Genomic DNA, 60,948 nt, shown 5'->3' on the forward strand with positions numbered 1-60,948 from the left:
ACTTACCATCACAGAGTAGAATTGCATCATGTATGTAGCAAGGGGCGAGAGTTTCCTCTGTCGGTCGAATGCTCACTTAAGGTGCTTGTATCACAGGATCCATTCAATTGATTGAGGGTTTTTTTTCGTTTCAACCAGTGCACCATAACTGGTGAAAGGCCATGGTATGTGCTTTCCTGTCTGTGGGAAAGTGCATATAAAAGATCCTTTGCTGCATTAGGTAGCTGGTTTCCTCTGATGACTACGAGTCATAACTATGAATAGCTGATGATTAATAAATCAATGTGCTCTAGTGGTGTTGTTAAACAAAAAACCCAACCCAAAACCCCAAAACAAAACAAAACATGTATGTAGCAGGTATTGTACACTAAAAGACATCAATGTTTCCCTTTCATCATCCATCTGATCATAAAATAACATTAATTTTGTACCATTATTTTAAAGATTTGATAGCACTTGTTTAACACAATGATATTTTATTATAAATTATCTTTCTTTTGAGCAGTATAATATGTTTGATGTTATTTTGTTTCAGGAATTAATTACGACTCTGTATATAGGCTTTTTGGGTCTCATCTTCTCTTCCTACTTTGTTTACCTGGCGGAGAAGGATGTGGACGAGGACGGGGCCACAGATTTCACAAGCTATGCAGATGCCCTCTGGTGGGGTGTAGTAAGTAACATGGTTTATGGGAATATTTATAGGAAAATAATAATTTTAAAAGAAAGTTAATATTTTTTCTTAAATAGAGGATATTTTTAGTTAGTCAATTTTAATGGGGTAGGATTTACACCATGTGTGTTTGTTTGTATGTACCGGGTATATGTGTGTATGATGTGTATGTATGACGTGTGGGTATGACATGTGTGTGGGTATGTGTGTGTGGGTATGACGTGTGGGTATGACGTATGTGAGGGTATTATATGTGGGTATTATATGTGGGTTTGACGTGTATGTACTAGATATGTGTGTATGATGTGTGTGTGTGTGTGTGTGTGAGAGTATATTACATGTGTGTGTATGATGTGTGTGGGTGTGATATGTTTGTGGATATGATATGTGTGGGTATGTGTGTGTGTGTGGGGGGTATGACGTGTGAGTATGATGTGTGTGTATGACGTGTATGTGTATGACCTGTGTGGGTGTGATATCTTTGTTGGTATGACATGTGTGTGTATGACGTGTGTGGGTGTGATATCTTTGTTGGTATGACATGTGTATGTGTATGACGTGTGTGTGTGATGTGTAGGTATGACGTATGTATGTATGATGTGTGTGTGGATGTGTAGGTATGACGTGTGTATGAAGTGTGTGTGGGTATTATGTGTGGATGTGTGTGTGGTATGGTGTGTGTGGTATGATGTGTGTGTATGATGTGTGTGTATGATGTGTGTGTATGATGTGTGTGTGTGATGTGTAGGTATGACGTATGTATGTATGATGTGTGTGTGGATGTGTAGGTATGACGTGTGTATGAAGTGTGTGTGGGTATTATGTGTGGATGTGTGTGTGGTATGGTGTGTGTGGTATGATGTGTGTGTTGTATGTGTCTGTGTGGGTATAATGTGTGTGTGAGTATGATATATGTGTGGGTTTGATGTATGTGGGTATGTGTGTGTATGGTGTGTATGTATATGACTTGTGTGTGAGTATGACATGTGTGGGTATGATGTGTGTTTGTATGATGTGTGTGAGTATGATGTGTGTGTATGATATATGTGTGGGTATGATGTGTGTGTGTATGACGTGTCTGTGGGTATGATGTGTGTGTATGATGTGTGTGGGTATGACATGTGTTTACACAAGTATGATGTGTGTGTGAGTATGATATATGTGTGGGTATGACGTGTGTGGCTGTATGATATGTGTGCATTTGACATGTGTGTGTATGATGTGTGCATATCACGTGTGTATGTATGAAGTGTGTGTGGGTATGTGTATGTTCATTTATGGTAAGGGATAGTTGTATCTTGTACAGTATTTAGTGGACTAAATAACACTTCTAGGTTAATTCAGTTGAATGAAGAAAAACATAATCTCTATTGGACTGTTGTATCTGTATTGGACTGTTGTATTTTTTCTCCTACAGATAACTGTAACAACTATTGGTTATGGTGATACAGTACCAAGAACATGGATGGGACGAATTGTTGCTTCCTGTTTTTCTGTGTTCGCAATATCATTTTTTGCCTTACCTGCAGTAAGTTAGTGCTTTGTTCTTTTTAAAATTTAAAACCTAAATAAATGTACATGTAGTAATAATTTTTGGCTGAATATTCTAGTTTAATGAATGGGAACAACAAATGTGTTCAGTACTTAATACAAATGAATGATTCAAAATACAAATAAATTAAGTAGTAAATTAAATATGAAATTTGCATTAACAGGTATTAAATTTAATTTAAATGATTTCTGAAGTATGTGATGAATTTGAATATGTTGTACAATGTTAAAAATTTAATCAATTTTAAAAATTATTTCAGAAATAAAATTTATTAGTTCTAGAGAAAGTTATCAAATTCATATCATTTGCAGTACTGTATGTGCCACAGTTAATTGTTTATGAATATATGGTTAGAGAATATTCTGTCAAACAAGATTTATATATTAAAAAGTGAAGCCTCCAGCTTCATAAGGTGAAATATCAAGTATATTTCATTTATTATATAACCGTTGTTAATTTAACTTACTCACAAACAAGCAAATGCAAGTCCGTTGACATCATTGTTGGGTGTTCATGAATGTCACTGAGTGTGCAGCATATGAATTACTCATTAGGCTGTTACTTGCTATGTTAAGAATTATATAACCAATAACAAGTGTTTACTTATTCCATGAGATAACAAAAGGCACATACATTTTAAGCTATAACGTTTCTTCTAAATACACATATAACTATTAACTGACAGGAAATTTCAGTACCAATTACAGCATGTAATAATTCAGAGTTATTTTTCTCTTCTCATTTTCCAGTCAAAAACCACAGTATTTTAGTGTGTAAAATCTGATGTGTTTCATGGTAGAGTTAACCAAAATTGAGAAATACTTCAAACAAGACTGGTACAGAGTATTGCATGCATTTATTTACAGGGTATCCTTGGTTCTGGATTTGCCTTAAAGGTTCAGCAAAAGCAAAGACAAAAACATTTCAACAGACAAATACCTACAGCAGCTTCCTTGATACAAGTATGTGAATATTGACTGTATATTACATTGTCATAATAATTACTGATGATGTAGTCAATATAGTCAATAAGCCAACACCTTTAAGGCTGGAAGGTTTTGAGATGTTTTCTAAATTAAGCTGCAACTACTAACAACTAGGTTGTCAGAAGCAGGAGAGAGTGGTAAGGCTGAACATTCGAGTGTGAAGTATGAGTATACCCATGATCAGGGCCCATGCTAAACTTTCGAGACTAGATTGAAATCTTTAATGACATCACACACATGCAGTTTGTAGACATTGCCATATGATACAAGTCTCAAGATACTATTATTTGTTTTGTTTAATAACACCACTAGAGCACATTGATTTGTTAATCATCGGCTATTGGATGTCAAACATTTTGTAATTTTGACATATAGTCTTAGAGAGGAAACCCACTACATTTTTCCATTAGTAGCAAGAGATCTTTTATAGACAGGATAACACACACAATGGCCTTTGATGTACCAGTCGTGGAGCACTGGTTGAAACGAGAAATAGCCCAATGGGCCCACCGACGGGGATCGATCCCAAACCAACCGCACATGAAGCGAGCACTTTACCACTGGGCTACGTCCTGCCCTCAAATCACTATTAAAGAATTGAGTGTAAAGTTTAAATAGTTGATGTTTCCGAGTGACACCTCAACTGGTTTTAACACTATAGTGACAGACCTCGTCATTAAAGGGGACCTATCACTCTGGCTCCCAATCGCACCCAAGACTAGAGCAATGAGAGTCACTTTTAGCTCTCCTTAGCATGTGACTTCCAAAGAATTAAATATCAAAAGAAAGAAATGTTTTATTTAATGACGCACTCAACACATTTTATTTACGGTTATATGGCGTCAGACATATGGTTACGGACAACACAGATTTTGAGAGGAAACCCGCTGTCGCCACATAGGCTACTCTTTTACAACAGGCAGCAAGGGATCTTTTATTTGCACTTCCCACAGGCAGGATAGCACAAACCATGGCCTTTGTTGAACCAGTTATATGGATCTCTGGTCGGTGCAAGTGGTTTACACCTACCCATTGAGCCTTGCGGAGCACTCACTCAGGGTTTGGAGTTGGTATCTGGATTAAAAAACCCACGCCTCGACTGGGATCCGAACCCACTACCTACCAGCCTGTAGACCGATGGCTAACCACGACGCCACCGAGGCCGCTAAATTAAATATCAATGCTGAATATAGTAATATCTTAAATAGCTCCCTATATTCTAAGTTATTAATTATATTATGGCCATCGGTAAAAAAAATTCCTTGGTGTTTCATAAAAGGTACAAGTACCCGAATATTCCACTTTTTGGGAAAACTTGAAGTAGCCAAATCCCCATTTCCAGCAGTACTGATGACTAAATAATTTTTTCAAAATCAAAATCCTTGGATATTAATGATAGACTGAGACTCAGTAGCTAGTTTATTTTTCTCAAGCTGATTTCATATGCATTCAAATATATTGTATAAGTTATGGTGATTAATTCATGCAGTATTTTCAACCAGTGCATCACAACTGAACAAAGGCCGTGGTATGTGCTTTTCTGTTAGTGGAAAAGTGCATATAAAAGATCCCTTGCTGCATTGGGAAAAGGTGTAGTGGGTTTTCTCTCTAAGTCTACATGTCAAAATTACCAAATGTTTGACATCCAATATCTGATAATTAATAAATTGGTGTGCTTTAATGGTGTTGTTAAACAAAACCAACCAACCAAATAGCTGTATTTTAAAATGTGCTGAGGTGTTGTTAATTAAATATTCATTTCAATATTCAAAGTAACCTGCAGGTGTTAATCATTCATTTTGCGCTATGCAAGACTGTACATCAGTTTAAGTCTTCTATATTATTACCATGTAGATAGTTCAGACATATGTTAAGTAAAACCTGTTGAGAGGTCACCTTATGTGACTCTTAGATTACTCTCTACTTAACAAGGGATGGGACGTAGCCCAGCGGTCAAACGCTCGTTTGATGTCCAGTTGGTCTAGGATCGATCCCCGTTGGTGGGCCCATTGGGCTATTTCTTGTTCTAGCCAGTGCACCATGACTGGTATATCAAAGGCTGTGGTATGTGTTATCCTGTCTGTGTGATGGTGCATATAAAAGATCCCTTGCTACTAATGGAAAAATGTAGTGGGTTTCCTCTCTAAGACTATATGTAAAAAAACCTACCAAATGTTTGACATCCAATAGCCGATGATTAATAATTCAATGTACTCTACTGCTGTCGTTAAACAAAACAAACTTCATAATCATTACCATGATGCAAGACTCTACATCAGATTAAGTCCTGTATATTACAAATAGTTGAGACATGTTACGTAAAACCTGTTTTGAGGTCACCATATGTGACTGGGATTACTCTCTACTCAACAGGCTGGATTCAAGCTCTCTTCCAATGTCTCTTTCTTTTGTTGATGAGCTACTCTGTTAATTACTTTCAGTGTATGTGGAGGTGCCATGCAGCAGACTCATCTTTCAATTCTGTAGCCACATGGAAGATCCACATGTCTGACAAGGGATACCACGACCGTGCAAAGATCCCCAACAGCAATTCTAATTCATCAGCTTCAGCCTTTACCCGGATGGCACGCAGAGCCAGTCTTCTCAAGAAAAGAAGGATTATTAGATCTCGCAACAGCATGCTGGAGAGACAGGAAAGTTTATCATCATTGTCTGGATACATTGATGCTGTCAAACCAGGTATGAACTTTGATTTAACTGGAGAAGAAAACTCCAGTGTTTTGTGTGTTACAAATATATACTCAGAAGGATGACATTATGAAGAAAATATTAACAAAATTGAAATAAATATTGACTTTTTTATAATACCACCAGAACATTGTGAATCAAAGTCATATGTTGTCATCCCAAGAATATTGTTAATAAAATAAGACTTGGCTTTTATATGACACTCAAAATCCTTTATCAAAAGTTTGTTTTTAACAAATTTGGCCAACAAGGATTTTATGCATCAGATTTATGAAGTTTCAAAAAATATTATTTTAAAATATTTTTAATTGCACAAAACAAATGCATAGTTGCCATATAGCATTAGATGAAGTGTCAGTGAGTATGTGTGTGTCAAAGAAATTAGCAAAATAATAATAATAAAAATTGTTTAAAAATCACAGAAATGTTAAACAACTCCTGGGTTTTGTTGACCAATTGTTCCTGTTCCCTCTGAACAGGAATAGGCTAAATGTAACATGGAATATGTTAATAAAATGTTTCTACATGTATATTTTACAGTATCCCCAAAACATTATTAGCCAATAGCTAATTAGGATAGGTAAATACTGTCATGTTATACTGTTCAAACTGATGTTTTAGAAGCAACATATGATGTAATTCTTTGTATCACTTTGATGTTAAATGCATATAAAAAGGTTGCTCCCTTCATAGGTATAATGTGAACACTGAATTTTCATACAAACTGACATAGATTCTCCTAAACTGAGCCTTATGCAAGCCATTACAGTCATTTATCCTGCAACTACCATTTCTGTTGACAGAATATGATGACGAATAAAGCAGTCATATCCTGTTACTAGCAAGCTATGACTTTTCATGTCACTCATGCTACATTACAAAATCACTCATTTGACCTATAGTTCATCGTACAATGTGGCTGAAATAACAGATATAATAGCTTTTTCCATTAATTTGTATGGTTTGCAGGATAAAGATAATAAATAGTTAATGACGTCGGATATTTGCTTTATCCTGTTCAGGCTGAATGAGAAATGCCACTAAGCAGAGCCTTGCAGAATTTCCCATTCTTACCTTCACAGGATAAAGCAGATATCCATCACTAACTAGTTATTCTCTATTTATTTCCATGTCACTTTAGAATTATGCTAAGTAATATCTACTGTGGTCATGCATTACCATGTGTTTAATTCTTGGCCTCCTCCAGGTACACCAACAATGTCTGTAGGTTCCATTGGCAAGGAATCCTACGATTTACCAGAGATGTCACAAGACGATGGTGATTTTTTTGATCCAGATTATATTTATAAACCAGAGCAGTGAGTCCATGATTTTTAGAAATAATAGGCCAAATTTACGAAGCCTGTTTTTCCTAAAACACAGATGTTTAAAGCATAGTAAATGTATGTAGTTACATGTGTGTGTCATAAACAGGCTTTGTAAATTTGGCTCAATGCGTGTTTATTGCAAACTAAGAATTTATTGTAGTATATTTGTTTAAGTCGGTAATCTACTTTCTTGAATTATATCTTCTTCATTTGTGTTCAATCATTTTATGCTTGTTACCTCCTCAATCACTTTATTGTGTTTACAGACCTTACCGTGAAAACAATTAAAGGAAATGATTACTCGTTTTCCTAACTTTGATTATGGTGAGCCATTTAAGATGTATTACCATATTGATATTATATAAATTCACATGCTAAATGGAACTAGGAATTATACTCCTTGAACTAGTCTCAGAGGAGTGATAGTTCGTCTTCAGTGGCATAGGAATGTGCCAAAAAGTGTGTGTGGGAGGGGGGGGGGGGCACACACACACATATATATAAATATATGTTAAAAAAAGTAGGGGAACCTGAAATATTAATGTTAATATCATTTATTAGACTGAATATACATTTTGACTGCAGACATCCTAGTAAAGAATGTTCAGGTTTGTTTATCAACACACCGAAACACATTCCATAGTTTGCACATGCATCACTCAGTTGCCCCATGCACATGCATGGGGTGTCATTCTCGGTTTTGACAATTTCCAGGAAGGTCCATTAATCACTGTGGAACATTATTTCTGTCAATCTTTTTCATTCTGTTGATCATACTGTTATTATTGTTTTGTTTTTAGTCATTTTTATTGTTTGAATTTGTGATTTACTGATTAAAAAATGTCAACTTTCAAATTTCACTTCTAACCCCAATCGTCCTTCAAGATCTTTGGTGGTCATAAAACCTACTGTAATACTGAACTACCAGTTGTAATGTTTGCCCAATTAATTCACTATTATCATTTAACCATTCCCCACAGCTAATATATCATACAATTTTGGTAATTGTAAATTCTTATTAGAGTTCCCCTACTTTTTTGAAGAGTATATATAAACCTGCACTGCTACTACTGGATCAAAAAAGTGATGGGGGGGGGGGGGGGCACGTGTCCCCCTTGCTCCCCCTGCTTCCTATGCCAGTGTGCTTAAATGGTGAGGTCTGTTATTATATCAGTAATCTGGATATCATGATTCAGTTTACAGAGTAAGTTTACTGTCTTCTAGAAGTCAATGCCAGGTCACCATAATTTGGTGTTGTTTAAAGGGTGGGGTGAGGATTTCAATCCAAACTTTCTGTTACATCCCTTCTACATCTAGGTGCAGGCAAATTTGTACAATGTTATTACATCAATAAACCAGATTCATAGTCATTATTTTTCTTTGTGATTTGTGATCAACACATATTAGTGGGTTTATTGTACACGCATGTATTCAGTTTCAATCCATGGGTAACAACTCATACACATGCCTTTTAGTATTCCTTTTTAGAAAGCTGTGTTACCCGTGTATATCATATTCACCTTTCTGCAATTAAATTAGGATTAGTGTCACCTAAAAAAAAAGGTACACAATAAGTATGAAGATTGTGAATTGTTTATTAATGCCAAATAGCTCACATAGCATCTTGCTAAGCTTTGTGTCATTTCGCATGAAACTGAATATCAACACAAAGTCATGTTGCTAATTCCTGAACAGATTTATTTGATGAATTCTTGAAAATACTGATTGTCACTTCATTTTAATACAACAATGACAAATATTACAAGATCGGTCATGTATACAGGTTGAAAAACCAATCACGTTTTGCTCTCACCAATTTAATCTAGATCCTAGTCAAATGCATGTATCATGATATGCATGAACAACCATGACAGATAGTTTGGAAAATAAATGTAGCAGTGTACAAATATTTGTAGTAAATAATTACCAAAAAAAGAAAGAAAAAAAAAGTAACAAAACCCGCACAACAACCCCCCCCTCCCCACCCAAAACAAAAAATGTTCCTTTAGTTTTTTAATACCCATATTTATAGCACATGTGTTATATAATACTGACCTCTCTCTCTCCCCCCCCCCCCCCCCCCCAGTTGAACATGTTTATTAAATATCTCCCATACTGACTTACTTTCTGTCTTGAAACAGTTTTGTGATGGGCAGGATGTAGCCCAGTGGTATAGTGCTTGCTCGATGTGCAGTCGGTCTGGGATCGATCCCTGTCGGTGGGCCCATTGGGCTATTTCTCATGCCAGACAGTGCACCACGACAGGTATATCAAAGGCCATGGTATGTACTACCCTGTCTGTGGGATGGTGCATATAAAAGATCCCTTGCTGCTAATCAAAAAGAGTACCCCATGAAGTGGTGACAGCGGGTTTCCTCTCAATCTGTGTGGTCCTTAACCATATGTCTGACACCATATAACTGTAAATAAAATGTGTTGAGTGTGTCGTTAAATAAAACTTCTTTTTTTTTGTGACAGCATGATCATGACTGGTTATGATTTAATGAACAAGGAAACTGGCCAATAATGGTTATTATTTTTGATTAAAGAATTTGGAGTATTGTCATTTGAATATCCATAAAAGTTTATTTTGTTTAACAAAACTACTAGAGCACATTGATTAATTAATCATCAGCTATTGGATATCAAACATTTGGTAATTCTGACATGTAGTTATCAAAGAAAATCTGCTACAGTTTTTTAATGCAGCAAGGGATCTTCTATATGTACTTTTCAACAGACAGGAAATCACATACCATTGCCTTTGACCAGTTGTGGCCTGCACGGGTTTGAATATCCATAAAGTGACACAAACACAGTGGAAGCAAGTAGACATTGGGGGCTGACTGAGATTGAGGGTGCAAAGCAAAATTTCTAGGGGATTCGGGGGCATGCTTCCCTATACATTTAGAACACTAGATGTCCTCAAATGCAATTTCCTGTATTCTACAAGTAAAATTCTTCTCTGCCTTCAGATTTACTATCAATATGTTTTTATTCCGAATTATTGCCTCCTTGCTCCACAGTGCCTGTGACATTTATGTATTCTGGATTACTTGACTCCAAATTAACGAAGTTTAATTGTATACAACATGTATTCCTGATTGTATGAACACATCAACTGTTAACAGATTTTTCTCTCAAACATGATGGGGTTTTTTTATAAGTAAATCACTGCTTGCATTTGACTATATTCAGCCAATATGTTAAATTTCACAAAGCTGTTCTTCAATTATTAATAGATACTGGTACAATTCTTGCTCAAAACAAAAGGTGATAATATTTATTAGCTCAAATGGACATATTTTTGATGAGTAGAGAGAAGATGTAATAAGTATAGGTATTTTTCTTCCAATGAATAAAATGGCTCCACAGGCACCCACTTGGTTATACAGGCCAACATATTATAATATATATTCATGATTATCATTGGTAGAATATGTAATAGTATAGTCATCATCTGTTGCAATGTTTGTTAATTAGACAATTCAGATTTGTTATAACTTTTCATACCTAGTAATAATGTTATGTGATTTCTCTTAAAATTGAATTTTAGACTCACAGAAGCTCACAAAGTGATGATTAGGGTTATCAGAAAAATTAAATTTTTTGCTGCAAGAAGAAAATTTCAGGTATGTTTTTTTCCGTCACTTCAGTTTTAAAATGGTCTGGATAAGCCAAATTTTGAGCTTCGCTTTGTTTGTCAGTGGAGATTTTTGATATGTCATTATCATCATCAACCTGTTGTTTATCAACCTGTCATTGTTTCCGAGTTTTAATTGGATAATTTTCAAACTCTGTAACAGTGAAATTTGATAATTTTAGAATATGATTAAAACATTTTTTATCTCTTTTCCACTTCTTGTTTAAAACTTTTAACTCATCCAACATCTCCAAACTGCATCACATTTCAAAGGCAATCACATAAAGAAGATCCAAGTGGATCTTGTAAATTTCTTTGAGGCAGTTGCTTGACGAGGTCCGACTAACTGATAAAAAGTTAACCACTAATCTGTGAATATGTTTAGTTGCTGGCTATTGATAGATAACATGATTAATATGCTTCGTATAGGATAAAAATAAATCTGTTATGTCTGCAGTTTTTATTACACAATTACATCTTTAACCAACAATCTGTGAATATGTTTAGTTGCTGACTATTGATAGATAACATGATTAATATGCTTGGTATAGGATAAAAATAAATCTGTTATGTCTGCAGTTTTTATTACACAATTACATCTTTAACCAACAATCTGTGAATATGTTTAGTTGCTGGCTATTGATAGATAACATGATTAATATGCTTGGTATAGGATAAAAATAAATCTCTTATATCTGCAGTTTTTATTACATAATTACATCTGTCTTGTTAATTTCATTTTTTGTGTGAATTTCAGCAAGCTCGTAAACCTTATGATGTGCGAGATGTTATAGAACAATACTCTCAGGGACACTTAAACATGATGGTTAGAATAAAGGAACTTCAAAGAAGGTAACTTTACATTCATAACAAAAAGGATGAATTAAATTCGTGTACCTAGCTGTTCAGATACAATTTTTTATTTATAACAATAAATTATTTTATTTTGTTTAATGTATATATATTTATTTGTTCATTATTCTTATCATTAGCTTTATTATTGCTGGGTCACCAGACTGTGTTTATGTGTATATAATAATTATATGTATACATCGTATGTAAGCACGGTAATAAAGCATTTTTTATTGTATTGTATTATAATTTTGATCAATATATAACAATTCTTGTTTTTCACACTGTATCATTGCTAGGAGCACTTTGAGAGATAAGAGATTGTTATTTGTGATCATTACGTTTTTCAGAATCATTGTACTTTTGCCATTACCATATATATATAACAACTATATCTTAATAACAAAATGGATCAGGCATTGCACTCAAATGTTAATACAATGGTATGAATTCTTGACATCATTTTACTTTAGAAAAATTACTTAAATGGTTCGCATACATGTACCTAGGATATGAAAATAAACAGGTTTTTTTTTTATTCTATTAAATTATTTAAGTACCTTAAGCTATTCTTCAAGAAATTTAGATATTAATGATGTACATTTGTACACACACTAGAGATTCTCAATACATAAGTTATGTGCTTCATCTGGCTGTTTGTGATTCAGGCTAAAGAAAATATTATGAAGCTTAATGTATCTGAAAATTGTAAAATCTTTCAGGTTAGATCAAACAATAGGTAAACCGCTGTATTATGGGACAGCAAAAGACAAGGAGAAAATGACCCTTTACTCACGAATAATGCGGGTAGAATCTCAGGTACGTATTGTTGTAAATACTCTCTGCTCATCAGTATAGACCCTTCTCGTAATAGGGTGCTTTACATGTGGCAATAACTGGAACTACATGTACAGACTTGTGATGTCAGAGAGGGATGAGTGAACTGAAATGCTATGCAAACACAAATAACTGGGGGTTTTCTGCTTCACAAGAATGGCTTATTTGATGCACATAAGCATGATGTCACACACTGTGGTGGCCATCTTTATGCGAAGTGTCTATATTTTTAAAGCATTAGTATGTGTTCACCCTATGATGTCACATACACACTGTGGCGGCCATCTTTATGCAAAGGGTCTATAGTTTGAAACATTAGTATGTGTTCACCCTATGATGTCAAATGCTGTGGTGGCCATCTTTTTGTGAAGGGTCTATAGTTTTAAAACATTAGTATGTGTTCACCCTATGATAACACTTTTATTTTTCTTCTTACGTCAAACCAAACTGAAATTATTTACAAAATAAATTTTTATAGAATGATGGGATGGACTATAGGTCTGTCACACTGGGGCAAATAGACAAGGATAATTTCAGAAATAATGTTGAAATCCCCACCAGACACAAAACAATTATTCCGGTGTTTTCTCCTCCACATGATCCTTTATGAAACAGCCTTAAGATCATTAGTGATCAGTTAAAATTTTGTTTTGTTTAACGACACCACTAGAGCACATTGATTTTTTAGTAATCATCGGCTATTGAATGTCAAACATATGGTAATTTTTACATATAGTCATACAGTGGAAATCCATTACAGTTTTCAACTAGTAGCAAGGGATCTTTTATATGCAACATCCCACAGACAGGATAGCACATACCATGGCCTGTGATACCAGTCGTGTTAGTAAACAGAGAAAGTTGCATAACTATCAAAGTAATAGGTCAGCATCAGTGTTGATGTTTAGTTTGAAAACATTTTTGCTATACTCATTATATGATTATATATTGTTGTTTTGTTTTTAAACTGAAACAGTTAGTTCATCTGTTTCAGTTGAATCAACTGGATTCAAAAATGGACAGTATGTTGGACCTTATGAAAATGCTTGTCAGATCACAACTAAAAGAAGAGAATAAGGACAGTGCAAGAGAGGATAACTCTTAGCAAATTCTACTCACATATCATGTTGTAATGTTGAAGATTTGCTGACTGAGAAATCTTTTACATGATATACCCGTGTCAATCTGTGATATAGATACACTGAGACAATTGTATTGCATACAAAACTTAAGAAAGTCGACATATGCAAACAAAACGTTCCAAGATATGATCTCAATGTACCTTGGATGAAGAAAGAAGAGATATATAATACACCATGGTCTAATATATATATATATATATATATATACATATGTGTGTTTAATATTTTAGTCTAAGTATGGTTGTATGGATACAAACAGATCTCACTACATGTATGTGACTGTCATTCTGGCCAGTAAGTGGAATGTGCATTGTCAACAGATACCAGGAATACACTGTTCATGTTTTCACTGTCCAAGGATTCTTAATCAGCTTCAAGTTTACTGTGATTACATGTTTACAACAAGAATCAACATGCAGGACTTCAGTGGCACTGTACAGTTTTGAACATTAGCATTGTAGAAATGAGAAAACTTCAGTAAAGTTATAGGGATCAGACGACTTCAGTGACATTATAGAGATCATAAACTTTGGTGTCACTGCAGAAAAAGAAAGAGCATATAGAAAACAATATATGTTTGAAATCTTATTTCGTAGATTTTTTAAAATGTACTTTGCAAATGACAATGAGTATTACAGTGGTGAACTAATGTTCCAAGTCAGAATGCAAGAGATATCCCAACTTAGATATTTATTTTTTTAAATCAATGACATTTTATTAAATATATGTATTTTAAAACTATGTGTTTATTGCAATTTTAAAAAAGCATTTATACATTTCTTTTACCACAGTGTATGCCGGTATATAGATGTCAGTTTTGATAATGTATAATACTATTAAATTTGTTTAAAAAAAAGCATATTTTAAACATTTTTTTATTGTATTAACAGGACATTTTAGTTAATTTTTAACTGATAATGACCTATATCATAACTTATGTGTTTAATTTCATAATAGCACAAATATAATGACACATTTTATGGGATCAATTGAGTGCATGGTTACTAGCATTTCTGATTTGTGATGTCTTAAAATATTAGTTAGAAATATTATTCAAAATAATACTTTACTTGCATTCAACATTTATGACAAAAAAGGGTAATAATTAACAAATAGAATCCAAGATACAAACATTTATTGCATATCAATTAGAGACCTGTCTTTTCCACCACATTTAATGAAACACATGCTTTATTGTTTATCACATTTATGGGACATACATATTATGGTAAATGCCATGAATGCATACAATAAAAGTATTTTTATCTACTCTTAAGTGGCCTAATTCACAGAACTCGGTGGCGCAGTGGTTAAGCCATCAGACTACAGGCTGGTAGGTACAGGGTTCACAGCCCGGTACCGGCTCCAACCCAGAGCGAGTTCTTAAGGGCTCAAAGGGTAGGTGTAAGGCCACTACACCCTCTTCTCTCTCACTAACCACTAACCAACTAACAACTAACCCACTTTCCTGGACTGACAGCCCAGACAGCTGATGTGTGTGCCCAAGACAGCGTGCTTGAACCTTAATTGGATATAAGCACGAAAATAAGTTGAAATGAAATGAAAGTAGGAATTGCCCAACCCAAGTTACAGAAGCGGATTTTCCCTCGCTGAGGTGTCGTTGAAGAAATATTCCTTTATTTTCCTTTTTGTAACCTCATTTCAATAAGCTTCTATATTTACACATTATATGGTTGACTTACAAATAATTCAGTAAGATCATCACTTTTTGACTGTCTATTGATATTTTATGTGGAGTTAACAAGTTACGGGTGTCACAGATTGTTGGATTAATTGTCAAGGAAAAATCAGACCTGTTTGATTATATATAGTAACTGTCTGCATTACATATTTCATTTAGTATACACCAAATGATGAGAGCTAAGTGATTGGTGCCACACTTGCTGTGACGGCGGTGATCGGAACTTTCCGCTAATCATTGCCGCTTATCACCCAATGTGAATTAGCCTTAAGACATGGTATGACAAAATGGTGGGGCAACCAAACAAACTATCTTACTCTTTTTCTTCTTTTCTTTTTTAATTAAAACATGATCTTTTTTCCAAAACAGGTGTTATGTTTTGCTCAAGTCAAAGGCTAATAAGGTTGAACCAAACATAACATATATAATATGGTTTTTAACAAAATCAAAATAATATAATATAATAAAATACATTCATGTCACTTTCTGATTTAGTTTATTTAGTAAAAATCTTCAACAAAAAAAAATCTCAACTGTTTATAAATACAATAAAATACTAAATCTTATACTGTAACATTAAATCCTATATCCATAGAAAAATTATGATCAATTTAAATTTATAATTAAATCTAACAAATCTATAAATCCTGATCTCATAATTTGCTGGTACATGTATTTGTATGTAAATCCCAAATTTTACGAATAAAATATTAAATCTGTAATTGTCAATGTGCTGCATCCATAAATACTGTATCACAAAATAAGCATGTACATGTATACATATTTATTATTTATAAATTTCCACTTGACAAATCATATTTACAGATGTCAGCTTTTCCATATTTTCAGTTAACTGAACTATCCTGTGTTTTCAGTAATTGTTACGATGATTCCAGCCAACAGAGACTTTTAATGACTGATTATTAAATATATTTTTTAAAATAAAATATTAGTTATACAGTCATGTTTTTGATCATACTAGTGATTGCACTAGGTCAAACGTATTTTATTTCCTAATATATACTATGTTTTCGTACAAACAAAATTATTGGGATATTAAATTTAGTATAGGATACTTACCAATATTAGGACGATTACAAACACATTGCATATACAGATATTCTAAAGAAAATATATTTAATATGTAATATTAGTCATTAGGAAATCTTATTAGTTGAAAACATCTTACAATGTAGCAAACCTCGAGATAGTCCCTTTAAAGAGTTTTAAAATTACTATCATGGACCATTTTATCCTTACCAAGATGACAGAAATAAAAGAAAATTGTTCTGAAAACAAAGTCTGTAAATGGCAGTGCTTTTTCAATACTTCCACACTTATTCTGCATCATCAAGTAGGTTTGGTATATAATTATTTCGCATTTTTTAATACATGTACTTTCTCTATTTTTAAAATGAGTAAAGGAATTGTTGCAATATGATACACCATATTATGTATTTGTTATATATGTTTAGTTTTGTAATCAAACTTTAAAATTATCAGTTATTTGTTAATTCAGCAGTGTTTATGTGCTTAGTGCTCAATTCTGGTCTGGTGCTTATAAAACTTTTAGAATCTAGATTCAAGATTCTAATAGTCTAAGATGTGAACACCATACAAACTGTATGCGTGTGATATCATTAAAGATTGAGTCTGGGCTCAGTTTTATAAGCATGAGTCCAGGTGACTTAATTCTTATATAAAACTTGGGAATTAAAGGGGATCTTTTGTTTTTGTGTGCTAACATTCACATGATTATATCCCTTTATATTTTGTCTCAGGTCAATTTGTTTTTCTACATCAGCCCTAAAACAAAATGATATGTTTCCGGGAATGTGCCAATTTTGTATTTGTATTAAATCAGGATACTTAGGTTGGTTATAAATTTATTTTTTATACTTAAATAATTCTGTAAGAACAAACAACATGAACAGATTTGAAAATTATTACAAATGTTAAGAAACTACAGGTACAAATGTTATTAAACTACAGGTAACACACACTGTATTTTACCAAATCCTTCCAAGATCAATTACAGGCTGTATAACCAGCCTCGGTGGTGTCGTGGTTAAGCCATCAGACATAAAGCTTGTAGGTACAGGGTTCGCAGCCCGGCACCAGCTCCCACCCAGAGCGAGTTTTAACGAATCAATGAGTAGGTGTAAGATCACTACACCCTCTTCCCATGTAGTGGCGACAGCGGGTTTCCTCTCAAAATCTGTGTGGTCCTTAACCATATGTCTGACGCCATATAACCGTAAATAAAATGTGTTGAGTGCATTGTTAAATAAAACATTTCTTTCTTTTTTTCTTTCCCTCTTCTTTCTCACTAATCACAAACCGACTGTTCTGGACAGACAGCCCAAATACCGGAGGTGTGTGCCCAGGCCAGCATGCTTAAACCTTAATTTAATATCATCACAAAAATATATTGAAATGAAATGAAAAAGCTGTATAACAAGTTTTGTGATGCAATAATTATTTTTAATTTAACTTTAAAAATTTGATATACATGTAGTTCTTTGGGCACTTAGGTCTGTTGAAATCTTATTCCTTAAAATACAACGGTTTTGTCTGGAACCTCACCATACAGGACTTGTTTTAGACAAATAATTCTGTTTGTCAGACTAAGATTTCCTGGTCTCCAATAGACATATGATAGATTGTTTTCTTTAATTTGTAACTCAAGTATAATTCATTATGTTGTGAAATGCTTGAAAGTTGTTCATGTGAAATGCCTAGTCAAAAGAAAATATTTGATCACTTCAATACCAATAGTTCTTCACATTTTTCTAGGGAAGGGTATGCAAGTAATCAGTTGAAAATGCTTGCATTAAATGGACATTCTTGAGTTTGCTGCTATTTTTAAGATGCTATCGACTAATAGAAAAGTTTGTTTTATTTAACGACGCCGCTAGAGCACATTGATTTTTTTATCTTATCATCGGCTATTGGATGTCAAACATATGGCTATCGACTAATAGAGACTGTTTAATGATTGTAATTACATATCAAATATATTTTTCTGCATAAAATATTAGTGTCTGTATATTAAACATGTTTCTGATCGTTCTAATATTTGTACTAGGTTAAATTTAATTTAAAACTCAAAAGGTTTGCTAAGCATTGTAACTGTAAGAGTATAATAAAGAACTCAAATCAGAGGATTCATCCCAGTTACATTACTTTTATTGTCCATATGATTCACACTACAATACAGTGCTTTGATAATCATATTAGTACTCAAATAGTATATTCTTCTACAGTTGTGGCATGTCAATGCTCAGGATATCCTTATGGTGAACTAACATTCTCGGTGCATTGTTTGTCTCGAGAGTGTTTTCATCATTAAAACCATCACATTTAAAATATTTCTGTGATGATAAAGTTAACAAGTCATGTACACCATATATTTCATCTAAATTAAATACATATCAATAACATTTACAGAATATAGGGCCTATAATACCTAGTGGATTGATTACATTAATCAATGAATATCAACAGGTATTTGAAAGACATTGGTTTTCATGTTATTTTAAAACAGAACGATGTGCTAGTTATTAAATATAGATTTAATAATATTATTAATGCTATGTTACTGTGCATGTTTTAAACTTATATCAAGGTCCTCTGAACACTCAATACTCAAACATTTGTAGCAAATCTATACCAAATTTACTTCACTAATAACCACCGGAATGATCACCCGTCAATGAATTCTACTTATGGGAAAACAAGGAAAGACAACTCTAGTGGTCAACTTCCTGTCACACTGTATGGGGTATTAGTCGTCAACTTCCTGACACACTGGATGGGGTATTAGTGGTCAACTTCCTGACACAATAAATGGGGGGGATTAGTGGTCAACTTCCTGACAAACTGGATGGGGTATGAGTGGTCAACTTCCTGACACAATAGATGGGGGATTAGTGGTCGGCTTCCTGATACACTGGATGGGGTATTAGTGTATTAGTGGTCGACTTCCTGACACACTGGATGGGGTATTAGTGGTCAACTTCCTGACACACTGGATGGGGTATGAGTGGTCGACTTCCTGACACAATAGATGGGGTATGAGTGGTCGACTTCCTGACACACTGGATGGGGTATGAGTGGTCGACTTCCTGACACACTGGATGGGGTATGAGTGGTCGACTTCCTGACACACTGGATGGGGTATGAGTGGTCGACTTCCTGACACACTGGATGGGGTATGAGTGGTCGACTTCCTGACACAATAGATGGGGTATGAGTGGTCGACTTCCTGACACACTGGATGGGGTATGAGTGGTCGACTTCCTGACACAATAGATGGGGTATGAGTGGTCGACTTCCTGACACACTGGATGGGGTATGAGTGGTCGACTTCCTGACACATTAGATGGGATATGAGTGGTCGACTTCCTGACACACTGGATGGGGTATGAGTGGTCGACTTCCTGACACAATAGATGGGGTATGAGTGGTCGACTTCCTGACACACTGGATGGGGTATGAGTGGTCGACTTCCTGACACACTGGATGGGGTATGAGTGGTCGACTTCCTGACACACTGGATGGGGTATGAGTGGTCGACTTCCTGACACAATAGATGGGGTATGAGTGGTCGACTTCCTGACACACTGGATGGGGTATGAGTGGTCGACTTCCTGACACACTGGATGGGGTATGAGTGGTCGACTTCCTGACACACTGGATGGGGTATGAGTGGTCGACTTCCTGACACACTGGATGGGGTATTAGTGGTCGACTTCCTGACACAATAGATGGGGTATGAGTGGTCGACTTCCTGACACACTGGATGGGGTATTAGTGGTCGACTTCCTGACAGACTGGATGGGGTATGAGTGGTCAACTTCCTGACACACTGGATGGGGTATTAGTGTATTAGTGGTCGACTTCCTGACACAATAGATGGGGAGATTAGTGGTCAACTTCCTGACACAATAGATGGGGAGATTAGTGGTCAACTTCCTGACACAATAAATGGGGGGGATTAGTGGTCAACTTCCTGACACAATAGATGGGGGGGATTAGTGGTCAACTTCCTGACAAACTGGATGGGGTATGAGTGGTCAACTTCCTGACACAATAGGTGGGGGATTAGTGGTCAACTCCTGACACACTGGATGGGGTATTAGTGTATTAGTGGTCAACTTCCTGACACAATAAATGGGGGATTAGTGGTCAACTTCCTGACACACTGGATGGGGTATTAGTGGTCAACTTCCTGACACAATAGATGGGGGATTAGTGGTCAACTTCCTGACACACTGGATAGGGGGATTAGTGGTCAACTTCCTGACACACTGGATGGGGGGATTAGTGGTCAACTTCCTGACACAATGGATGGGGGGATTAGTGGTTAACATCCTGACACACTGGATGGAGGAATTAGTGGTTAACTTCCTGACAAGATGGATGGGGGATTAGTGGTTAACTTCCTGACAAGATGGATAGGGGGGGGGGGATTAGTGGGTAACTTCCTAATAAGATGGATGTGGGATTAGTGGTTAACTTCCTGACACAATAGATGGGGGATTAGTGGTCAGTTTCCTGACACACTGGATATGGGGATTAGTGGTCAACTTCCTGACACACTGGATGGGGGATTAGTGGTCAACTTCCTGACACAATAGATGGGGGATTAGTGGTCAATTTCCTGACACACTGGATAGGGGGATTAGTGGTCAACTTCCTGACACACTGGATGGAGGAATTAGTGGTTAACTTCCTGACAAGATGGATGGGGGATTAGTGGTTAACTTCCTGACAAGATGGATGGGGGGGGGGGGGGGGGGTTAGTGGGTAACTTCCTAATAAGATGGATGTGGGATTAGTGGTTAACTTCCTGACACAATAGATGGGGGATTAGTGGTCAGTTTCCTGACACACTGGATATGGGGATTAGTGGTCAACTTCCTGACACACTGGATGGGGGATTAGTGGTCAACTTCCTGACACAATAGATGTGGGATTAGTGGTCAATTTCCTGACACACTGGATAGGGGGATTAGTGGTCAACTTCCTGACACAATAGATGGGGGATTAGTGGTCAACTTCCTGACACACTGGATAGGGGGATTAGTGGTTAACTTCCTGACACAATGGATGGGGGAATTAGTTGTTAACTTCCTGACACACTGGATAGGGGGATTAGTGGTTAACTTTCTGACAAGATGGATGGGGGGGATTAGTTGTTACCTTCCTGTCACACTGGATGGGGGGATTAGTGGTTAACTTCCTGACACACTGGATGGGGGGATTAGTGGTCAACTTCCTGACACAATGGATGGGGGGATTAGTAGTTAACTAGTAGTAGGATTAGTGGTTAACTTCCTGACAAGATGGATAGGGGATTAGTGGTGAACTTCCTGACAAGATGGAGGGGGGGGGGGATTAGTGGGTAACTTCCTGATAAGATGGATGGGGGATTAGTGGTTAACTTCCTAACACAATGGATGGGGGGATTAGTGGTTAACTTCCTAACACAATGGATGGAGGGATTAGTGGTTAACTTCCTAACACAATGGATGGGGGATTAGTGGTTAACTTCCTGACATAATGGATGGGGAGATTAGTGGTTAACTTCCTGACACAATGGATGGGGGGGGGAATTGGTTGTTAACTTCCTGACAGTGGATGGGGGGATTAGTGGTCAACTTCCTGACAAGATGGATGGGGGGGGGGGGGATTAGTGGGTAACTTCCTGATAAGATGGATGGGGGATTAGTGGTTAACTTCGTAACACAATGGATGGGGGGGATTAGTGGTTAACTTCCTAACACAATGGATGGGGGGATTAGTGGTTAACTTCCTAACACAATGGATGGGGGGATTAGTGGTTAACTTCCTAACACAATGGATGGGGGGGGGATTAGTGGTTAACTTCCTGACATAATGGATGGGGGGATTAGTGGTTAACTTCCTGACAAGATGGATGGTGGGGGGGATTAGTGGGTAACTTCCTGATAAGATGGATGGGGGATTAGTGGTTAACTTCCTAACACAATGGATGGGGATGGATTAGTGGTTAACTTCCTAACACAATGGATGGGGGGATTAGTGGTTAACTTCCTAACACAATGGATGGGGGGGGATTAGTGGTTAACTTCCTGACATAATGGATGGGGGGATTAGTGGTTAACTTCCTGACACAATGGATGGGGGGGGGATTGGTTGTTAACTTCCTGACACAGTGGATGGGGGGGATTAGTGGTCAACTTCCTGACACAATGGATGGGGGGGATTAGTGGGTAATTCCTGACACAATGGATGGGGGATTAGTGGTCAACTTCCTGACATGATAGAAAAGGGAATTAGTGGTCAACTTCCTGACACAATGGATGGGGGGATTAGTGGGTAACTTCCTGACACAATGGATGGGGGATTAGTGGGTAACTTCCTGACACGATGGATGGGGGGGGGGGGGGATTAGTAGTTAACGTCCTGACACAATGGATGGGGGTTTTATTTGCTGACACATGGTCCCTTATTTCTTTCCATCAGTATATAATGTAATAGTTGCCTTAATAAAGAGCCTAGATATACTGATGGAAAGAAATAAGGGAACACATCAAATTAAAGAACAAATTTAATTCACTACTAGCGTAGTAATCTATATTTCATACCAAGTTGTAACGTGGGATTGAATGTCTGTAGTGTTGAATGTGCTGCCTATATGTTCCCAGTCAACTTCTGACAATATGAATTGATTTCTGATGCAGTCATTATTTCTTGTTGCTATCTGTGTGATCCTTTCTTTCCATCAGTATATTTAGAATGAATGTTTTATATATTCTATATTGGGCACTGTTGATACAGGCAACTATTTGTGGTTTCTATTAGGTACAGGCAAATTGTTGTGATATTATGTCTGTACCATAATGACTGAACTTCAGATATTAACATGAAAACACTGGTATTACATTTTGTCACACCTATAGTTATTAATGTATTTTATCTATGCACAGTTAAAATAAAAACAACCAGATGGGACTTTTATTTAAATTTTAAAGCTATTTTGAATAGTTCTTCTGTGAAATATTTCAAGTTGTTAAAGGCTGTCATTGAATTTTGTTAATATATAAGTTTTGTCAATGTGATTATTTGTATTTATATACCAACATTTGTACATGTTTCATTAATTAATTCACTGAGTAATAAATTTACACTGCAAATAAATATTGCTAAAAATTGTTTTCTTGTTTGTGAATAAGGATTTAATATTTTAAATTAGTGTATATTGTATGGAACCACCAGCATTTGCCAAAATATCTTCTTAATTGTGAACTATTCCAGAAATAGAAAGTTTTAACAGTCTAAAAACCCAGAATATTTCAGTCTATTCAGGTTTGAGTTTGATTGGGGTTTCTATTTGTTTCTGGTTATATATATATTTTTTTTTTTTTTTATGCTCGAGGTAATATTTATTATTTACATTTGTTTTGAACGTACTAACTTCACTGGTAACACAATGAAAACACATATTGAATAATAACTTAAACAAGGACAACAGATAGTATTATTCAATTTTATTAAATAATAAATTACTTCTGATTTTTTTTTTTAAAACAGAAGAAAATCTCTTAACATTATAAACATAGTACGACTACATCACAAGTGGGGTGAAATTGGCCATCACCATACATGTCTTTTTGTTCTGTTATGATGTGGTCCACTACTGGAGAAGAATTTAAAGAGGGAAAATTAGGTCCATTATATAAACAAGTTACAGAAACCATGTTTAAATGATGGGTAAACTGCAGTTCTAGGTACCAATTCTGTAGACACTACAGAATGTTATTAATTTTTATCAATTACACAGATTATTAAGATTGCAGCACATGCTGGTTTTATCAATTACACAGGTTATTAAGATTGCAGCACATGTTGGTTTTATCAATTACACAAGTTATTAAGATTGCAGCACATGTTGGTTTTATCAATTACACAGGTTATTAAGATTGCAGCACATGTTGGTTTTATCAGTTACACAGGCTATTAAGATTGCACCACATGTTGGTTTTATCTTGGGTTATTAAGATTGCACCACATGTTGGTTTTATCTCAGTCAGTGTTCTGGCACAAATCGCAGGCCTCTGAAAATTGCAAGAACGATCATTTCGTTCGCGCGTTGCTCATGCAAACCTAATTTTGTATAACCTATTTTTGGTTCACGTGAAATTTTGATCACCATTTACTTGGATACAACGGGTTATGCAAAAAGTAACTGGGTTACCTGGATTTATTTCTGTGTAACCAATAAATGGGTCACACAGATTTTCAATTCTCAGATACCCGAGATCGTGGTACCCCGTTCACTTTGCTTCGACCGGTGGTCACATTCCATCAGTACAAAGAGTGAACGCAGGATTACATAACTCTGATAACTTCAGTATTTCCTCTTTCCAGTCGACTGGTGGTCACGTTCCATCAGTACAAAGAGTGAACGCAGGATTATATAACTCTGATAACTACAGTATTTCCTCTTTCCAGTCGACTGGTTGTCACGTTCCATCAGTACAAAGAGTGAACGCAGGATTACATAACTCTAATAACTTCAGTATTTCCTCTTTCCAGTCGACTGGTTGTCACATTCCATCAGTACAAAGAGTGAACGCAGGATTACATAACTCTGATAACTTCAGTATTTCCTCTTTCCAGTCGACTGGTGGTCACGTTCCATCAGTACAAAGAGTGAACGCAGGATTACATAACTCTGATAACTTCAGTATTTCCTCTTTCCAGTCGACTGGTGGTCACGTTCCATCAGTACAAAGAGTGAACGCAGGATTATATAACTCTGATAACTACAGTATTTCCTCTTTCCAGTCGACTGGTGGTCACGTTCCATCAGTACAAAGAGTGAATGCAGGATTACATAACTCTGATAACTACAGTATTTCCTCTTTCCAGTCGACTGGTGGACACATTCCATCAGTACAAAGAGTGAACGCAGGATTACATAACTCTGATAACTTCAGTATTTCTTCTTTCCAGTCGACTGGTGGTCACGTTCCATCAGTACAAAGAGTGAACGCAGGATTATATAACTCTGATAACTTCAGTATTTCCTCTTTCCAGTCGACTGGTGGACACGTTCCATCTGTACAAAGAGTGAACGCAGGATTACATAACTCTGATAACTTCAGTATTTCCTCTTTCCAGTCGACTGGTGGTCACGTTCCATCAGTACAAAGAGTGAACGCAGGATTACATAACTCTGATAACTTCAGTATTTCTTCTTTCCAGTCGACTGGTGGTCACGTTCCATCAGTACAAAGAGTGAACGCAGGATTATATAACTCTGATAACTACAGTATTTCCTCTTTCCAGTCGACTGGTGGTCACGTTCCATCAGTACAAAGAGTGAATGCAGGATTACATAACTCTGATAACTACAGTATTTCCTCTTTCCAGTCGACTGGTGGACACGTTCCATCAGTACAAAGAGTGAACGCAGGATTACATAACTCTGATAACTTCAGTATTTCTTCTTTCCAGTCGACTGGTGGTCACGTTCCATCAGTACAAAGAGTGAACGCAGGATTATATAACTCTGATAACTTCAGTATTTCCTCTTTCCAGTCGACTGGTGGACACGTTCCATCTGTACAAAGAGTGAACGCAGGATTACATAACTCTGATAACTTCAGTATTTCCTCTTTCCAGTCGACTGGTTGTCACGTTCCATCAGTACAAAGAGTGAACGCAGGATTACATAACTCTGATAACTTCAGTATTTCTTCTTTCCAGTCGACTGGTGGTCACGTTCCATCAGTACAAAGAGTGAACGCAGGATTACATAACTCTGATAACTACAGTATTTCCTCTTTCCAGTCGACTGGTGGTCACGTTCCATCAGTACAAAGAGTGAATGCAGGATTACATAACTCTGATAACTACAGTATTTCCTCTTTCCAGTCGACTGGTGGACACGTTCCATCAGTACAAAGAGTGAACGCAGGATTACATAACTCTGATAACTTCAGTATTTCTTCTTTCCAGTCGACTGGTGGTCACGTTCCATCAGTACAAAGAGTGAACGCAGGATTATATAACTCTGATAACTACAGTATTTCCTCTTTCCAGTCGACTGGTGGTCACGTTCCATCAGTACAAAGAGTGAATGCAGGATTACATAACTCTGATAACTACAGTATTTCCTCTTTCCAGTCGACTGGTGGACACGTTCCATCAGTACAAAGAGTGAACGCAGGATTACATAACTCTGATAACTTCAGTATTTCCTCTTTCCAGTCGACTGGTGGTCACGTTCCATCAGTACAAAGAGTGAACGCAGGATTATATAACTCTGATAACTACAGTATTTCCTCTTTCCAGTCGACTGGTTGTCACGTTCCATCAGTACAAAGAGTGAACGCAGGATTACATAACTCTGATAACTTCAGTATTTCCTCTTTCCAGTCGACTGGTGGTCACGTTCCATCAGTACAAAGAGTGAACGCAGGATTATATAACTCTGATAACTACAGTATTTCCTCTTTCCAGTCGACTGGTGGTCACGTTCCATCAGTACAAAGAGTGAATGCAGGATTACATAACTCTGATAACTACAGTATTTCCTCTTTCCAGTCGACTGGTGGACACATTCCATCAGTACAAAGAGTGAACGCAGGATTACATAACTCTGATAACTTCAGTATTTCTTCTTTCCAGTCGACTGGTGGTCACGTTCCATCAGTACAAAGAGTGAACGCAGGATTACATAACTCTGATAACTTCAGTATTTCTTCTTTCCAGTCGACTGGTGGTCACGTTCCATCAGTACAAAAAGTGAACGCAGGATTATATAACTCTGATAACTTCAGTATTTCCTCTTTCCAGTCGACTGGTGGACACGTTCCATCTGTACAAAGAGTGAACGCAGGATTACATAACTCTGATAACTTCAGTATTTCCTCTTTCCAGTCGACTGGTTGTCACGTTCCATCAGTACAAAGAGTGAACGCAGGATTACATAACTCTGATAACTTCAGTATTTCTTCTTTCCAGTCGACTGGTGGTCACGTTCCATCAGTACAAAGAGTGAACGCAGGATTATATAACTCTGATAACTACAGTATTTCCTCTTTCCAGTCGACTGGTGGTCACGTTCCATCAGTACAAAGAGTGAATGCAGGATTACATAACTCTGATAACTACAGTATTTCCTCTTTCCAGTCGACTGGTGGACACGTTCCATCAGTACAAAGAGTGAACGCAGGATTACATAACTCTGATAACTTCAGTATTTCCTCTTTCCAGTCGACTGGTGGTCACGTTCCATCAGTACAAAGAGTGAACGCAGGATTATATAACTCTGATAACTTCAGTATTTCCTCTTTCCAGTCGACTGGTGGACACGTTCCATCTGTACAAAGAGTGAACGCAGGATTACATAACTCTGATAACTTCAGTATTTCCTCTTTCCAGTCGACTGGTTGTCACGTTCCATCAGTACAAAGAGTGAACGCAGGATTACATAACTCTGATAACTTCAGTATTTCTTCTTTCCAGTCGACTGGTGGTCACGTTCCATCAGTACAAAGAGTGAACGCAGGATTATATAACTCTGATAACTACAGTATTTCCTCTTTCCAGTCGACTGGTGGTCACGTTCCATCAGTACAAAGAGTGAATGCAGGATTACATAACTCTGATAACTACAGTATTTCCTCTTTCCAGTCGACTGGTGGTCACGTTCCATCAGTACAAAGAGTGAACGCAGGATTATATAACTCTGATAACTACAGTATTTCCTCTTTCCAGTCGACTGGTGGTCACGTTCCATCAGTACAAAGAGTGAATGCAGGATTACATAACTCTGATAACTACAGTATTTCCTCTTTCCAGTCGACTGGTGGACACGTTCCATCAGTACAAAGAGTGAACGCAGGATTACATAACTCTGATAACTTCAGTATTTCCTCTTTCCAGTCGACTGGTGGTCACGTTCCATCAGTACAAAGAGTGAACGCAGGATTATATAACTCTGATAACTACAGTATTTCCTCTTTCCAGTCGACTGGTTGTCACATTCCATCAGTACAAAGAGTGAACGCAGGATTATATAACTCTGATAACTACAGTATTTCCTCTTTCCAGTCGACTGGTTGTCACGTTCCATCAGTACAAAGAGTGAACGCAGGATTACATAACTCTAATAACTTCAGTATTTCCTCTTTCCAGTCGACTGGTGGTCACGTTCCATCAGTACAAAGAGTGAACGCAGGATTACATAACTCTGATAACTTCAGTATTTCCTCTTTCCAGTCGACTGGTGGTCACGTTCCATCAGTACAAAGAGTGAACGCAGGATTATATAACTCTGATAACTACAGTATTTCCTCTTTCCAGTCGACTGGTGGTCACGTTCCATCAGTACAAAGAGTGAATGCAGGATTACATAACTCTGATAACTACAGTATTTCCTCTTTCCAGTCGACTGGTGGACACATTCCATCAGTACAAAGAGTGAACGCAGGATTACATAACTCTGATAACTTCAGTATTTCTTCTTTCCAGTCGACTGGTGGTCACGTTCCATCAGTACAAAGAGTGAACGCAGGATTATATAACTCTGATAACTTCAGTATTTCCTCTTTCCAGTCGACTGGTGGACACGTTCCATCTGTACAAAGAGTGAACGCAGGATTACATAACTCTGATAACTTCAGTATTTCCTCTTTCCAGTCGACTGGTTGTCACGTTCCATCAGTACAAAGAGTGAACGCAGGATTACATAACTCTGATAACTTCAGTATTTCTTCTTTCCAGTCGACTGGTGGTCACGTTCCATCAGTACAAAGAGTGAACGCAGGATTATATAACTCTGATAACTACAGTATTTCCTCTTTCCAGTCGACTGGTGGTCACGTTCCATCAGTACAAAGAGTGAATGCAGGATTACATAACTCTGATAACTACAGTATTTCCTCTTTCCAGTCGACTGGTGGACACGTTCCATCAGTACAAAGAGTGAACGCAGGATTACATAACTCTGATAACTTCAGTATTTCTTCTTTCCAGTCGACTGGTGGTCACGTTCCATCAGTACAAAGAGTGAACGCAGGATTATATAACTCTGATAACTACAGTATTTCCTCTTTCCAGTCGACTGGTGGTCACGTTCCATCAGTACAAAGAGTGAATGCAGGATTACATAACTCTGATAACTACAGTATTTCCTCTTTCCAGTCGACTGGTGGACACGTTCCATCAGTACAAAGAGTGAACGCAGGATTACATAACTCTGATAACTTCAGTATTTCCTCTTTCCAGTCGACTGGTGGTCACGTTCCATCAGTACAAAGAGTGAACGCAGGATTACATAACTCTGATAACTTCAGTATTTCCTCTTTCCAGTCGACTGGTTGTCACGTTCCATCAGTACAAAGAGTGAACGCAGGATTACATAACTCTGATAACTTCAGTATTTCCTCTTTCCAGTTGGTACCGGTTGTGGAGTCTATCTTCTCCTAAAGTTTTGATCAGATAGTTTTGAAATTTGGTATTACCAGTATGATTCTCTGGGGTAGTCTTCACAAACTAATAGCGACTTTTGAATTTGTGAATTTTTATTAAATTGAAACATTTTAAATAGAAATTTAACATTGAAAATTTGAAAGTCTACCTTCTACTAGAGTTTGATTGGATAGTTCTGAAATGTAGTGTAAGTATTCTCAGGGACAGTCTTCACAAATTAATTGAGAGATACTGTAGATCCTGAAATTAATGTGTCCCTAAATTAATGCAAGTGACGGTAGGCAGACTAAAATGCGACATGAAATTAATGCGATTGGCCTCCTTTTGAAATATTATTTTCCTAACAAGACATGTCTGTTTACTTTGCTAAAAGCTATTCACATGTGATGGACCGTATCGGCATTTTTGGATTATTGGACAATTAGTCTGTTTCGCCTTGCATTGTGCTCCAGTTGTTTTAATCTTTGTTGTTTTAATAGTGTGTGACACATAATTTGCTGGACTAATGCAGGACAAAACAGAGAAATAAATGTGTCATATTATCAATGTGAATAACACAAACTCTCATTAATATTATAATCACATTAATTTCAGGATCTACAGTATTTTGGAAGTTTTACATTTTTATTAAACTGAAACTTTATAAGTCTATCTGAAACTTGTTACTATGTTTCTCTGGGTCAGTCTTCACAAACTAATAGAGAGATATTGTGGAATTTGTGGTCTTTACAAATGAATGATTATTTACTGAAATTTGAATATTTAAAATTAATTAGCAGAGCTCTATAGACCTATACACCTCTTGGTCCTTTTCATTTTTTAAATATTTTTAAAAGAGTCGTATAACTACTAATCAATGCTACATATCTATCCACAAATTATAATATATTTAATCATTCACTCATTCACTCATTCATTCATTCATTCATTCATTCATTCATTCACTATTCACTATTATTTATATCACAGTCACATACAACTTCTTTTCAAATGTCTGGTATTTAAAAATATTTATTTATTTATTTATTTTCTCTTCACTGACATCCAATAGCCGATGATTAATAAATCAATGTGCTCTAGTGGTGCCATTAAACAAAACAAACAAAGTATTTACTCTTCACTATTAATCATATTATTTGTATCACAATAACAGTCAGCTACAACTTCATTTACAATCTGGTATTTCTGAAACAAAGATTAATGTGCTTCTTTTCACTTCACCATTTTAATTATTTCAGCCCATTCCTTGCTCTTTTTACCTTTGTTAATTTTCTAATAGTAGCAGCAGCTTTTCTTCCAACAATTTAGGTACATTATTATTGCCTCATGAGTTTTTATCGAAGGGACCATCCTGAGTTTGTAGCTATCTTATCATGATGTTGGCTTAGCTAGTCTATAATCTCTATAAAAAATTAAAACTTACACATTTCTTAGTCTACATATTTTTGCGATTAATATAAATATCAATGCAAAACATTTCTGACCATTCTGTTTTGTAGTAGCTAAAATTTTGTATGTATCATTTTATTTTTATTTCAGATAGTATAACACTTTACATTTAAATCATGGTAAGGTAAAATACTATCTGCATACACTTATGCAAAAAACAACAACGATACACACTAATATTATTTCAGCCCAAATCTAATATTTATTGTGTACAAAGCCAAAATGATGGGATTTTTTACATTAACAACAAAATTGTTTTCATTTTGTGGTAAGCATCTCTGATAAGTATTCCTTGGAATTAGATACAATAATTAATAATTGGACAATGATTGTATACTTCCCATAAGCGGTACAGTATAAAATCTGCCTACGAATTTATTGAAAATAACATGGAATTTCTTGTTTGCGGTGTGATCTTTTAAATATGCATTTACCAGATGCATTAATAAAAATTCACAGTTTAGTGTGTATTGTGTACCTGTCACAAGGTAACAATATCTTGACACATTATTTTCATGATTTACCGTAAATTTTACTCAAAATTAAATTTGTTTTTATTCATACCTTTTTGAGAACCAACATAAAAACCTAATATGGATTCATTCACATTTGTTGTGGAATGAAAATAGCCTACGTAATATGTTGAAGTTCATTGCATACATATAATTATTTAATTACAGGTAATTTAGTAATTCCGGAATACATGTTAAAGAAAAGACACTGTTTATTTTTGTACTGAATGAATGATACAGTCTTAAGAAGGCCTCCACCAGCACACAATTTTACTATTGCCATCTGCATATATAATACCGGGTAATCATTTATTCATTCATTCATTCAGATTTAGATTCCTGTAATTACATTCTTCAAGATACTCCTCTGTAGTGATAATTACACACAATGCTGTCAACTCAATTACAAACTCCAACCTCCATCGATGACAAATTCTTGACCAGTGATGAATGCGGACTGAAAAACAGAAGATAACGCACACTTAAAAACATGTACACCTCAGTTAAATGACAAGAGCATTGTTGAAAACATGTACACCTCAGTTAAATGACAAGAGCATTGTTGAAAACATGTACACCTCAGTTAAATGACAAGAGCATTGTTGAAAACATGTACACCTCAGTTAAATGACAAGAGCATTGTTGAAAACATGTACACCTCAGTTAAATGACAAGAGCATTGTTGAAAACAATCTTTGTTTGAAAACCAGTAAACACACAAGTCATAGTACTATGAAGGAGGTCTGTCATCACACTAGTATCTAGACTTTTGTCTGTAATCACACTAGTATCTAGACTTTTGTCTGTAATCACACTAGTATCTAGACTTTTGTCTGTAATCACACTTGTATCTAGACTTTTGTCTGTAATCACACTTGTATCTAGACTTTTGTCTGAAATCACACTAGTATCTAGACTTTTGTCTGTAATCACACTAGTATCTAGACTTTTGTCTGTAATCACACTAGTATCTAGACTTTTGTCTGTAATCACACTAGTATCTAGACTTTTGGACTCATGAGGCAGGACATAGCCCAGTGGTAAAGCACTCGCTTGATATGCGGTCGGTTTGGGATCAATCCCCATCTGTGGGCTCATTGGGCTATTTCTCGCTCCAGCCAGTGCACCACGACTAGTATATCAAAGGCTGTGGTATGTGCTGTCCTGTGTGGGATGATGCATATAAAAGATCCCTTGCTACGAATGGAAAAAAATGTAGTGGGTTTCCTCTCTAAGGCTATATGTCAGAATAACCAATTATTTGACATCCAATAGCCGATGATTAATAATCAATGTGCTCTAGTGGTGTCGTTAAACAAAACAAACTTTAACTTTTAACATTAGTCTATCTACCAATACTGTAGACACTATAGAATATTATTGTTACAGGTATCATTTATATGTTTCTTTTTATACATAAATAATAGATATCAATTTTGTAAATTATAATTCGACTCTTTTTGTAAGTAGCCTAGAAGGAAGTACAATTGATTTATGTTTTAGCTTTGACTTAAGATTGTGTCAAATTGTTTTGTTGATATCAAACATTTGTTTTAGGTAGGAGTCAAAAAGTGAGTGTTGTCAACTGTACAATGCCTACATTTTTTGGTAACAAAATAGGTTTAAGCATACTAGTATTTACAACTTTATTTTAATAAAAAGGCATATTATATGTCTTTAGATGTGTCTTTAGTCATAATATACATTAAATCAACAGCTGACCAGTTGTAGAAACTGATGATCAGTTACAAAATATTTACTTCCCATCACTAGTATCTCAGGTATGGAATTAATAGGGTTTTTTTTAACATAATACGAATTATAGCCTGTGTTTTAATGTGTACAATTGCACAAGATTACACTTTATTTAAAGACAAACCTCATCAGATGCCAAGTACAGAACCAGATGAGCAATTTCCTCTGCTGTTCCAAATCGACCCATTTTTTGACGGGCTATGAAATCCTTCCTAGCCTGAAATGTTAAAACAAATTAGATATATTAAATGGACACACAAATTCCTTGAGAAAATTGGAACTGCTCTACATAGTATTACTGGTACTTTAGAAATATTTAGATGACCTCACATATAATAAATAAAAAACTGAATTAAGAGAGAAAAATATAAGTGGTAGGTATTCACGTACTAGAAAAATAAAAATCTAATTCCAAAAATATTTATGTAAAATGATGGTAATATGAATAAATACCTGTTCAGGATTTGGCAAGGATGCTAATCTTTCATCCAGAGATGGTGTTTCTACTGTACCTACAATATTAATAAAATATTTAATAAATGTTCTAAAATTGTAACTAAAACTGAACCTTTGAAATTTATTATACATGTTATATATATACATGATAAAGCTATACAAAAAATTCAGGTCAATATCTCAAGGTCTTCTGAAAAAAAAAGTCTGGAAAACAAATTTTTATATCTCCTAAGTTCAAGGGCCATAACTCCATCACAAATGGGTAAATCAAGATGAAAGTCAAACCTGATCTATAACAGTACATGATAATGCTATACACAAAATCACAGCTCAATATCTCAAAGCATTCTAAACAAAACATCCGGAAAACTATATGTGGGACAGATGGACAGACAGACAGACAGACGGATGGACAGAAGGACGGAGATGAAATCTATAGTCACTTCTGGTTGGACCGGTAGGGGACTAATAAACAAAATTAGGGTGAAATTAACTAATACATAAATAGTTTTTGTCAGAAAATGTTATGATTTGGAATATATTCTACTTATTCCATTTTGGGATAAATAAATTGTTTGTGTTCATCGTATACAAATGTATCTAAATAATTCACATGCATAGGCATACGGGTTCCCATTTTTGTAGGGGGCAGGCTGGTGTTTGCCCGAATTAAATGAAAATGACTGAATCTGGATAACAACATTTATTCATATTAGTATTACATGTACTATCAAACACCTATATATAGGGTTGCAAACAAAACACTATGCATTAATACTGATTAGAACTAATTTTGAAGATAGAATGATGGAAATACATGGTAAAAAGGTCTCAGGTTAACACATTTTGCCTGAATATCTCTATACTTTTTGCCCGAATTTGAGGTTTTGCTTCAGCCATGCAGACTTGTATAGCCTCCTGAACAGTATTCCACCACATCATTGTAATAGCTACTCACTGTTTGTCAGTAAATCACCTCTAACTATACACACAATTCAAATCACAAATTAAATGTAGCCGGGACAGTATTTTAAAATCTTAAGTAATTGAAGTCTGTTTATGTAATTTATGCCCAATCTTAAGTATCCGAAGACTGTTTACATGATTTATATCCAATCTTAAGTATCCAAAGACTGTTTACATGATTTATATCCAATCTTAAGTATCCGAAGACTGTTTACATGATTTATATCCAATCTTAAGTATCCAAAGACTGTTTACATGATTTATATCCAATCTTAAGTATCCGAAGACTGTTTACATGATTTATATCCAATCTTAAGTATCCAAAGACTGTTTACATGATTTATATCCAATCTTAAGTATCCGAAGACTGTTTACATGATTTATATCCAATCTTAAGTATCCAAAGTCTGTGTACCTGATTTATACCGAAGTCTGTTTACGTGATTTATGCCCAATCTTAAGTATCCAAAGTCTGTTTACATGATTTATACTGAAGTCTGTTTACATGATTTATACCCATTCTTAAGTATCCAAACTCTGTTTACGTGATTTATACCAAAGTCTGTTTAGGTGATTTATACCTAATCTTAAGTATCTGAAGTCTGTTTATGTGATTTATACCTAATCTTAAGTATCCAAAGTCTGTTTACATGATTTATACTGAAGTCTGTTTATGTGATTTATACCCAATCTTAAGTATCCAAACTCTGTTTACGTGATTTATACCGAAGTCTGTTTAGGTGATTTATACCTAATCTTAAGTATCTGAAGTTTGTTTAGGTTATTTATACCCAATCTTAAGTATCTGAAGTCTGTTTAGGTGATTTATACCTAATCTTAAGTATCTGAAGTCTGTTTATGTGATTTATACCTAATCTTAAGTATCCAAACTCTGTTTACGTGATTTATACCGAAGTCTGTTTAGGTGATTTATACCTAATCTTAAGTATCTGAAGTCTGTTTATGTGATTTATACCTAATCTTAAGTATCCAAAGTCTGTTTACGTGATTTATACCAAAGTCTGTTTATGTGATTTATACCTAATCTTAAGTATCCAAACTCTGTTTACGTGATTTATACTGAAGTCTGTTTAGGTGATTTATACCCAATCTTAAGTATCCAAACTCTGTTTATGTGATTTATACTGAAGTCTGTTTATGTGATTTATACCAAAGTCTGTTTATGTGATTTATACCCAATCTTAAGTATCTGAAGTCTGTTTATGTGATTTATACCGAAGTCTGTTTATGTGATTTATACCTAATCTTAAGTATCCAAAGTCTGTTTAAGTGATTTATACCGAAGTCTGTTTATGTGATTTATACCTAATCTTAAGTATCCAAACTCTGTTTACGTGATTTATACCGAAGTCTGTTTATGTGATTTATACCCAATCTTAAGTATCCAAACTCTGTTTACGTGATTTATACCGAAGTCTGTTTATGTGATTTATACCTAATCTTAAGTATCTGAAGTCTGTTTATGTGATTTATACCCAATATTAAGTATCCGAAGTCTGTTTACGTGATTTATACCGAAGTCTGTTTATATGATTTATACCCAATCTTAAGTATCCAAAATCTGTTTACATGATTTATACCTAATCTTAAGTATCCGAAGTCTGTTTACATGATTTATACCTAGGTACCCGACTGCTCAGATATGTGAATATATCTGCATAACCAGTGAGTTAGCTGACCCTAACACATAATATTATGTACTATGGTTCTGTACTATACTAACATTACAAATGCATTTTTAAAAAGTCATTTTGCAACAAAGCAATATTTTTCAACTGATTTCGTAGCAATATCTGTACAGTATTTCAAAATGTTAAGTAACCAAAATGCCCAGAAGTCGGTTCACATGATTTTTACCTAGGTAACCGACTGTATGGGTAGATGACTTATATCTGTGTAAACTAGTCAATTAACTCAAACTTGCATTGAACTTACATCTTAATGACAGTGTTTACAGCAGATACTGAAATTTAAAAAATCTTATTATAAAATTACAGAGAGGCATAAATGCAAACTCTTTAAACTAAATGACGTCATTCTGTGTTTGCCAACTAGTGATGACATTGGTTTGTGAGTGCCAAATCGTCCAAAATAATATTGTAGGTTACATCAATTCATGATAACTTCTCACTGAGAAATTATGATTTTGATTTCCCTGGTATGAGTGCCAGTTAGGATAACAGAAAGCCAGTAAGCAAGGTGGAGTTAGCATCAGAGAATGGCACACTGCATGTATTCCACCAAATCACACAGAACACTGCTCTCATGACAATCAATTGAAATTGTTACAACTCCTTTTCTCAGTCAACTTCAGCACACAAAACTTGGTCTGATAGTGAGGTAAACTCCACCATGTCATACAATCTCCATATGACACTGGGTATTTCAGTTTGTTTTTGTTTTTTTCATGTGTGCAGACGTCTAGGTTATAAATGGAAGATTCATACTTGGTACTTCAACTTGGTACTGCTAACTAATTTTAAATCTGGCATATTTGTCATGGATGTCTTTGCACTACGTTGGCATTTAAAAAATTGGCCAAATGTCTTTAAGACTGGAAAACCATTGAGAAGTATTCATGTTTGACAAAAAACAACAACAAACAATTCTGGTGAATTATAACTTAATGTTATTTGTCAGTCTTTAGAAAGATTGTTTTTTCTATTATTAATAATTGTTTTAGGATGATTTTCTAATTATCAAATACCACACTATAATCAACTCACCAACAACCACAACGAGGTATCATTAGGTCGTTCATTATAGAAGATGTCTCTATGAAACATTTTACTGTATGAAAATGGTGGATTTTCTGACCTGGACAAATGCTGTTGGCACGGATGTTGTGTTTTACAAAGTCTACAGCCAGCGATTTTGTAAAGCCTATCACAGCAGCCTTTGTAACACCATACACAAATCTGTTAGCGGCACCTGTAACAGCAAATAAAACCCCCACAAGATAATAGTAATAAATGCTCTTTGTAAAAGGATTTCACAATATTTTACAACATTACTGTATATAATTAAAGATTTTCTACCTTCAAATCTGATTCTAATGCAAGCTGGTTCTTAATGATTTGTACTGCCAAACCTGTGTTAAGCTATTGAATACATATACACAAAGATAGAAGTAATCCATTTAGTGTTAAGTATCCATTTAAGAAAATCTGTGTTCAGCTGTTGTCGGTATTGAAGATATACATAATACAAATGTATATATATATATATATATATGAAGGGTCCATGGGAATAACATACAATGTCACACTTTTGGTATTTTAATATAATTGAATTTAAATTTACAACTCTGTAGTAATGCAATTGTCAAATATTTATACCTAAGCAAGCGTGTTTTGCCAACAACCCTTAATAGCCTACAATCATTAAAGAGTTTTAATTCATTGTGTCAATGTGACCTTGACATACACGATCTTTATACATTGACTCTCAGTTTGGACATCACAGGCTATTCCATTGTATTTTATTTTTACAACTCAACACTATTTTTATGTCATTATTTACTACTTTCTATTGATTGACCAAATTTGCCATAGTATAGTGCAATAATACAGTACTTAACTTGACCAAAAGTGAGGTGTATAATTATTACATGTTGAAAGTTTGCCAGTGTGACCTATTTTGATGTAATGTTATCGATTTCAACATAGCTAGCATGTCACTTCCTATTAAATGCATTTAAATACACTTATAATGAGCATATTATATTACTGGAATAGGTTGCAGTTACAAAATACATACTCTAAATATGAGTTAGAGTGGATAATTGACAAATGGTCTTCCTGGTTTTAAATGAATGACTGAATGTTTAACGACACCCCAGCACGAAAAAGACATCGGCTATTGGGCGTCAAACTACGGTAATGCAAATAAATAAAGTGATGATCAACATCAATATAAAAATTCAAGATTTAAACAAAAACAGTGTAAAGAACTGTGCAAAAACACAAATATCACAGATAGATACTGAATTTTACTCAAAACTTCAATTTTGTGCTGTATTGGCCATTCTCAAAGAAAATGTTACACCCTTGCACCACGATGAGGTTACAGCACGCGCAGGGGCTGGTTTTAAATGTACAGCACATTATGTTCTATAATACACAGTGCATGTCGATAAACACAAAATTAATGTACTTAGTCTGTATGTAAATCAACAAGCTGATGTTATTAAATAATCCTCTTTCTTCTCACCTGTGATAAATAACTGACATAAACTGACTACTTCTAAATGTAATTGGTGTATATCAAGGCTCAAAATTAATTTTGTGGAATGGGAAGCAATCCCTGCTTCTGACATTTTAATCTGGAATAAACTGATATAAACTTTACTCTCATTTGTTTTAGCAAATTTATACTAATATTTTGAGGGTTTTTTTTACAATATCTAATTTATTACTGGTCATTCTACTCCTAATGTCGACGTACAGTTGTCACTAATTAAGTAATTTCTTAATCTGACTAGTTGTACAATGTTTTAAGATGGCTAGCAAAATTTGCTAATGAAAGTGATTATCAGAAAGCATGTTGTATATTTTGAGTGGCAAATTGTCTCTTGTCAGTTTCAAGGCTTGTCTGTATATAATAGGTAGTTTTCACATATCATCTCAGAATATTTACCTACTATTGGTTGATCATACATCTTCAGTAAGTTCTAGACTAACTGGCTAGTTAACCACAACATGGGCAAGTTCAACTTACCCTTAATACTGGATGCAACAGATGACATATTGATTACACTTCCTGCATTCTGGCTGATCATCTGAAAGAGAAACCCGGTAGACAGTTCCTATTATCAGCACTCGATGTACATATAAATAGAGAATAATACATGAGTGGCCATTAGATACCATTTATCTCACAGAAAGTTGTTTAAAAGGTATCTAATGAACGAAAGCGAGTTTGATACATTTTTAAACAAGCTGTGAGATAAATGGTATCTAATGTACATGAATGTATTATTCTATTTCTTACATATCAAAAAACAGGTTTTAAAAAAATTAAAAAAAAATTATTGCACTAAAGGTTATTTACAGCCCTGGCGCATCACAAACAAATGATTGTTAGGTTAACTATACGTCACAGTGTAATTGATTTCAACCATGCTGTTTTTTCATTGGATGTATGGCACTGATCATCTGGTCATCACCTAGGAGCAGCCAGTTGTATGTCTTGAAATTGTTAACAAACGTACATGTATAACCAAGTATGTGTTATCAAAAATAACGAATGATGTTCTCACCAAAGGGTGTGTAAGAAGAACTGTTTATATATTAACTATTATAAAGATATAAACACAAAATGAATGAAGCTAAATTCTTAAAGGAGAGGACAATTAAGGCATTTGGCCCGGTATGCATATTCAACGATATATAATGCACATTATTGCTTAATATCAACACATATAATCGTATAGTTAATTAATAAAATGGTTAAATGTGACGACTATTATATATAACGGGTGCAGCCATTTTGTACCATCTCAGTGAGTACGCCCTATGGCGAGCTGGTGGTTACGTAATACTTAACGCATAACGTCAGGAAGGAGCCTTAGAACTAGAGAAACACAATCTACCTGGTTTTTGCGGGATGATAAATAGTCGTACATTGCAATGTTCTGTAATAATACACATCCCAGTAAGCCAGCAATAAGTATATCTAGCACTATATATATTACTTTTCAATACAAAATAAAATACCATTGTCAAAGTGGCTACACAACAAGTCGAAACAATTAACAATGTTTTGCCCATGCATTAACCTACGTACTGAAATACCGTATTTGACCGGAAATAAGCCCATGTCTTTGAATAAGCCCACTCCGTTTTGATAGCATTTAAGAAATTAGGCCCTCATTCGTAAAGAAGTCCACCCCCAACTTCGTCACCTTATAAATAACACGAAATTGCAAGTTTCCTCAAAGTTCAAAGTCTCAAAACGGCTAGCGATGAAGCAAGACGTGTGTGCCTGCTCTCTTGAGTTACCCCCCCACCTGGGGGACTCATTGCCAGTTATGGAGTGCTTCTGGAATACCGCGTCACGTACACCAGGCCACAGGGCAACCGTGACCTTGGTGTACGGTGACCCGGTAAGGAAACCAACCAGGAGGAGAAGAAGGAGGAAGACGGACACGCCAGGGGCGGACAACAACCGGCAGCTCAACTGCCGGCAGCGGCCTCTTCCGTTGAGCACCCCCAGCACCGATCAACACCAACGAGACCAGCGGATCCAGCCCAGCCGGACCCAGCCGTCGACTCGCCAGGGGCGGAACTCAACCAAGCGGTGATGGAATCGCCCCCATCAACTCCAGAGACTTCAGCCCCCGGGACTCCTGCGATGCCACCTCCGCCTCGGAAGAGTGCCGCAGTCGAGTCCCAGGCCCGACCTGTGGTCGTTGCCAAGCGTAAGGCAATTGTGTCTCCAGGCGACCAACCAGCCAAGCCAGGTCCGCCGACACAACCGCCGAATCCTGCTACGGAAACTGAGGAGCAGTGGTCACTCAAGGCCGTCAAACTGTCAACGCGCTACTCCCAGTTAATCAAGACCAACATTGAGGACGTCCGGCAGCTATTCACGCAACCTAAGCACAAGGCCTTTAGACCATTACCAGCAAGCCCGTCAGAGGGAGACTTGTGTGTCCACAGCGTCACAATGCGGGATGGCCGTGGACTCTGTTTCACCGTACGCCGGAAAGGGATCTACAATCAAGGACTGCTACTCCCAGAAATGGATAACCCGACCCTCCATCGAGCCATCAAAATCATAGCCGGGAAAGAGTATCGAGCACTAGCCAAGTCGATAGCAGGATCCACATACCGGCCAGCCAGCCCGCATTTCGACGTAACGAACTTCATCGGCTCGCCGTGACGTCCTCCCCTTTGCCAACCTCCTTTGCCTCCGTGAGTATGGACTTTACTGACTTTAATTTTTTAGGCCGTCACTTCAAAAACTTTGTTTATTTTTTTGTAAACAGTCGGTAAACCTTTATTTTCGGCAGTCCGTCTAAATTGCTCAAAATCACCTTAAAACCTTTTCGGCCGAGCAGTCATAAACTTTTTGGTTTTAATTTAGAGTCCAGACATGTTTTTGGATGCAGTTACTCTTTGTAGACTTAGGTAAATTACAGGCTTCACCGAGGAATTGAAATTCAGCCAATCAGAGCACGGCTCCCACTCGGTGTTACTTCAAGTTTGCGAAGTGTCTGCTATTCGGTCCGCGCCCGCGTTGACTCTACTAAATGGCTTTTTTCCAAATTCCGCCCACCTCAAACTTACCCCCCCCCCCCCCCCCCTCTGCTCCGGAGTTAGTCACTGGCGAAGTCAGAGGCTAAATCCGTAGTGGGCGTGCCTGAACCTCTGTGGATAGGGGCACGTTAATAGAATTTCCAGTCCAGTCCAGTTCATTTAAAAGGTCATACCTTGGCAGATAATTAAACAGAAATGTAACACAATATTTTACCACCAGTGAGATTTAGCAGTCTAACAATAACAGTGTGTAACATTGTTTTCAATTTCATGCCTGCAGTATTTCTTTGAAGTATCCAAGCCCAAGTATGAACTAAAAAACAATGTCTATTTTTACCACCACACTGGGTCCACAGTTAATGCTAATTAAGCAAATACCATATTCTGATTGGCTAAGAACAATGACCTTAGATTGACAATTTTTTGTAGTGTAAGCTGGCTGACTGTGTCAGAAATGGGTGTATAAGCTATTGAGTTTGTTGTTAATTGCTGTTGTTTTAAGTCTTCTCAGCATTAAATTTTGGATGTAAATAAACAGCACTGGTAAGTAACTGTAACATAGAAGGTGTGTTTCTGATAATTAGATACTAGTAAAAAAAAACACAATTTAATTAATAAACAATTATTATTTATTAATAACAAATGGAACATTAATTAATAGATATGCTACTGAAAGTTTTTTGTTTTCTTCCTAGTACATTTAATTATTATTATTTATTTTAATTATTATCATATTTTTTTCCAACAAAACTGGCCCCTTGTCTGGGAATAAGCCCACCCCATGCTAAGCTCACAATGAGTTGTCTTGGCACCTGGGCTTATTTCCGGTCAAATACAGTAATACACGGAGTGTTTTCTTAGTTAATTGGTCTATGCTGTTAGTTGCTTCTACCTGTGATTCCTGATTGGCAGGTGTGTATTTGATTGGTAACCAGACGAGCCAATTAATTGATGCTGTCTAGATACAAAAATACATACCGGTATTGTGGAATATTACCTGTCACCCCTAAAATTGTAATGGACATGGTTTATTACTGTAAATAGTTCTGTAAAACTATTGATCTATTGATTAAATAGACTTTTCCATCTAAAACCACAGAACTGACCAATTACGTAGTCCCAAAGAAAAGAAAATTATCCCTTGGGTATCGTGGGTTGTCGTTTTTGCTCCAACGTAGCATATCAATATGCCTAATAGTGTACATTTTTCCTTTGGATTATTAAACAGAAAAATACTATAACCCCATTTTGTTCCATTAATGCAACTTGAAATATATTTAGTTAAATAGTTTATTATATTATTACATCATTTATGCTGTTTTACAAGTCAGGTTGATCAAAGAGAAGCGCCTTGTCGAAAATTACTGCTTTTGTTTACACTGTACATACAGGAGATGGTCAGGAGCTGACGTCACTTCTCCCCAAGCTATCCCACCGGACGTCACAAAAACAAAACAAAATGGCTGCCCCCAGTTAGCAGGAATAATCATGCTTTTTTATTAACTCTAAAATTACGCGTTTTTCATTTGCTAAAGTGTCAGTATGTGTTGGTGGTCCAGGTATGCATCTTTCCAACACATAAGGCTCTTGTTTGAGTTGACCCTACCTTTAAGGACAGCACACATGTTTGTGGAATCAAGTGTGTTTTGCAACTGTGTTGCAGTGTGTTCATCAGCTTTAATTGTCTGACAAAATATAAACATGTACAGTGGTGTCATACATGTAATTGTAGGAAAAATATGGCAGTTTATGTTTAATTATGATACGATACACACACTTTAATATTTATAAGGTCGTAAGCATTTTTTTATTTATAAAATGTACCTTTGGAATAAACTGTCGACACATTCTATACATGCTCTTCACGTTGATATCAAAACTGAAATCCCAGTCCTTTTCCTCACAGTCCAGAATTGTACCATTAGCAACATAGCTGTAAAACAAAGCAAATATATTAATTTTATAATTATGTGACCATGTCTTCAAAAAAGGGTACAGATGAGAGGAAAATTGAGAAAATATGTTTTTCTTATTTTATGTTAGCTAGTACAATGCCCACATTTTTTTTTCTCAAAGATGTACTATTGATGTCCCAGAATGTGTTAGGGTAAGAATAAAATGCAGAGTATTGGAATTATGTATATTTGCGAGTACCGGTATGCTAAATCAAGGGTCAGAATGACCCAATTCATAATTTAATTTCTCCATGGGTCAAGGAAGTTTTCCACCAAATTTAATTAGAAATGATCTTGTAGACCTGAAGAAATTACTGTTTAAATGCATTTCTATATATAACTACAGTAAAGTTCACCCCATCCCTGGCCTGACATTCTCAAATTAAGTAAACAATCTATTGATCTTTAAATATACAAAGACTATTTGGTTATAGAATTTCTGGAAGTAGAAGATTTTTTTTTTAATGGGTTCAATTTTTTTCCTTTTGGACCCCACCCCTAAGGCCCACCCGGGTGTGTGTGTGTGTGTCAGAATGACCAAATTCATAAATAAAATGTTGCATGTGCCAAGGAAGCTTGCAAAAAATTTGGTTGGAATTGTCAAGTAATTTGAGAAGATTTAAAATAAAATGGCTTAATTTTCTTCTTTTGGATTCCTGGGGTGTGAGTCTGCAATGATCAATTCACAAATGTGTTTAACCATATCCCAAGGAATCACCTCACAAAATGTGGTTGGAATTGATTAAGTGGTTTTATGTAAGGAAAAACGTAACCCCTCCCTGGGGACAAATAGGGGACCCAACATTTATGACATTCACAAATAAGATACCTTTACATATATGAAGACTATTTGGTTATATCATTTGTGGAAGTAGAAAATAAATTTTGTTTTCTTAAATTGGCTTAATTTTCTACATTTGATCCCTACATCTCAGGTTTCTTAGGGGCAGGGACTTAGAATGACCAAATTCATAAATTTGTTTCTCCGCCCCAGGGACAAATGGGGGACCCAAGATTAATAACATTAACAAATTGGATAAACAATCTGTTGACCTTTACATATATGATGACTATTCAGTTACAGCATTTCTTGAAGTAGAGAAGATTTTAAAAAATTGGCTTAAGGTCCTCAGGCTCCAAGGGGGTCAGGATGTCCAAACTGATAAATTTGTTTCTTTGTGGGCTAGGGAACCTTCCTACAAAATATGGTTGGAATTGGTAAAGTAGTTTTGCAGAAGACGTCAAAAATGTGAAAAGTGTATGCACAATGCACAACAGACAATGGATGATGGACAACGGATGATATATACCTTTCAAACTCTAAACAAACAGGAATCTGTGATATACACCCGGTATACACTTCAAACTCTAAACAAACAGGAATCTGTGATATACACCCGGTATACACTTCAAACTCTAAACAAACAGGAATCTGTGATATACACCCGGTATACACTTCAAACTCTAAACAAACAGGAATCTGTGATATACACCCGGTATACACTTCAAACTCTAAACAAATAGGAATCTGTGATATACACCTGGTATACACTTCAAACTCTAAACAAACAGGAATCTGTGATATATACACTTCAAACTCTAAACAGGAACCTGTGATATATATACTACAAATTCTAAACAAACAGAAATTTGTGATATATACAATTCAAACTCTAAACAAACAAGAATCTGTGATATATATACTTCAAACATGTTTGCAATGTTCGATGGGTGAGGGATCTGCTTCTGTTTGAATTATACATTCAGTATCAAAAGTCAACTCTTTTTCTTTTTAAATGTATCTAATATAGTGTCCTTTAAAACAGTTTTCCCACCACTCTCCCCACACCCATACCCAAGTACTATCTTACTTACCATTATCAAGTCTGCTACAAAACTTCATATAGGCAATATCTTTGAGAGTTAAAAGCTACTAACAGCCATTTTCAGAAAATGGTTTACTTCAGCATTTTTTATTTAGCTTTTACGTTAATTATGAACTTTTATATACATGTACTTTGAAACAATTATTGTAATGAATGTACAAAACACTTTTTCTGGAACAGATATTTAATAAGTTTGTGTTAAGCACTGGAAAAATGTCTAAAATAACTGATTTGTAGAAATAATCTTTAACTCTCACCAAACGTTACAATATTCATGATGATTTGATAACAGTTGTTGATTAAACTAATGTTACTGAATAAATATGTTTTTCTTTATGTGCACTGTCAAAGGACTAAAAAAAGAAAATTTCATTGTAGTATTATAAAGTATTACATTACCCAGCACAGTTAAACAAAATGTCGATCCTGTCTATCTTTGATGCAAAACTCTCCACATCGGCATTCTTGGTGACATCCAGCACGTGTGTTTCTATACCTATAAAATATCCCAAAAGTAGACTTTCTTAAAACACTTTTATTACAATTTGTCTTACATGTCACACATTCTTAACTCTTCACGTGCATATTCAATTGACTGGTGATTTCCCTTTATCGGTGATGTAATAATGATTATTTGAAATGGCACTTGTCACTGAAAAACAGCTCTTTGCTTAAAACACAAAGCAATGGCATATCTGTCCAGGACAGTGGGTTAGTTGTTAGTGGTTAGTGAAAGACAAGAGGTGTAGTGGTCTTACACCTACCCATTGAGTCACTAAAACTCGCTCTGGGTGGGAGCTGGTACATGGCTGCGAACCCTGTACATACCGGCCTTATGTCCGATGGCTCAACCACGACACCACCGAGGCTGGTATTGGTCTATAAATGTAACAGATAAATAAGAGTCATATGTGCTGTTGTGAATTACACAGCCACTTATATATACATGTATATAGGCATAGCGCTGCCATGACGTCCTGTAGGTGCTATGCCTATATATATGTATACATAAGTGGTCATAATTCAGTGGCATAAGACATTCCCATGATGTTTTAACAATTTGTTTTTTTTTACTGAATTATGTGTTATTAGGATTAACCAAAAGTCTTGTGTGTCATACTGATTTTACAAAATGAGTGTCAGGAGTTTTGTATTGCCCGAGCGAGAGTGAGTGTAATAATTTCTTTATTTTTTTTTTATAAATAACAAGAGCCATCTCAACCACAACTAGAAGCAGATGACAAAATGACTTCAAATTTCACAAGCAAAGTCTGAGCTAGGACAAGGGAAGCAACTACAGTATCCCTTAATTTGCCAACATTTCTACGCCCACTCCCTTCCACTTGTTGAACAACTGTAACAAGCATTCGGAGAGTATTGTTACGGCAGTGCATGTCCCAGTAGCTCGTCTGGTGTCTATCTCAGTTGCCCACCCACAAGAACAAAATGACAACTGGATGACAACTGATGATGTCTTTCACATGATCATTTCCATGACAACCAAGATAAAAGACACCAGACCACATAAACTGAACCCCAAAAAAAACCTGACATTCAAGTTAACAGTCCAGTGTACATAAATATGAGATGGGCATGGGGGTCATGGATATATATTGCATCATCAACATGACAAGCATACAACAGAGCAAGCTAGGGCAATTTAAATCATGAAATGTCTAGCACAGACAGTGAGGACTGCATGGGGTCAAACTCAAAATTCACATTCAGATAGGGAGTCTAGGTTTAGTAATGTATGTGTCCCCCTCAGGAAGCGACAACAGCAGCACAACACCGCCTCGACTGCTGAATATGTGTGAAAAACAAATTCAGCAGTCGGCGCCATTGTTCCTGCAAAATGGCACCCAGTTCCTGTAGAGTCTGAGGGAAGTTTCTGATAGTGAACACATGTCTACCACGTGCATCACAAATGTGCTCAGTGGGATTGATTGACATCTTGATTTGTCACTGAGAATCACCCGGTTCCAGTACCTCTGGGTCCAGTGCATATGTCTCGGTGCCCAAATAAGAGGTTGTTGATGGTGGAATTAATGGAGTCAGAATCGGTCTCACGTACGGTCGGTGTGCATGCATATGAGTAGCCCACAGGAGATTTCAGATGGTTTGGGCACATATCGTACCCATAAACATTTCATTTTGAGTTCCCTTTTTATGTCAGGAACTATTCACGCAGATGACATAAGCGGAGGTGACCGTCTTCCACTTGTGATGTCACATGTGGTCTACCAGATCAGGGATGATCAGCTGTTGTACCAGTTTGTTGCACATGTTCTTTGGGAGGATAAATGGTGACTCTATGGCAACCGTTTACCCGTGCAACAGCAATAACTGACGTTCCAGAATTTACCATGATTACAGCACATGTCGTGACATTTCAAATTTTTGTAAACCAGCACAATCTCAGTCTCATCCAATGACAACAGCTTGAGTGTCATTTATCTAATGTGGCACTCTGTGTATACCAGTGTATTTCGTAACTCCCCTTAAATCTGGTTTAGACAGAGTCCACTCTAATAAACTGAATATAAAACAGTATACCAATTTAAAACAAAAACAAATGAAAATATATGTTAATGTAAGGTTTAAAAGATCCCATTTCAATTGACATATCTCAACCAATCAGAAGTAATTGCACATTGCTGTGTTTTGGATCCATGTGTAAAATGAGTCCATGAATCAAATTTACACTGCACATAAAACATGGTACTCATGCACTTACGGGTATGAAAACGGTGTTATGGTAAAGAACATGCATTGGTACACAAAAAATGTATGGACACGTCGCAAAAATTGTACAAAAATGATGATCACCCGATCGATGTTGCATTACAATATCCACATCTTACACCTATGTAACAGATTCCTCACTGTGACGTCGTCATCTGCACTTTGACATGCCATCAGTCGTCGCAACAGCATGGTATCAGAGCCTACTGATCATTCAGAAAGATGATGTCGATGAGGCAACATTGACTTCGGAATCTACATTGGGCATATCAAGTTCAATGTTGTATCAATGTTTAGCCATGGCCAGCCCGATCACCTGATGTCACCCATAGAACTTCTGTGGGATCATCTTGGGAGAATCGGATACCATTTCAATCCTCCAATGAACAAGAATCAGACTGAGAGAGGAATGGAGGGCAATATTTGATGTTGTCATTAGTTGCTTAATAAACTCTGCTTGCATACTTGCATATGATGGACAAACACATTATTGAAACACTAACATTCATTTTGTTACAGTTATGGTCATGATTATTCACACTTCGTCGTGAGTGATGTTATGTAAAATCACTAATTTAACCTGTATACATATACATATATCAGGGTATTCAAAAATACCCTCAGACCTTTTGGACCTTTTTCGTTAAATACCCCCCCCCCCAGCTCTTGGACTATTAGTGCCATTTGTAAACTGTGATATTTATATCACTGTTCATATCTTGCCAAATGATTATACTGTTGAAATAAAAGACTTGCATCAACGTCTGTTTTGTGATGTTTTATTCTTATAAATAAACTTATTAGCATACTTTCTTTTGATTGTCGGCTTATTTTGTTCTTTTTATACATAAATATCTTAAAGTTAAACCTGGAATTGCATCAAGTTCTTTCAGTTTATCAACATTGATGTCTGTAGCTATAACTCTGGCACCCTCTTTTGCAAACAACTGAAAATAATATTGAAACTTGTAATATAAATACATATGTATTAAAATTCATAACTCAAATAATAATTAATTAAAATTCAAACAAACACTATTAACAAACATTTTTGCTGTGTTAGCTATGTACCCATAGTCCTATGCCAGTTATATTTATTCTGAATTATATATGTATTTTAACTGAAATTATTACTCTCTTTTGGTATGTTCCTCAGATCATATATATATCATGCAAAACATATCATATTCCAATTATATGAAATTAACGAAGTATAGTTGTTGTTTAGGTTTGTTTTTTGGGTGTTTTTTTTTACATAAGTCTGCTTTCTGTCATAGTTTTAAAATAATGAGAAAAAGTGTACAATTAGTGGAGGACATTAAAAAATAATACCGGCCTCGGTGGCATCGTGGCAGGCCATCGGTCTACAGGCTGGTAGGTACTGGGTCCGGATCCCAGTCGAGGCATGGGATTTTTAATCCAGATACCAACTCCAAACCCTGAGTGAGTGCTCCGCAAGGCTCAATGGGTAGGTGTAAACCACTTGCACCGACCAGTGATCCATAACTAGTTCAACAAAGGCCATGGTTTGTGCTATCCTGCCTGTGGGAAGCGCAAATAAAAGATCCCTTGCTGCTAATCGGAAGAGTAGCCCATGTAGTGGTGACAGCGGGTTTCCTCTCAAAATCTGTGTGGTCCTTAACCATATGTCTGACGCCATATAACCATAAATAAAATGTGTTGAGTGCGTCGTTAAATAAAACATTTCTTTCTTTCTTTCTTTTAAAAATAAATAATAATACAAATTTTTTTTAATTTTTTTTATTTGATTCTCAATATTTTGTTCATATAGTTTCTAAAACATTGTCACGGGGATCCTATAATACCCATAACTGAATAAAACACGATTATCCAAATATCTCTCCTAACTGTATATCTATTAGATCTCTCTGTATCGGGCAGTCCAATACCCGAGTGGCTCGTCTCTAGGTGTAATCAGAGATACGATCTTATATAAATATGTATATATAGCACGTTTAGTTCACTACAAAACACAACAAAACACAATACACTTTGGAATCTGTATTAACCTTACGCTGACAAATATATGCCGCAGTAGTTAATTACTTACAACAACAATAATAATAACAACCCGGAACTAATCACTTAATTAGTTAATCACTAGGTGTCTAGTTTACACAATATTTTAATCACTTCACCGTGATACAACACGCACACGTGTGATAATTGAGAAACGCTGCCAGGGGAACTTAATTAATAAAGGAATTACAACTCTATTCCTAACTGCTTCATTTTTAATTAACCCTTAACTACTCATTCAGTAACCTTGTAATACAGAATTAATACTGGTACCTATCACAATAAAGACAATAACCTACAGTTTACCTAGGTCCTCTAGGATGACTGGTTAAGCTTTAATAATTTTAGAACAGTGAAGCCTACAATTTACTTCGTCAGATTACCGGAAACACTGTCTAAATAATATGGGTATAATATAGTATCAATCACATCAAGGTTATACAACAGAGCAGAAAAATATATTTACCACGTCCGGACTGAACTTATATATTTCGTTCAGTGGACGACGTCCGTTCCCCTGCAGCCTTCCTATGTTTCTCCCCGATATCTCTAAAATCCTATCTATTTATTAAAAAATCTCAGAGACAGCGAATATCGCCTGGGGGCACAACGCGGTCCCTCACCTATCATGTGAATTTCCACCACTCCCAGAGTCGATATATTTTCTTAGATGACCAGACATACTGTCGCCAGTTCGCCAGAAATACAAGGTCGTAAAACAGACCTCGCGGAGGTATTACGTAACGACTGGCCACATGGCCTCCGCACCTTGTCTGGGTGTGTATTAGGGGGTACGGTCGTGCAGAGGTATTACGTAACAAAGTGCCCTCTGGTCTAAGTGCATATTGGGATGCACGGTCGCATGGAGGTATTACGTAACCACACCACACACGGCCCTCTAAAACAATTAACATCGCCACAGGCGAAAAAAAATAAGAGCATGTTCCGTCACAAACATTCTTGAAGATTCATCATTGTCCATCAATGTTTTAGAATGTTCTATTTAATTAACAATGAACATTACATGACACTTTCCAGAATAGTCCACTTTTACAATACAATATACCATGACCTTGAAGAATCAAATAATCAATTAAATACATGCAGGCTCCCCATCTCATATGCTTTGACAAAATATAATTATTATACACTATTGCTAAACAAAGAATAACTAGTTACTGATGTAGGATATCGGCTTTATCCTGTGACAGTAAGATGGGAAATTTGGCCTGAATAGGATAAAGCTGATACCCTAGCTATGTCATCGATCTGATTAAAATTAGCTCTACTGGTCTACCGGTAGATCTAACAGCATTGCGTGGACTCCCATGTCCAGGTGACATTTCATCTATAAATAACAATTTAAATATCGACCAATTACACTTCACCGTTTATAGTGTTATTCGGGAGCATACAAATTCTAAAAATATCGGGTGAGATATTTATGCAATAGGCAAACTTATTGGTCTATTTCAACATTAAAAAACAGGGGGAAAAGTGCAGTAATAAATTCTGGATTGTATACTAGTATAAACAGATTTTATGGCTATACCATCAGGCTGGGTTTTTTCATCTTGAAACAAATGTTATATAAAATTTTATATTGAAATTAGTTTCCAGCATACTTCGTCATTCACCTAAATCATTTCGTATACCTTCAGCATAATCCCGAATGTTTTCAAATTCTTTTCAAATCACTGGCATGATTTTGCAAGTAAGGTTTTGATTGGTCCAATGAAAGGTCAACTGGACATGAGCTCCAATGGGCTGCTGTTAGATCCACATGTAATAGTGGAGCTAATTTTAATTAGATTGCTATGTCATTAACTAGTTATTATCTTTATCCTGTAGACCATAAAAATTAAGCGGAAAAACTATTATTTCTGTTATTTCAGCTACACTGTACGATGACCTAGAGGTCAAATGAGCAATTTTGTAACAAAGTCATAATCTGCTAGTATACGTTTATGACTTTGCTTTAATCAGTCATCATAACTGGCTGATAGAAACAGGATAAATAAACTTAGATGTTCCCACAAGTAAGACTACTCGTTCAGTTATCCTGAACATTCCATACCTCTGCTGTTGCTCGTCCAATACCCTGTGCTGCAGCAGTCAGCACCACAGTTTTCCCATCCAAACGACCCATTCTCTGTAAAACAGGCACATGTATTACTCTTCTTGATACATGTAGTTGCAAGAAAGTAGTTATTTTATAATTTCATTTTAGGAAAATTGTAATAAAAACATTTTGTAATAGCAAATTTATTTCATTTTCCAGGCCTGGAAATTTTCATTTTGGTCATGGAAAATGTAGATCGGTCTAGAATTTGTTAATATTACCGTATTTATTAAATACTAGTATGTTTACAGGAACATGCATACACAAATATATAAGCATTGTTTTTTTTATTTTGTATCCAATTGTATCCATTTAAAGTTTGTTTTGATTAACGACAACAGCGGGTTTCCTCTCTCAATATCTGTGTGGTTTTTAACCATATGTCCGACGCCATATAACTGTAAATAAAATGTGTTGAGTGTGTCATTAACAGAGGGCTGTATCTATTTATACACACACATTCACACACACTCACTCTCACACACACACACACACACACACACACACACACACACACGCACACACACATTGAAACTCCACTATTTTGACCATTTATTAAAATTGGTCTTAATAATGGGGTGGTCCTAATACCAAATTACCAACATTCAAAATGATGATTGTTTGATAAATATTGATTGTGAATTTTACATTCCACCCATCCTTGATGTTGTCAGCAATGTCCAAACTGATTAAATTAATAGGTGATGACGGCATATTGACATTTACATTGAAATGCAAGAATAATCAAATGTCAAACCTGCTTTACTTATTTGTGAGCTTAAATGGGCCCATTCATTTTATTAATTATTGCACCACAGAGATTAATAACTGTCTGGACAAATGACAAACTCCCAACATTTTAGAACTCCAATGTTATCCAAAATGGTGGAAGAGCGAAGCAAGTAGTTGGGTGTGGCACAATGGGGGGGGGGGGGGGGGCATCAAAATACGAAGTGTTTAAAATGTCAAGAGCTTCATACATGGTGTCAGAAGTAAACTGAAACTGATCGCCAAGTCAACGAATGTTCCACTGTTGTAAGTGACATTGTAAGTTTGACATAAAATGCGAAACTTAGAATGGCTGGCAACACCGCATTGTTAGACAAGGGCCCAAGCATGAACTGGGCTACGGATGATGGGCTTTACAGACGCTTTAAAATTTGGAAGCAAAGATGCGAGCTGCTGTTTACCGGTCCAATGTCCCGTATGGACGAAGAAGTTAAATGCAAATACCTCCTTTACTGGGCAGGTGAACAAGGTTTAGAACTGTTCAATAGTTGGGGGATGTCCAACGAAGATGAGAAATTACTAGCAAACTACTGGGCAGGGTTCGAAATTTTCGCAAAGCCTCAGTCAAATGAGTTAATGGCCTCTTGGGCACTGCATCATATTTCTCAAGAAAATTTATGCATAGAAGAATTTGTGGCCAAGTTATGCATCATGATAAAAGACACAGATTATCCTCCTGAACATTATAAACGCTTCCTCAGAGACTTCTTTGTATTTGGCATAAATTCTGATCGAGTCAGAAAAGACTGCTTTAAAGAAGGCAACACACTAACATTTGAAAAAGCCTTGACCCTTGCAAAAGCAGAAGAATCTGCAAACAAACAGCTACAACAAATAAACAAGTCCCAAACAGAAGACATACACATAGTTAAAAAGAACACAAAGTTCAACAGAAACAGGGATAAAAAGACATTTCATCCCAGTCATGGGGCTAGCCAGAAACATACACAGTCTAACCCTTCCAGGCATATACCAGATAGAATGTGCCGTTATTGTGGGGGTAACATACATAAACGTGAGCAATGCCCAGCCAGAAATGCAAAATGTCACATTTGCCAAAAATTAGGACACTACGCAAAAGCTTGTCTCTCTAATAAGAGAAAGCAGATCAATGACATCGAAACTGAAGAAAATGAAAGCGCACAGTCAACAAGCGACCATGTGTTCCTAGGATTAGTCGAAGCCACACTGCTAAATGGTACCATTAACATGATATCATGCAAAGAGAAAACAACACTTGATGTGCAGATGTCAGCACAGCCACATGGAAAACAGACACAGGTTCAATGTAAGATTGACTCTGGAGCAGAAACAAACATTATGCCAAAAGTAATGTTTGAACAGTTGTTTCCAAAACAACATCAGTTGAATAAACCCACAGTCAAGCTGTCTGCTTATGGGGGCATCGAAATCCCAATTTGGGGTCATGCCAGGTATACATCCAAACTTTAAACAACAGCCGTCCCAAAGCAATCCAAATGGAGGTCGTGAATGCAAATGGTCCTGCAGTCATTGGCAATATTACAGCTCAGAACCTGAACTTGCTGAAATTAAACTGGCCGATTACAACTTCACCTACCAAAACTGAAAGTAACAAACATATTGGGTTAACAAAGCTGTTTGACATTCGAGGAAAACAACACCCTTTTCCATTAACCAAAGAATACTTACTTCAAGAGTACAGTGATGTGTTCGCGGGGATTGGTAGTTTTCCAGGGCCTGCATATCACATAGAGACAGATCCAGCTGTCCCACCTGTGCAGCATCCACCTAGGCAAGTACCCGTGCATGTGCAATCAGCCTACAAAGATGAGCTGAACAAACTAAAGGAACTAGGAATCCTACAAGAAGTTCAAAACGAGTACACCTCATGGGTAAACTCAACTGTGGTAACGTCAAAGCCAAATGGATCAATTCGCTTATGCCTAGATCCTCGAGATTTAAACAAGGCAATCAAACGAAATCCATACTACGTCCGCACAGTTGACGATGTCATACCAAAAGTTAGTGGTGCCACACATTTCAGTATCCTGGATGCTCGGAATGGATACTGGCAAGTTGACATTGATGAAGAAAGCAGCAAGCTCTGTACATTCAATACGCCATGGGGAAAATACCGCTAGACAAGACTACCCTTTGGCTTAACTGTGAGTGGTGATGTGTTCCAAGAAAAGATGGACACAGTATTTGGAAAGGTCAATGGACTGAGTGGTATAGCAGATGACACATTCGTATATGGTAAAAGCGAAATGGCTCACGACCAGAATATTCTCAACACCCTCGATACAGCTCGTGAAAATGGTGTTAAGTTCAACCCAGACAAATTCCAGTTCAAGGTTGCGGAAACCTCATTCTTCGATTTAACGTGGACTTGTGATGGACTCAAACCCGATGTGAATAAAGTGAGCGCTATTGAGCAGATGCCACCTCCACAAAACCTCACAGAACTATAATCCTTTATGGGAATGGTGAACTACTTGAATCGCTTTTCACCAGTCCTAGCTCAAGCATCGGAGCCAATTCGCAAATTAATGAAGAAAGTCACTTCCTTCATATGGCAGCCAGAACACCAGAAAGCATTTGAGATGGTAAAGGATGTCATCACAAAGTCTCCGGTACTGGCATATTATGATGCCGAAAAACAAAATGTGATCCAGTCAGACGCAAGTCTCAAAGGGCTAGGATGCGTACTGATGCAGGATGACAAACCTGTATGCTATGCCAGTCGATCGCTCACTGATGCTGAGTCTAGATACAGCAACATAGAACGGGAACTCCTAGCTGCATGTTGGGCTCTAGAAAAGTTTAACCATTATGTCTATGGTAAACATGTCATCATGGAAACTGACCATAAGCCATTAGAAAGCATATGGAAAAAGAGCATTGCAAATGCATCGCCCAGATTACAGCGTCTACTGCTCAGAATGTCAAAATATGATGTTGAGGTTCGATACATCACAGGAAAGTCAAATGTGGTGGCTGATGCATTGTCACGTATCAGTTACATGAAAAAACCAGACTTTGCCAATGGAGTACCACTGACTGAAGTTGACACAATTACAAGTAGTCTGCAAGCAACTCAAGCCAAACTGGAAGAAATCCGTCAGTGTACAACCAAGGATGCAAAATTGATATACCATGGTTGGCCAGAATATAGTAGTGACTGTCCGCCTGATCTGAAAGAATACTGGACTTTCAGAGAAGATTTAAGTGTCGAGAATGGCTTTGTCTTGAAGGGACACCGTCTAGTAATCCAGACAAACTGTGTCCTCAGATGCTAAATATCATCCATGAAGGACATCTTGGGTCTGAGAAATGCCAGCTGAAGGCTAAAGATTGCTTGTTCTGGTCTGGTATCTCAAAAGATATTAAAGAGATGACTGCTTCATGTAACACATGCATACAGTTCTCGAACAGCAGCCCAGGGAAACCTTGTTTCCACACAACGTGCCAAGCTATCCATGGCAAAATGTAGCCTCTGATCTGTTCGACTACAAAGGAGAACAGTACCTAATCACAGCTGATTACTACAGCAAATTCCCAGTGGTCCGAAAACTACAAACTACTTCATCAACATATATCATTCAACAGTTAAAATCCATATTTGCAGAAAATGGAATACCGGAAACCTTGGTTTCGGATAATGGGCCACAGTACAGCAGTCGTGAGTTCGCTTCATTCTGCGAATCATGGGGAATCACTCATGTGACAAGCTCACCCCTCTACCTGCAAAGCAATGGATTCATTGAAAGAATGGTACAGACCGTAAAAAAACTTACTTAAGAAATCTGAAAGTTCCGGACAAGATCCATATCTGGCCTTGTTGGCGTATCGAACTACTCCGATCGACAACAAATTAGCAGCACCAGCCAAACTGCTCAACAACAGAGACTATCGAAGTCAACTACCATCAAGTGGCCATTTACAACGCCTCCAGTCAGATGATTCAAATGTTGAACAGCTTCAACATCGTCAAAACATCCAGAAACACCAATATGACAAAAGATCCAGTGACTTAAGTGAACTTTCTCCCAGACAACATGTTGTTATGTACCAACCGACATCAAACACCTGGATTCCAGCAGAAATAAAAGGTGTCTCCGATAAACCCAGATCGTACATTGTCGAAACTGCTAACGGGGTGGAATATCGTCGGAACCGTTCACATCTTAAGCCGGTGAAGACCCAACCACCTGATGGCGAAACTCGACAAGCCGACAACAAAACGCAACTGCCTGACAGCGAAACAACCCAGGGAGAAGCACAAGATTCAAGGGTGTCACATACTATACCTTCTGAACCACGAACATGTACTACTAGAAGTGGTCGTGTTGTGAAGTCGCCTCAAAGATTAGACTTGTAGTGGCTAAACAATATTATTACAACTCTTTATAATTTAGTCAGATATTAATAAGTAGTCTATGACAATGTGCCAAACCAAGGACAAGACTGTGACCAAATTAGTCATATTAATATCAGAATTAACATTACAAGAAAGTATCCAAGAAACTTGAGATACTAACAGTTTATTTTATTATTTTGAACTTTTAATTTCTTAAAGAGCTTTATGTTTTAAAACATTTTTTAATATAAGTTAATTGTTCTACAATTGGTACAGCATTTAAAAGTAAGAATATTACTTTAGAGTAGCTAGTAATTTTTTCTTATTGTTTTCTAAAAGGCGGAGATGTGAAGTGCATTAATTGTAAGAACTACGGTACTAACAAGTGCGCGCTACACATGCGCAGTTGAGACTACCGGCCTGACCCGGCACAATGTAACAAGAGAGAATAAACAAATTACACATGCTACACCAGTAGTTAGCTTCATACAGTTAGTGAGAGAAAAAGAGGGTGTAGTGGTCTTATATTGAGTCGTTAAAACTTGCTCTCGGTGGGAGCCAGTATCGAGCTGCGAACCCAGTACTAACCAGCCTTATGTTCAGTGGCTTAACCACGACACCACCGTGGCTGGTGGCAGATCAAATTACCATGATCACTAGAGTGGTTTGTTAATTTGCTGTTAATTGTTTATGTAGCCAGGATTTTCTATTGGGGGAGAACCCACATTTGGTTATATATTTATATTCCGATGTTACATTGTGTGTGTCTTCAGATATTACCAAAGATCTATACTCAATGTGCTCCTCATGGAATGTATGGGAAGGGCAAAGTGAAAAACCAGGTAGGGCATCATGGCATTTTTCTTGCTGTCAACAATATCCAAAATTTCAGGGAACAATGTAAGGCAACTAAGGAGGTAGTACTAAACCAAATAACATCCAGCTGGGTCAAAATTTGAGGTGCACCGAACATCTGATAGGGCAGTTAATACCATAAGTCCTGTCAAAAGTTTAATCTGAGAAATAAATGTATGCAATTTTACTGCATCAAGTACCACTGTATCATACAGACTTGTGCTTGAAACATGTATGGCATACCTGTAAAACTAAGTACAAGGAGTGTTGTAAAAACATCCGGTTGTATCGAAAATAAGCCATGAAAGGTTCCACGGAAAGAGTTCGACCTGTACCCCTCTATATCAAGGCTCTGAAGACTAATCCTAACCCTAAAACTAACCTTAACCATTGAAGGGGGGGGGGGGGGGGTTATGGGTCGAACTCATGTCAGTTCCATGGTTCTTTACACTGTGGTTTTGTTTAAATCTTGAATTTTTATATTGAGGTTGCTCATCACCGTTGAAACCCTAGTGGTATATGGACACGTTAAACAAGTCACTAAGCTAAGCTAAGCTCATCACTTTATTTGTTTGCATTACCATAGTTTGACACCCAATAGCCAAAGTATTTTTGGTGCTGGGGTGTCGTTAAACATTCATTCATTCTTCATTTAATACTTTGAGGGAGGGGTTGTTATGGGTCATATTTTATTTGATATATTGCATACAATGTTTTTAACCACATACATTAACATTGTCGCCTATGGAATTTCATTTGGTATAGCACAACCAGATGGGCAAACATGACCGTCATAAAATTCTAACCCTGCATGATCATGGTGCATAACCCCGATTTTTAATGAACGGTTTTAATGCTTATCAAACTGGCACAATGGAAGGGAGAAAGGAAGTGTTGCTGACGTTATGCAAGTTTAGAGTGGCGTTGTCTTAGCCTTTAAAACACAATGGGGGAGGGGTGTTAAATTGGTATAGGCCTAGCAGTTTCGGATTCTGCTCAGAGTTACCGTGTAATTCTGTCAAATCTCAAAATCTGTCAGATCGCTAAACCAAAGCCAAGTTGCACTAAAAATCGGAAATAAATAGTATACCCTGTTGTCACCTGGAATCCGTAAACTCGATGGACTTTAGATCAACGAGTCGTGCAGTAAATATAGGTCAGGTCACGTCACGTCAGGTCACGTCATGTCATAGGCCATGATAGGGCACATTCAGAGCAAGCAGTTGTAGCGCACACCTGTCATGGGGGCAGGTGTCGACTTACACCGGCCACTCCGTCCAGGATAGAAACGGGTTTGGGTTGGGTGGGAGCAGGGACCGCGCTGGCAGGTGTAAGAGAGTACAAGCAGCCCGACCAGGGTCGGTAGCGGGTGGGGTCACTTGTGGTGCTATTGAATTTAAAATGTCCCGTAATATAAAAATATAAAACATTGCGCAGTTTTCATGAGGTAATTTGGCGCATAATTTGGAACGGTTCATCGAAAAGAAATAGCTATTATATAATTTTGATTTAGTTTGCCGAATAATAAATACAGGTCTGAAGGAACGATCTAAGCCTAGTATATATATATATATATATATATATATATATATATATATATATATATATATATATATATATATATATATATGTATATATATATATATATATATATATGTGTATATACATATATATATATATATATGTATATATATATATATATATATATATATATATATATATATATATATATATGTATGCGTCTGTGTGTGTGTGTGTGTGTGTGTGTGTATATATACGTATATATATATAGCCGATTATTGTGAAATGTTTTTACCTTTATAGTTACGGTAGCCTACTCTCTTTATTCATGATTATAATTTAAACATATGTTATA

General features: G+C 36.4%; 2 protein-coding genes across 3 annotated transcripts in view; one reads left to right on the plus strand and one right to left on the minus strand.

Annotated features, from left to right (window-relative positions):
- Nucleotides 1-15,125, plus strand: part of LOC121372060 (potassium voltage-gated channel subfamily KQT member 1-like) — a 50,679-nt gene extending 35,554 nt beyond the window's left edge. The window contains exons 6-14 of the mRNA XM_041498314.1: nucleotides 536-673; nucleotides 2,091-2,201; nucleotides 3,092-3,187; nucleotides 5,653-5,911; nucleotides 7,128-7,239; nucleotides 10,805-10,880; nucleotides 11,649-11,743; nucleotides 12,466-12,562; nucleotides 13,575-15,125. Of these exons, the coding sequence (XP_041354248.1) occupies nucleotides 536-673; nucleotides 2,091-2,201; nucleotides 3,092-3,187; nucleotides 5,653-5,911; nucleotides 7,128-7,239; nucleotides 10,805-10,880; nucleotides 11,649-11,743; nucleotides 12,466-12,562; nucleotides 13,575-13,685 (1,095 nt within the window). The 3' untranslated portion in view covers nucleotides 13,686-15,125. The remainder of the gene's footprint in view (nucleotides 1-535; nucleotides 674-2,090; nucleotides 2,202-3,091; nucleotides 3,188-5,652; nucleotides 5,912-7,127; nucleotides 7,240-10,804; nucleotides 10,881-11,648; nucleotides 11,744-12,465; nucleotides 12,563-13,574) is intronic.
- Nucleotides 15,126-29,278: 14,153 nt separating this feature from the next.
- LOC121370584 (3-hydroxybutyrate dehydrogenase type 2-like) lies at nucleotides 29,279-60,275 on the minus strand. Of its 2 annotated transcripts, none has more exons than XM_041495901.1 (10): nucleotides 60,163-60,275; nucleotides 53,042-53,116; nucleotides 49,793-49,871; nucleotides 46,579-46,675; nucleotides 44,163-44,271; nucleotides 39,796-39,856; nucleotides 37,894-38,007; nucleotides 34,087-34,145; nucleotides 33,758-33,850; nucleotides 29,279-32,335 (listed from the first exon to the last, which is right to left on the minus strand). In XM_041495901.1, exons 2-10 carry the CDS (start codon nucleotides 53,111-53,113, stop codon nucleotides 32,282-32,284), a joined length of 738 nt encoding a protein of 245 aa, XP_041351835.1. In that variant the 5' UTR covers nucleotides 53,114-53,116; nucleotides 60,163-60,275; the 3' UTR covers nucleotides 29,279-32,281. The 2 variants fall into 2 exon arrangements, with proteins under 2 accessions (XP_041351835.1, XP_041351836.1); XM_041495902.1 differs by having other exon boundaries at nucleotides 60,174-60,242.
- Nucleotides 60,276-60,948: the final 673 nt, after the last annotated feature.

Source organism: Gigantopelta aegis, chromosome 4 (assembly GCF_016097555.1).
Source record: "Gigantopelta aegis isolate Gae_Host chromosome 4, Gae_host_genome, whole genome shotgun sequence".
In the NCBI taxonomy this organism is placed as follows: domain Eukaryota; kingdom Metazoa; phylum Mollusca; class Gastropoda; order Neomphalida; family Peltospiridae; genus Gigantopelta; species Gigantopelta aegis.

Bases quoted from the DNA above. Each gene is read 5' to 3' on its own strand.
- LOC121370584 (XM_041495901.1), bottom strand. From the start codon at position 53,113: ATGGGTCGTTTGGATGGGAAAACTGTGGTGCTGACTGCTGCAGCACAG. The intron at 49,872-53,041 runs GTATGGAATGTT...TATTATTTTCAG, and splicing joins TTGGACGAGCAACAGCAGAG to TTGTTTGCAAAAGAGGGTGC. The intron at 32,336-33,757 runs GTTTGTCTTTAA...TCTGTTTTTCAG, and splicing joins TGTACTTGGCATCTGATGAG to TCCGCATTCATCACTGGTCA.